The sequence below is a fragment of the Melanerpes formicivorus genome, unplaced genomic scaffold, assembly GCF_026170545.1.
Source record: "Melanerpes formicivorus ecotype bairdi unplaced genomic scaffold, bMelFor1.0.p_v2 SCAF_115, whole genome shotgun sequence".
Lineage (NCBI taxonomy): Eukaryota > Metazoa > Chordata > Aves > Piciformes > Picidae > Melanerpes > Melanerpes formicivorus.
Window position 1 is genome coordinate 423,823 of NW_027142467.1, and position 60,948 is coordinate 484,770.

The 60,948-nt window shown below is 60.3% G+C and overlaps 2 protein-coding genes across 11 annotated transcripts in view; one reads left to right on the top strand and one right to left on the bottom strand.

Moving 5' to 3' along the window:
• Nucleotides 1-20,855, top strand: part of NCOA6 (nuclear receptor coactivator 6) — a 61,004-nt gene extending 40,149 nt beyond the window's left edge. For 3 of the 9 annotated variants that reach the window (XM_068167328.1, XM_068167333.1, XM_068167330.1), the window contains 6 exons: nt 4,186-4,307; nt 6,360-9,281; nt 11,082-11,150; nt 12,849-12,885; nt 16,065-16,213; nt 20,048-20,855. In XM_068167328.1, coding sequence (XP_068023429.1) covers nt 4,186-4,307; nt 6,360-9,281; nt 11,082-11,150; nt 12,849-12,885; nt 16,065-16,213; nt 20,048-20,094 — 3,346 coding nt within the window. In that variant the 3' untranslated portion in view covers nt 20,095-20,855. Of the gene's footprint in view, nt 1-4,185; nt 4,308-6,359; nt 9,282-11,081; nt 11,151-12,848; nt 12,886-15,681; nt 16,214-20,047 lie in introns of those variants that run through there. The other 6 variants (XM_068167331.1, XM_068167329.1, XM_068167335.1 and 3 more) reach the window with 6 other exon arrangements.
• An 8,023-nt stretch (nt 20,856-28,878) lies between these two features.
• TP53INP2 (tumor protein p53 inducible nuclear protein 2) lies at nt 28,879-49,172 on the bottom strand. Of its 2 annotated transcripts, none has more exons than XM_068167359.1 (4): nt 49,017-49,172; nt 39,010-39,338; nt 34,144-34,273; nt 28,879-32,316 (listed from the first exon to the last, which is right to left on the bottom strand). In XM_068167359.1, the coding sequence occupies exons 2-4, from the start codon at nt 39,131-39,133 to the stop codon at nt 32,064-32,066; spliced, it is 507 nt and encodes a 168-aa protein (XP_068023460.1). In that variant the 5' UTR covers nt 39,134-39,338; nt 49,017-49,172; the 3' UTR covers nt 28,879-32,063. The 2 variants fall into 2 exon arrangements, with proteins under 2 accessions (XP_068023460.1, XP_068023459.1); XM_068167358.1 differs by having other exon boundaries at nt 34,144-34,441.
• Nucleotides 49,173-60,948: the final 11,776 nt, after the last annotated feature.

Here is a 60,948-nt window from a genome sequence, read left to right on the forward strand (position 1 = left end):
TAGGCTATCCAGGAACCACTTCATCCCTGCAGCAGCACTGAGGAGGGAGCTCTCCTTATGGTTTGGGGCTCACTCTGCAGCAAAAGGAGGGTGGGAGCAGTGAGGGGAGGCTGGCAGCCCTTCCTGTCCCCCCAGAATGGTTGGGCAAGCTCAGCATTCTCCTGCCTTGGAGTTGCTGATCCTTGCAAAGTTCCTTTCAATGACTTCCTTGTGGCCACAGCAGAGAGGAGAATTCTCACCTGGGCTGCTTCTCTGCTCTTCCTTGGAGAACAAATGTGGTGAGGAGCCACTGAAGGAGCTGGGGCTGGTTAGTGTGAGGAGGAGGAGGCTGAGGGGAGACCTCATCACTCTCTACAGCTGCCTGAAAGGAGGTTGTGGAGGGGTTGGTGCTGGTGATTGGTGACAGAACAAGAGGGAATGGCCTCAAGCTGCAATGGGGGAGGCTTAGACTGGACAGTAGGAAGAATTATTTCCCACCAGGAGTGGTCAGAGACTGGCAGAGGCTGCCCAGGGAGGTGGTGGAGTCACCACCCCTGGAGGTGTTTGAGGGTGGTTTGGATGTGGTGCTTGGGGCTGTGGGTTAGGGGTGAGCCTGGCAGAGCAGGGTCAGTGCTTGGACCTGGTGACCCCAGGGATCTTTTCCAACCTGAATGGTTCTGTGATTCAGAAACTTTAGCATCCAGAGCAGCAAAGCCTGTGTGGAAATGCAGCTCCTCTGATAAACACACTGCAGGTTGCTCTGGTTTGGTGGTCTTAGAAATCCTCTCTGGGATGCCAGCAGAGGGTACCAGGAGTGCCATTAGTGCCATGGTTTGTGGGCTGAGCCACACTGGGCTGTGCCTAGGGTCAGTGAGCTGCTGGAAGGCTTTGTTCAGCTGAGTCTAGAAGAGCTGTAAGAGTTCACTTCCCTGAGCACCTCAGCACTGGAGTGCAAACCAAGTCACTGGGGGTTGTTTAGGAGTGGTGCTGCTGTCTGCTTCTGAGCCTGAAGGCTGCAGGGGGTGGGATGTCAGCTGAGGAAGAAGCTGCTGGATTCAGTGTGAGTGTGGCTGGAGCAGCTCAGATGGTGCTGCTAGGTCATGCATGAGCAAACAGCTGTTGGATGTTGCCCTCTGCACAGACCACACACACCACAGGGACTGGAAGAGCAGAAAGAGGACACTGAGCACCATCCTGATGGCATCAGGCTTGCAGTGCCCAGCCTCAGGTGTGAGATGCAGGTGGGGAGCAGCAATGCAGGACAGAAGAGTTTCTCTCAGAGGGCTTTCAGCCATGGCTGTGGGGCTGACAGTCCCCCTGTGCACCTGGGCAATGAAACCCACTGTCAGAGGGCAAGAGCCTTGCTGTGGAACTTGTTGCAGAGCATTGTAGCAGAGCAGGGGTTTGACCCTGGAGCAGGGCAGGGTTAGGTTGGACTTCAGGAGGGAGTTCTGCACAGTGAGGATGGAAAGACACTGGCCCAGGCTGCCCAGGGAGGTGGTTGAGGCTCCATCCCTGCAGACATTCAAGGTCAGACTCAGTGTGGCCCTGGGCAGCCTGCTCCAGCTGGGGGTGTCCCTGCTGCCTGCAGGGGGATCAACAGGATGGCCTTGGAGGGTCCCTTCCATCCTGATGCAGTGTGTGGAGCTGTCAGGAGGGCTGCTTCTGCTGGCTGCTCTGCTGCACTTCTGCACCTGCAGCCCTTCTGGAGTGTGAGTTTGGCTGGGGGGCTCTGTGGATTGGGGTTTGTCATCTGGAGTCCCTCTCTAAACTCTGAGGAGAGATTTTGGACCTGAAGGCTGTGCTTGAGAAGGGAACTGGTGGAGCAGTAGGAAAGAATAACAGATGTGGGCATTGGTCCCTCTCAGACTCACTTCTCATCTTGCTTGTGACTTGTGCTCAGAATCTGGGCTTTGGTGAGGGCTGGCTGCTCATGCCCAGTGAATTTCAGCTGCTTTCCAGGCTCCAGCTGTGTTTGAGCTTTGCAGCAGCCACAGGAGCAGCCTTTCCTGCAGCAGCTGCTGTGCTTTGCTGGCAGCCAACCCTGGGGCCTGCTCTGCAGGCTGTGTGCAGCCTGCCCCTTGCAGCCAAGCTGGCAGGAGGTGCTGTGTGAGGATCCCTGCTGCAGCACCACTGCTTGCTGGGCTAAAGCTCTTTGTGCAGTAGTGCTCTGCACCAGCTTCTGTCTGCTCTTTAAGTAACTGCAGCATTGTTGTCTCCTGCCATGACAGAGATCCTCAGAGGTCATCTTGTCCAACCCCCCTGCAGTGAGCAGGGACACCTCCACCTAGAGCAGGCTGATAACTGGTGGCACAGTTCCCAATGGAAGGTTTATTCCCTGCCTTTCACCTTGCTGGCACCTGCATCAGAGGTCCTCTGAGTGATCTGCCTGCCAGCATTTCTGTTCCCAGCCTGTGGGGCAGCTGTGTGCACTCTGCCAGTGTCCATCAGATCTCTTGCTGGAGGCCTGGGAGCCCCCAGCAGCAGCAGCACAACAGCTGGGAGTGTGCTGGATTCAGACAGAAGGTTGACCTCCAGCTGCTTGTCTTGGCCATAGCTGCCTGCCTGGAGCAGTTCTGTGCCTGCCCCATTTCTTACCTTTCTGTCTTGGTTCATCTCCAGCTTTTCCCTGTGGCTGTGCAGGGACCCCCAGGTCCCACACTGCCTTTTGAGGGCTGGGGCTCTCCCTGGCAGCTGGCAGAAACTGTTGCTCTCAAGTGAAAGGAAACAAGCAGGAGCTCTCCACCTTTAGCTGCTCCCAGGTCTTGGTTTGCTGAGAACTCCTTTGGTCCTTGGCATTTCTGGGTGATTCTGCCTCACTGTGTTAGCAGAGGCCTTGTTCTGAGCTCTGCAGTCCTGGAGCTTGTCACACACAGACCTCCCTGCAGCCTTCATTTGTTCATCAAGCTGTTCAAGGCTTTTGCTCTTCTTCCCTCTCCAGCTCCCATCCTCTGTGTCTGTAGAAACTTGGGGGGTTCCAAGGCTGCAAAAGCTGTCCTGATGCACTGGAAGTATTGAATCTCAGCAAGGTTTAGTTGTCCTCCAGAGTCTCCTGGAGCATCAGGTACCCCTGGAGAAGGATTTGGGGGTACTGATGGATAAATGTGACCCAGCAATGGGCACTCAGCCCTGAGAGCTAGCCCTGTCCTGGGTGGCATCACAGGCAGCCTGGCCAGCAGGGTGAGTCAGGGGATCACTGTCCCCCTGCTCTGCTCTGCTGAGACCCCCACTGCAGTAGTAGGGCAGCTCTGGAGTCCTCAGCACAGCACAGGCAGGGTCCTGTTGGAGTGGGGAGGAGGCCACAGCAATGATGGGAGGGCTGGAAGCCCTCTGCTGTGAGGCCAGGCTGAGAGAATTTGGGTTGATCAGCCTGGAGAGGAGAAGGCTCCAGGGAGACCTTAGAGCTGCCTTTCAGTACCTGAAGGGGATCCAGGAGAGGTGAGGGAAGGACTTCTCACCAGGGAGTGTAGTGATAGGGTGAGGAGTAATGGCTTAAAACTGGAAGAGAGTTAGACTGGATAGAAGGAAGAAAGTCTTTGGAGTGAGGGTGAGGAGGCACTGGCACAGGTTGCCCAGGGAGGCTGTGGATGCCCCATCCCTGGAAGTGTTCTGAGCTCAGGTTGGATGAGGCTTTGAGCAACCACTGCTGGTGGGAGGTGTCCCTGCCCAGGATGATCTTTAAGGTCCCTTCCAGCCCAAACCATTCTATGATCACTTCTGGAGCTTCAGTGTCCCACCAGGTTCTGTGCTCTGCTCAGGGACTTCTGGCTGTGCATTTGTGCTGTGATGCTCACAGAGCTCTCTGGGACCCTGAGCTAGTCACTTCTGGCTCCAGTGCTGGCAGAATTGCTGCTGCCTCACAAGGCAGCTCCTCTGCATTTCCCCGTGCTGCTCATCTCTGCAGGGCTCCCAGCAGCTCAGTTGAAGACCTCTCCATCCTCTGGAGTAGCCATTGGTGTTCCCAGAGGGTAAAAGGTGGGAAGAAAGGGGAGAGCTGTTGAAGCTCAGCAGGACACCAGGTCACTTACCTCCATTTGGGTGGTGGTGAAGGCACAGGAGTGGCTGTGGCAGCCCTGGGCTCTGTTCAGTTGTTCTGTGGTGAGTTCTGGCAGGGCTGGGACTTCACCACTTGAGGGCTTAGTTATGGAGGCAGAAGCCAAAACGCTGCTGTGAGGGCTGGGGCTTAACTCTGCAATTCTCTTTCAGGTCTGCAGAAGCACATCCTGCTGGCCTGGAGGAGAGTGACCAGTCCTCCATGTCTGGAGAGCAAGGAATGAACTTGGACAATGCAGGCCCCAAGCTGCCAGATTTTGCCAGCAGGCCACCAGGTAGTAAGATCCTTTTTCCCTGTGGATTTAGCTGAATGCCATCACTCCAGGAGAGCTTTCAGCTGATGCTTGTGACAGTCCCCTTGCATCTGTGCTGTCACACAGGGAGCTCTAAACCTGTTTACCTCCTAGCAGCTAACTGCTACCTTTGTTTAAGTGTTTCCTGAAGTGAGTCAAAGGCAGGAGGTGGCCACTCTGTCATCCTGCAGGCAGCACACTGAGTCCTGCAGAGCTCCTCAGCAGTACCACAGCTGATCCAAAGCACAGTGTTTCTGCTGGCAGCACAGGCTTGATGCTTCACTGACTGAGCATTCACCACCCCCTGATGGCTCAGAGTGAAGGAGCAAAGCTTGCAGCTGCCATTTTCCTTAGCACATAAGGAGGATGAAATCCCAAGGACACATAGGGGTTTGTAGCATAAGCTACATGAGTGGTTCTTGGCACTGCTTCTGGTCAGGCACTACATGGCAGGTTCTGGCACTAGGCAATGCCAGACCTGTGCCAGGGGCACCAACCTGTGTCCCAGAGGGGCTGGCAGACCCTGGAGTTTATTTTAAGGAGTTTTAGTTAGCAAAAATCCAGCTCTGCATCTGCCAGCCCCTGGGCAGCTGCAGAGGCTTCTCAGGTGGCACCAGCCTGGAGTCACAGGCAGTGGTGGGAGCCACTGAGGGCTCCAGCTGAGGGCAGCTGCAGAGGCCTCTCAGGTGGCACCAGCCTGGAGTCACAGGCAGTGGTGGGAGCCACTGAGGGCTCCAGCTGAGGGCAGCTGCAGAGGCTTCTCAGGTGGCAGCTGCAGAGGCTTCTCAGGTGGCAGCTGCAGAGGCTTCTCAGGTGGCACCAGCCTGGAGTAACAGGCAGTGGTGGGAGCCACTGAGGACTCCTGCTCAGGGCAGCTGCAGAGGCCTCTCAGGTGGCACCAGCCTGGAGTCACAGGCAGTGGTGGGAGCCACTGAGGACTCCTGCTCAGGGCAGCTGCAGAGGCCTCTCAGGTGGCAGCTGCAGAGGCTTCTCAGGTGGCACCAGCCTGGAGTCACAGGCAGTGGTGGGAGCCACTGAGGGCTCCAGCTGAGGGCAGCTGCAGAGGCCTCTCAGGTGGCACCAGCCTGGAGTCACAGGCAGTGGTGGGAGCCACTGAGGACTCCTGCTCAGGGCAGCTGCAGAGGCCTCTCAGGTGGCAGCTGCAGAGGCTTCTCAGGTGGCACCAGCCTGGAGTCACAGGCAGTGGTGGGAGCCACTGAGGACTCCTGCTCAGGGCAGCTGCAGAGGCCTCTCAGGTGGCACCAGCCTGGAGTCACAGGCAGTGGTGGGAGCCACTGAGGACTCCTGCTCAGGGCAGCTGCAGAGGCCTCTCAGGTGGCAGCTGCAGAGGCTTCTCAGGTGGCACCAGCCTGGAGTCACAGGCAGTGGTGGGAGCCACTGAGGACTCCTGCTCAGGGCAGCTGCAGAGGCCTCTCAGGTGGCAGCTGCAGAGGCTTCTCAGGTGGCACCAGCCTGGAGTCACAGGCAGTGGTGGGAGCCACTGAGGGCCCCAGCTGAGGGCAGCTGCAGAGGCTTCTCAGGTGGCACCAGCCTGGAGTCACAGGCAGTGGTGGGAGCCACTGAGGGCCCCAGCTGAGGGCAGCTGCAGAGGCCTCTCAGGTGGCACCAGCCTGGAGTCACAGGCAGTGGTGGGAGCCACTGAGGGCCCCAGCTGAGGGCAGCTGCAGAGGCCTCTCAGGTGGCACCAGCCTGGAGTCACAGGCAGTGGTGGGAGCCACTGAGGGCCCCAGCTGAGGGCAGCTGCAGAGGCCTCTCAGGTGGCACCAGCCTGGAGTCACAGGCAGTGGTGGGAGCCACTGAGGGCCCCAGCTGGGGGCCATGCCAGTCATTCAGAGAGCAAGCAAAAGGATTTGTGAGGAGGAAGTAAACTCTTCCTCCTCCTTTGCAAAGCCAGCAGCGTTCCTGGGGCTCTGGCTCCTGGCTGGGCCTCTGGCTCCTGGCTGGGCCTCCTGCCTTCTCCTGCTGCTGTCTCTGGCCTTTGGTGTTAATGAGTGGATCCTCTTGTCCTCCTAGGTTACCCATCTCAGGCAGTGGAGCAGAGACCGCTTCAGCAGATGCCGCCGCAGCTCATGCCGCACGCGCAGCAGCCGCAGCCGCCGCAGCCGGCAGCGCAGCAGCCCCAGGCGCCGCAAACACCGCAGCAGCAGCAGCAGCAGCAGCAGCAGATGATGATGATGCTGATGATGCAGCAGGACCCCAAGTCAGTCAGGCTGCCCGTGCCACCAGGAGTTCACCCCCCCAGAGTGCCTCTGCCCGCAGAGGCTCAGCGGCTGCCGCTGCAGCAGGGCGGCAGCATGCCGGTGATGGTCAACCTGCAGGGCCCGGGGCCGGTGCCTCCCTCTCCCGACAAGCAGAGGCTTTCCTTGCCAGGCAACCCCGCTCTGGGGGGCAGTGCCAGGAAGATGGTGTATCCAGAGAGCGTTCAGAACCCTGCCAGCTCGCCCCACGGGGAGCTCTCCTCAGTGCCCTCCCTGCCAGAAGGGGGTGGGGCTGAAGGGCCCCCGGCCTCAGGAGCTCAGAGCGCTCTGCCCTCTCACTTGGTAGTGTCCCAGAACCAGCTGATGATGACGGGACCCAAACCTGGACCCTCCCCGCTTTCAGCTGCCCAAGGTGCCAGTCCCCAGCAGCAGTCTAACTCCCTGCCCAGTGCTCTCACACACCATTTCCCCAATGTGGCCACCCCATCACAGACTTCAAGGCCCAAAACCCCCAACAGAGCAAGCCCAAGGCCGTACTACCCTCAGACTCCTAACAACCGTCCCCCTAGCACCGAGCCGTCGGAGATCAGCCTGTCCCCAGAGAGACTGAATGCGTCCATAGCTGGGCTGTTCCCTCCCCAGATCAACATCCCTTTACCTCCTAGGCCTAACCTCAACAGAGGCTTTGACCAGCAGGGTCTCAACCCCACCACTCTGAAGGCCATTGGCCAAGCCCCATCCAATCTGACCATTAACAGCCAGTCCAGCTTTGCTGCCCCACAGTCGCACAAGGCAGAAGGCCTGGCCATGGGTGCAGGGAAACAGCCCAGTGCTGGAGGAACCAAGAGAGCAAGCCCAAGCAACAGCCGAAGGTCCAGTCCTGGCTCCAGCAGGAAGACGACGCCGAGCCCTGGCAGGCAGAACTCCAAAGCAGCTAAGCTGTCCTTGCCAGCTCAGCAGAATCCCTCTCTCTTGCAGAGCATGGAATTGCAGAGGAATATGATGGCTGGGCCCTCTCTGCCAGCCCCTGTGACCACGAGCTTCCAGAGCAACAGCGTGCTGAGCAGTCAGAGCGCTGCGGTTCCGGTGCCTGCTGCCAGTGGCATTCCTGAAGACAGCAAAGAGAGCCTCAGCCTGCCCCAGGATACCGAGTGCCAGGGCACACAGGGTGTCCCAGGCACCAAAGACCAGCCCAGTGTTGAACTGAAAGGTATCCCTGCTCCTGAGGTGAAAATGTTGGCTCCAGAGGAGCAGGCAAAGAAAGATGGGCAAGCCTTGGACAGCAGTAAGCTTCCTGTCTTGGAGGAAAGCAAGCCCATGGTGTCTCCAGCTATGAGGGAGGCACCAACTTCTCTAAGCCAACTTCTGGATAATTCTGGGGCTCCTAATGTCACCATAAAGCCACCTGGGCTGGCTGGGCTGGAAGTGGCCCCAATAGTCACCACAAGTGAGGAGCTGAAGAAGGTGGCTGTCATTCCTCCACTGCAAGAGTCCTCCTCCAGCAAAGAGCCACCGAATGCACTTAGCTTGCCTCAGAGCAGCGAGCCCTGCTCAAACCCAGGGCAGCAGGAGCTGGGGGAAGCGAGCTCCAGCGTGGCACAGAGCGCTCCTCCGGTCATGCAGAGGCCTGTCAGCTCTTCTTCTATTTCAGGGCCCTTACCCCCAAACCAGATCACAGTGTTTGTCACATCGAACCCTATCACATCTGCTGCTAACACGTCAGCACCGCTGGCGTCCCACCTGCAGCCCGCGCTGGTCTCCACGGTGGTGACGATGCCCAACGTGGGCAGCAAGGTGATGGTCTCTGAGGGGCAGCCGGCCGCAGGCCAGGCCAGTGCCCGGCCCCAGTTCATCACCCCTGTCTTCATCAACTCCTCCTCAATAATCCAGGTGATGAAGGGCTCTCAGTCAAGTACTATTCCAGCAGCCCCAATGACCTCTAACTCCAGCCTGATGCCGCAGTCGGTCGCCGTCGTTGGCCCTTTGCACCTACCGCAGAGCCTAAAGTTCTCCTCGGGGCCCCCTCCGCCCAGCACCTCCTCCCCCAGCCCAGCTCCCAGCATCCCCTCCAGCAGGCCGCTGGTTCTCAATCCCTTGGCACCTCCTGTGCAGCTGCCTTCTCCTGCCACCACTGCTGCCAGCCTTCCTTCGCATCTTCCTGCCCAGCAAGGCAAAGACTTCAGCCCGGAGGAGCCTTCCCCTCCGGGGGGTGGCTCCGGCGAGCAGTGCTCCGCTCCGGCCGGACCCGTGGTCTCTCCTCTCCTCTCCAGCAGCCCAGGCTCCGGCAACAGGCGCAGCCCTGTGTCCTCCAGCAAAGGCAAGGGCAAGGTAGACAAGATCGGGCAGCTGCTGCTGACCAAAGCCTGCAAGAAGGTCACAGGCTCCCTGGAGAAGGGGGAAGAGCAGAGCGCGGCCGAGGGAGAGGCGGAAGGGCCGGGGGCAGAGGCGTCGCTGCCCAACCCCCTGGGAGCGGAGCAGGCGGCGGCAGAACTCGATAGCAAACCCGTGCCGCCCCCAGCACCCAGCCTGACCAAACAGAGCACTTCTGGGCCCGGCAGCTCAGGTGCCCCTGCTGCGGCGTCCCCAGGTGCGGCGGCCGGCGGCAGCCCTGTGCCCGGCGCGCTGCCCCCCGAGCCCGCGGCCCCCAACGGCGGCAGCCACGGCAGCACCCAGGCCGAGCAGGCTGCGGCCCCCGAGGAGCGAGCGGCAGCTCAGCAGGAGCCACCGCAGAGCACAGGTAAGGCTGGAGCTGCCCCGCGGCAGGGGCGCAGCACGCTGCTCTTGGCAGCTTCCTAGGGGCTCTGGGCACCGCCAGGCAGCCAGGCCAGGGCTGACAGCTGCCTTTGGGCTGTAACACCTGAGGGGCACCCAGGCTTGTACTGCACCCAGGGTCACGTTCCAGGGGTTTATTGCAGCTCCATTTGCTGCTTGTGTGGAGGATTGGCTGTGGGGGCAAGTAACAGAGCAGGGACTGCATGCACCTGGTAGAGGTGGGGAGGAAAAGTGGATGGCAGTAAGGACAGCAGGGATACTGCAGGTGCCTGTGACAGAGTCATAGCACAGCATCCTACAAGGGGTTGGATTGGAAGGGACCTCCAAGACCATCCAGTTCTAACCCCCTCCCATGGGCAGGGACACCTCCCACCAGCCCAGGTTGCTCAAGGCCTCACTCAGCCTGGCCTTCAACACCTCCAGGGAACAGGCAGCCACAGCCCCCCTGGGCAGCCTGTGCCAGAGTCTCCCCACCCTCACCCTCAACAATTTCTTCCTCATTTCCACTCTCAGTCTCTCCTCTCCCAGCTCAAAGCCATTGTCCCTCATCCTGGCACTCCCAGCCCTTGTCCAAAGTTCCTCCCCAGCAGCTCCTTCAGGTCCTGCAAGGCTGCCCTAAGGTCTCCCTGGAGCCTTCTCTTCTCCAGGCTGCACAGCCCCAGCTCTCCCAGCCTGGCCCCTCAGGGGAGGGTCTGCAGCCTCTGATGACCTCAGTGGCCTCCTCTGTGTCCTCTCCAGCAGTTCTGTGGCCTTCTTGTGCTGGGGCCAAATCCTCTTCCCGTTCCTTCTCATCAACATGCACACACACATCTTAACCTCCACTTGGATGAAAACTGCTCCCCTCCCCCGACCTCCTGGAAGGGGAATTGGGAAAAGCAGAGGAGAAAATGGCAGTGCAAACTGATGTAATTGAACACCAACCCCCCTACCACCAGGAAGTACCCAAAGCTGTACTCACTTGCTGCTGGTGGCAGTGAGTGCTGGATGTCAAGCACTGTGAGCACCACAGCTCCAGCAGAAGGGTCACAGCACACAGCAGAGCCAGCCTCAGGAGCAGGGTGAGGGCTGAGCCCCTTCAGGGATGGCAGCCATTGAGGAGAAGAGGCTGTCCCCAGCAAACTTCCCAGTTTGTATGGAGCATGCTTGGAATCCTTTGGTTGGCCACCCTGGGTCAGCTGCCCTGGGTTTGCTCCTCCTTGCTTCAGCACCTGGCTATCTGTAGCTGCTGCAGACCTTGATCTCTATGGAGACACACATTCCATGGCTGGCCACGAAGGAAAACACAGAGCCTTATCAACTGGGTTCCCACCAAACAGCCTGCTGCAGGCTGCAGGGAAGGGCAGCCTCCCCCCAGAGAGAATGGCTTCTGTGCTCCTGGCCCAGGGAGGGCAGGACACAGCTGCTGGCCTTGCCCACGAGCTCTGCTGGGAGGAGAGAGGCAGCACTGGGGCCTCTGGGGCTGCTTTCTCAGCCTGCTGAAGAGCTGTTGGCTTTGCAAAGGTGGTTTGGGAGGCTGAGTTCCCTCCCTTCCTCTCCTTGGAGAGAGCTTGCTTGGGGGGTGGCTTCGCCAGAGCTTTGCTGTTGGTTGTTTTCAGAGCTGGGGAGCTGGAGGCTGTGTTACAAGCCTGGCATCTGCCCAGGCAGAGCTGCAGTAGGCTGGCAGGCCCAGCAGGGGCTAACAGCAGCCCCCCAGCACACACAGCCCTTCTGACTCCCTTGGAAAATAATACTCTTTCCCCCCCCCCCCCCTCCACTTCTATTCCAGCATCCTCTCAACATTTAACACAGAAAAAAAGCTCAGTTGCACCATCAGAAAGTACTGTTCAAAGAACAGGTAAATCTTACTTTGGAAAAGCAGAATATAGGTAAACTAAACTCTTTGTTTGTCCCTGCAAATGTCTCTGTCTGAATGCACAGGGAGGGGGCTGGGGGCTGGGGGCTGGGGGCTGGGGGTGGTTTTCAGCCTCATTTGTGCTCTGGGGGTGGCTTTGCTTTGTTAGATCCAGGGTGCTGCAGGAGTGGCCACGGCCTTGCTGTGGAGGCTCAGGATGGGAGCAAGGCCAAAGATGCAGAAATCCCCCCAGGTGCTTTGGAGGTGCTGCAGCTGGAGGGGCCTGGGTTTGTCCTGCTGCTCTGTGGGGCAGCTTGGGAGCTCTCCTAAGAGCAAGCAGGAGTTTGGCTTCTGCCTGGGGGGCTTCTGAAAAGGATTCTCGAGAGCCATGCTGGGAACCTGCCTTTCAGAGTTGCAAATCCTTCTTTTCTGATCAGCTTTTAATGCACCCTTGGCAGTGTTTCAAGGATGGAGCCCTGGCAGCTGACTTTTTGCTGCTGCCATCTGTCAGACTGGTGTTGCACCAGCAGTTCTGTGGGGCTTAAAAAAACTCATGGCCAAGGTGAGTAGGGAAGAGGGACAGACCTGGACCTGTGCATGGGAAGTGCCACTCTCCATCACTCTCTGATCCCTCCTGGGGCTTTCAGGAAGGCAAACATGCCAGAAATGGCTTCCTTTGAGCCTCCTCACTTAGAGATGTGGCTTCCCCCTTGCCTGCACAGGGTTACAGCTGCCTGCCCCAGTGCTGCACAGTGTGGCTGTGCTGGGCAGCTCCTGCTGGGGGAAGCTCTGGCATCACTGTTTTTTGCTGCTGGATTCTATCCTTGCTCCCATGTGGGGCAGGAAGAGAAGGGGCTCTTCCCTGCTGCTGCTCAGTCTCATTTCCCTTTTGTCCCCAGGCCATTTGTATAGACTGCCCCAGCAGAGTCAGATTGCTCCAGCAGTGCCATCCTGAGGGGTGTTTGCTCCTTGTGCACTCTCCACCAAGCCTAGGGTGCCCCTGGGGTACTGCATTGCCCTCCAAGGCAAAGGTCCAGTTTGTGCCCCACTGTCCCCAGGGTGCTCCATCCAGGGTGAGTGCAGGCAGGCAGTGTGACACCCAACAGTGCATGTGAGAGGTGAGCCCTGAGCTGGCAGCTCCACAAGAGGGGATAACCAAACAGAGAGTTGTAGAAAATCCCTGCTGGCTGTGGGGAGAATTAAAAGATGGAGAAACCTTCCCAGGTGAAAGCTGAGCTCTTTGCTGGGGGGGGAGACTCAGCAGCAAGCCAGACCTGGGTGTCTAAAAGGACTGAGGAAGGAGGCAGGGCAGGCTTCCCTCCACCCCATCTCCCAAGAGTTGCAGAAGCAGAGCTGGCCTTCAGGAAATTGTCTTCCTTTGCAGTAGGAAACACTGCAGGGAGAGGAGTTTGGGTTCAGGCAGAATTCAACAGGCACCACAGCTCCAGATTGGTTACTTTAAGGTCTCAAACCAATCCAACCTGGAGGTCCAGGAAGCGATCCACTCTCTAAACTGGAAGTAGAAAGCAGGCAGAGGACTGGAGGCCTTGGCAGGAAGCTTCTCTCCAGTTTTCTTCTGCAGGTTTGCTGTGGTAGCTTGCTGTGCTTGGAGAGAAGTCTCTCCTCCAGCCCTGGTGATGAGAGCAGTGTGAGAGAGCAGAGCCTCTACAGCAGGTTTAAAATTATCTTTTTCTCTTGTAGAGCTTGAAACAAATGCTGCAGTAGTTGCTGGTCAAAGGTAAGGAGATAGTTTGTGTAGATTCAGAGTAGATGTAGCCTTTGTGGGAGGAAGTCCCTTTCTCTTTGCTTCAGTTGTACAACTCCTGCTGCTTTCCATTTTCTTGTCCATCCCTTTCCTGTCCTGCTAAGAAATTGGGCTGAGTGCTTCAAAACCTTGCTGGAATGCAGAGTGGAAGGTGACTTCCCCCCAGGGCTGCCTCTGGGCTTTGGGCAGTGTTTGCTCTCCTCCCTTCCTATTCTGGAAGGGTCTTGATGGTCCCAACTCCTTGATATTCACAGAGTCCCAGATGGCATTGGGCTGGAAGGGACCCTCCAAGGGCATCTTGTCCAACCCCCTGCAGGCAGCAGGGACAGCTCCAGCTACAGCAGGCTGCACAGGGCCTCTCAAGTCTGATCCTGAATGTCTCCAGGGATGCCTCAACCACATCCTCCCTGGGCAGCCTGTGCCAGTGTCTCACCACCCTCCCTGTGCAGAGCTCCTCCTGAGCTCCAACCTGACTCTGCCCTGCTCCAGTTCCAAACCACTGCCCCTGGGCCTGTCCCCACAGCCCCTTCTGAACAGTCCCTGCCCAGCCTGCCTGAAAACAAATCAAAGCTACTTCCCCAAAGCCTGCAGCTCAGCTGCCACAGGAATTGTTTGGTTTCTGAGAGCCTTTCCAAAGCTTGTTCTTCTGCCTTCCCTGACTGCTTCTCTGGATTCCTTCTCCTTGCTTGCTGGGAGATCCAGGTAGAAACCTCAGCCTGCCCCAGCAATTCAATACAAATGGCTGTCTCCTGCCAGAAGACTGCACCATGGTCTCCACAACCTGTTCCTGGGGGGCTCTGCATGCTCCAGGCTCTTAGCCCCAGTCCAGGTGGCCCCAAGTGAGAGACCTTCAGAAGCTTTTTTGGGTAGCTGCTGGCACAGCTGGCAGGTTTTTAATGCTGCCCTCGTCAGGGAGTGATGCCCTGAGCCAGGGCAGGAGGTGCAGCTCTCTCCTGTGGCTCAGCAGGCAATGAGGTAGAGTCTTCTGCTGGGAGGAGCTGAGGCACTGCCCCTCAGAGCAGGAACTGAATGTTGACCCAGGGTCCCCTTCCTTCCCTTGGACTGGGACCTCTCTGGCTGTGGCACACTGCAGTGTCACAGGGAGGGCACTGCAGGGCAGAGCTGTTGTAGAAAGCTGAAGGTGCCACAGTGGGCAGCTGGGTGGATTCTCCAGATGAAGTGGCCTTGCACAGCTCTTCTCCAGCCTCAGTCAGCACCTCAGACTATCCCAAGTGCATTTCTGTTCGGGCTTTTCTGGCCTGAGGCTTTTCTGAGCAAGGCCACAAGGACAGGGAAGTCCTCAGGCAGTGGCTGATAACTGGGAGCAGGCAGCTTTGGCTCCTGCAGTTAAATGGCAGCAAGGACAGACCTCAGGGGAGCACTGCAGAGCTGCTCCTGGGCCAGCTTGGTTCCTTCCTGGCCTCAGGGGAGCACTGCAGAGAGCTGCTCCTGGGCCAGCTTGGTTCCCTCCTGTCCTCAGGGGAGCACTGCAGAGAGCTGCTCCTGGGCCAGCTTGGTTCCCTCCTGTCCTCAGGGGAGCACTGCAGAGAGCTGCTCCTGGGCCAGCTTGGTTCCCTCCTGTCCTCAGGGGAGCACTGCAGAGAGCTGCTCCTGGGCCAGCTTGGTTCCCTCCTGGCCTCAGGGGAGCACTGCAGAGAGCTGCTCCTGGGCCAGCTTGGTTCCCTCCTGGCCTCAGGGGAGCACTGCAGAGAGCTGCTCCTGGGCCAGCTTGGTTCCCACTGAGATAGGTGATGCTCCTGTGAGACAGCCCAAGCTGTGGAGTGGTCACTGCAGTCTGTAAGGGTTCAGCTGGTGGTGCCTGTTTGCTTCCCCCCAGGTGTCCTCTGCAGCAGGAAGCTGTTCTTTCCCCCAGCTGCTCAGCAGCAGTCCAGTCTGGGACCTGTTTGGGGGATTCACTTTCTAGACTGTCCCTGATGTCCTCAGGGCAAGCAGCTGTCAGCATTTCTTTTGTACCTGGCACAATCCACCTGCTTCCAGCCCCTGCTGTGCATTTCCTTGCTGGAGAACTTTTGCCTCTTCTTCCATGGCCAAAGTGGTTTGGTTCAGTTCTCAGCTGCAGGGATTTGTGGTGGGGTTTGCCCTCAGAGCAGGGCTTGCCCTGTGGGGCAGCTCTGAACACACAGCTCTGTGCTGTTCTCAGGCAGCCTTCCCCAAAGCCCTGCAGCTATTCCCCAAAGGGCAGGGGAATCCTTTCTCCTTTCCCATTCTCAGCAGGCTAATTTGGTGAATCCCTCAGGTTTGACTTCCCAGGGGCTGAGTTTAGCTCAGTCTCCAGAAGCTCCTTAGGCTCAGCAGGTGCCTGGCATGGATGCATTAAGGGGAGGATGCCCAAGCCCTCGGGATGAGTTTACGGGGTGGGGGAGGGAGAGCACCAAAGAGAAGTCACCAAATTATTTTAGAGTTAACAAATAATCCCCAAACCTCCTCTAGAATTCCAAAGGGGAGCACTCCAGTGCCTGTCCCAGTGGCAAGGAGCAGGGATTTGCACCCTGCCTCAAGTGAGTTTAGTTTTTGAACAGCAGAAGAGGTCTCTGTTAGGGTCAGCAAAAAACAATCTTGGCACTTGGAGCTGGAAGGGAATCCTCCAGGAACCTTCCAGCTTCTGCCTGGGTGAAGAACTTGCTGGGAGTGCTTGAAGCAGAAGCTGGCATGCTGGGTGCAAGGCTCCTCGTTCCCTCCTGCAGCTTCACCTCTGTGCTTCCCCAGCTGGTGGCAGCCTCTAATGTGACCCTTGTTTGCTTTTCCTAGAGCTCAGTAATGGTGGCACCCGTGGAAGGCAGAGCAGACAGTTTGTCCTGCATCTGATCTCCTGGGCTCCCAATGTTGAAACCACTCTCTTGTTTTTTCTGAGGACTTCTCAATTCTGTATCCTCTGATCATTTTTTGATAGAAATGGACTTTTCCTCTGGCTTACTCAGGTCATTCTTCATCTGATAAAGCCTCTGGTGTCTCTAGCATTTCACGTCTTCAGTGCTAATAGGCCGGAACTGGTACCTGTGTCGGTCCATCCTCCTCCTCCTCCTCCTCCTCCTCCTCCTCCAGCTTGTCTGAGTTGCATAGAAAAAAAAAAAAAACCCACCCCATAACTCTTCTTAACACTTCATCAGAAATGTTTTGTCCCACTTTATTAGTAATGAGACAAAAGAGAGTTGTGAAAAGTCTAAAACTCCAAATAGAAGAAATTCAAGAGCAGAGGATTCTGCCACCCCACAGGAAACCGTAGAGAACGGACAGCGCAAGAGGTCCTCCCGGCCAGCCTCTGCAGCCAGCACTGCCAAAGGTAAAGTGCTCAGCAGCCACTTCCCTGGAGAGGGCAGGGGCTGACTCCCTGCCCGCTGTAACCCTTTCGGTAGCTGCCTGCTCGCTGCGCCCCGCGGCCCGTCGGGCTGCAGTGCCAGCGCCGGCGCCGCGGTGCCCGGCGGCCGTGCCGGCAGCCCGGCTCGGGTGGATTTGCCACCGGTCAGCTGCGGAAGCTTCCTGCAGTGCTCACCACCACAGTGTGCAGCCAGCTGGCCCAGCTGAAGGCAGAAATGTGTGGCCGTTGTGAGGACTGTGCTCAAGTTAAAAGCGACTCTGGGTTCGGTTGTTTCTCTTTCCCTGAAGCTCGAAAGACACAAGACCAGTGCTTGAGCCTTCCCAAGGCCACAGGCAGCTCTTGTGGAGCCAAGTGCTGTGCTTCAGCCTCGCTCAGGACACTGCCTGGATGGCAGCCTGCAGCGGGGAGGAGGGCTCTGTGCTAGCACAGGGCCTCAGCTGCTCCTTCCCAGAGCGTGGGAAAGCCTAAAGTGACCGAGACCGCCCAGGGGTGGCAGCTGCTGCTGTGCCTTATGTCCAGCCAGGTGACAATCTCTGAGCAGCACTCTGTGACCCCTGCTCACCGCTGCAGTGCGCAGCCCTCCGTGCCCTCTGAGCTCTGAACTCACTGCCAGCTCCTTTGGGATCAGGGTCAGAAAAGTTCTGATGGACAAAAGTTGTGTGAGAGGGTAGAGGAGACCTTCCTGAGGCAACATCCAGCCAATGTTTTAAACAGAAAGAACAAAGAGGCTTTGAGATAAAGTTATGGTGAGAGGAGGTGAAGCTGAATTCAGCAACCAGTTCCCATACTGAAGATGCTGAAGTTTGCTGGTAAGAATATTTGCACTTCAAGAGGTTCAGAGAAGACTTCTAGCTAAAGGTAATTGTGCAGTGACTCAAAAGATTGCACCAGGAGACCTCTCTGTCCTGCACTTCTGTGGCTGCTGGAGTGACTTAAATTGACTTCTCGTGGCAGGGTGGTGCAGAAGGATCTCAGTCTGTTACTGTCACAATAAATTGCCTCTCATGGTTGTGAAGAGAAGTTTGACCAGTGTGAAGCCAGTGTAAAGTGGATTTGGTGATTACCTTCCTGAGTTGGAGGGGATCTGAACCTTATGCCCTGCCCCACCTACTCTAAGGAATAAAGCTAAAGATGACCACCAGTGGCACCTCCAATTCTGAAGGAGTGGGAAGGTGAAAGCACAGCAACCTGGCACCATTCCAGAGCTGCTGCAGGGGTTTTGTGCTGACTCTGGTAGCCCTTGACCTCTGTAAGTAAAACCTCTGCTTTTAGAACTGCTCCAAGGGGTTGGGTGCACCTCACCAGGCCTTCTGGTGCCCTGTCCCCACACCAGCAGCTGCTTGCTTCCAAGGTGTAGAGACAAGGAGCAAACCAAGACTTTGAGTGGAGGAGGAGAGGCTGGAGGGTTAGTGAGGTGGCTGCAGAAGTGTGACAAGGTTTGCCCCTTGTGCCCACTCTGTTCTGCCTTTCTGGTAGTGAAACAGGGCTCAAAACAAGCAAGTTTGGTACCTCCTGGCCTCCTCCTGCACACCCACAGCTGGGTGAGCTGTGTGCTGAGGAGCTCACCCAGCCCTGCTAGAGAGAGTGAGGGGCTGGGGGAAGGCACCTTTGGAGACAGGGGCTGCTGGTGGGGGTTACAAAAATGGCAGAAAAAACTTCAGCAGAGCAGGGAGAGAGAAGCAGACACTGACCAGCTGCTGTGGGACTTCCCTTGGTGAGCATCAGGAAGGAGGCAGCAGAAGCAGAGCTGCAAGAAGAGAGCACAGCCCTCAGCCATAGGTGCATGGCATGCCTGGGGGAGAGACAGGCCAAGGAGATGCAGGTGATGCTCACAAGGGGCTGGTGATGATGCAGGTGATGCTCACAAGGGGCAGGTGATGATGCAGGTGATGCTCACAAGGGGCAGGTGATGCTCACAAGGGGCTGGTGATGATACAGGTGATGCTCACAAGGGGCTGGTGATGCTCCCAAGGGGCTGGTGATGATGCAGGTGATGCTCACAAGGGGCTGGTGATGCTCACAAGGGGCAGGTGATGATGCAGGTGATGCTCACAAGGGGCTGGTGATGCTCACAAGGGGCAGGTGATGCTCACAAGGGGCAGGTGATGATGCAGGTGATGATGCAGGTGATGCTCACAAGGGGCAGGTGATGATGCAGGTGATGCTCACAAGGGGCTGGTGATGATACAGGTGATGCACACAAGGGGCTGGTGATGATGCAGGTGATGCTCACAAGGGGCTGGTGATGCTCACAAGGGGCAGGTGATGCTCACAAGGGGCAGGTGATGATGCAGGTGATGATGCAGGTGATGCTCACAAGGGGCAGGTGATGATGCAGGTGATGCTCACAAGGGGCTGGTGATGCTCACAAGGGGCAGGTGATGATGCAGGTGATGCTCACAAGGGGCAGGTGATGATGCAGGTGATGCTCACAAGGGGCTGGTGATGCTCACAAGGGGCAGGTGATGATGCAGGTGATGCTCACAAGGGGCAGGTGATGATGCAGGTGATGATGCAGGTGATGCTCACAAGGGGCAGGTGATGATGCAGGTGATGCTCACAAGGGGCTGGTGATGCTCACAAGGGGCAGGTGATGATGCAGGTGATGCTCACAAGGGGCTGGTGATGCTCACAAGGGGCAGGTGATGCTCACAAGGGGCAGGTGATGATGCAGGTGATGATGCAGGTGATGCTCACAAGGGGCTGGGGACTGGGACAGGTGCTGCCTGCTGCCCCATTCATTGTCCCAGACACTGAGACATCAGCAGCCCCAGGGGTGGCCTCAGCTGCTGCTGCTGCCTGCCCAGCTGCTTCTGGGGAGCATCCCTGCTTGGAGGGGGCTCTGGTGACTGGAGGTGGTGCCTGTTGAGGTGTGAAACCCCTTCTGAAAGCTGCTTCTGTGCTGGGCTGTTCACACTTTGGAGAAGCTTCCCAAGGGCTCTTTCAGTGCTTCCTGGAGCTTCCAGTGTGCTGCACTTTGGGACACTGATGGTTTTGTACCCCAGCAGCTGCCAGCCCTGGGGTTGTCCCCTCTGCTTTTCTGGTCTCTGGTGGCTTGCAAATTGCTTTTTCCCCTTTTTGACTCAAACCCCAGCCAGCTCTGTCAGCTCTTGGGAAAGACTCTGAAGAGCCAAAGCTCCCTGGCACCATTTCAGCTCACACCTTAAACCCTCCAAAGGTGCAGACACCCTCAGTCCTTACTCCTTGCTGCTTCTGCTTGGGAAGGGAAGCTCAGTGCCTTGGTAAGTGCACTGGAACTGCCATCTGCTCTTCTGGTAGCTTCTGCAGGTGCTTCTGGTTGCTGTGCTGGGGGTGTTTGGTACCTGTGTAAGCTGCTTGTCTGTCACCTGCAGGGAGGTGACTCCTGAGAGCCTCCCTTCCCACAGCTGGGCTCTGGGCTGCTGGGCAGGCTCCCAAACACCCTCCTGAGGTTTTTCCCCGTGACACTTGGCTCTTCCTGGTGCACTGCTGGTTCAGAGAGCCCTGCCTGTGGAACTCTGAGCAAGCTGTGGCCTGTGTGGAGCTGGGGTTGAGGTTCCTCACTTCTCCCCGAGGCAGTGCCAGCGAGAGCGGAGCAGCGCTCCGGAGCGGCGAGGCCGCCGGGGAGGCGCTGGGGGAGCGCTGGGGCACTGCCCTCAGGGGGCACTGCCCTCAGGGGGCAGCCCTGTGAGCTGTGGTCGGCAGAGCCCCCTCCGGGCTGTGCTGTGAGGCTGGCAGGGGCAGGGCAGGGCAGCTGCACCTCTGGGAAGTGGCTTGGCAAGCCTCGAATCCATGCTTGTTTTCTTCTCTTGATTTCAGAGCCGAGTGCCAGTGCAATGCAGTCAAAAAGAAGAAAATCCAAGTAAAGCACTGCCTGGAAACTGAACCTTTGTAAATGAGGGAACTCCCCACCAGCCCCTCTCAGCTGGGGTGGGGGGCAGGCTCTTTGATGGGGTGGACTTGCTTCCTTTTGTCCTTTTTGTAACTAACTCTGTACAGTGTCATCTGCATCTTGTCCTGTGCCCGGGAAGGGATTTGGAGCTGGGTTTGCTGTGGCCTGGTTTGGGTCATTGTTGTTGTTATCATTATTCTTTTGGGGGTTGGTTTTTTTCCCCCTAAAGAACAGCTGGGGAAAAAAAAGATACCTGAAAACCAAACCAAGCAGCCCAGGTTCTCCTCTCCCCCCTCCCTCCCTCCCTCTCCCCCCCCCTTGGATTCCCAGAGGGAAGCCCATGGGGTTGAGAGCTCTGTGTGAAGTGGCAGGGGAGGGGAAGGCAATCTGTAAATGTCTGTGCTGCCACTCTGCTGTTGCTGTTCCCAGGCAAGGAGGAGCTGCAGGGTTGTCAGGTTGAGGTGTTGCAAGCTAATGTATTGTGCTGTCCAAGTACTGTATGTGAATAGCAGGCTCAGAGGGGTTTCTAACCGACCCCCCCCTCCCCTCTCCCTTCCCCCGGGGGGGGAATGTAAATAGTTTTGTTCTGCAGTAGGAGGCTGATGCTGTATTTGTTGTAGAAATGGACCAGTCAGACAGACAGACACAGGAAGACTTAAGAATAAATCTGAAGGTTTGTACAATGTGGAATCAATCCCTCCCCCCCTGCTCTGAATAAATGTTACTGTCCTAGGAGTTGGGCTGGTTCTTGTGAGCAGCATTCCAGCCAGCAAGGCTGAAGGGATTATTTAGAGCCCCAGGCCTGCAAGCTCCTTATATGGAGCTTTAGAAGGGACTCTGTTGAGCCACGAGGGTGCAACTGCCCTTGCAAAGCAAGGAGCCCCCAGGGCCACCCCCCTGCCCCCGGGCTGCCTGTGCTGGACAGGCCCCGTGAGGATGCTCAGGGGGCAGTGCTCCCCACACACAGGGCTGCCAGGCAGGGAGGGGGCCAGGGGAAGGCTCTGTGGAGAGATGGTGAAAGGCAGCAGCCAGCCCCAGGGTGTTTGTCTGGGGAGCTGCTGCCATCAGGGGGGGTGGCTGCTTTGTACCTAGGGCAGCCCAAAGTAGGTCAGGAGCTTGGTGCCAGGAGCTGCCCGGTGAGGAGCAGGGGCCAGGCTGTGCAGAGGGCCTGTGCCTGCTGCACAGGAGCACACTGGCACCTTGGCTGTTGCCTTGCAGCATGCAGAGCACAGGTTTGGGGCTGGCAGCAGACTGGTTAAATACCAATTATACAGAGCCACACAATGGGAGGGTTGGAAGGGACCTCTGAAGACTCAGTCCAAGCCCCTGCCAGAGCAGGGTCACCCAGGGCAGGGCACCCAGAACACAGCCAGGGGGGGCTGGGAAGGCTCCAGAGACACAGACTCCACCACCTCTGGGCAGCCTGCCCCAGGGCTCTGCCACCCTCAGGGTAAGGAATCTCCTCCTCATCTTCAGATGGAACTTCCTGTGTTCAAGTTTGTGTCCATTGCCTCTTGCCCTGTCCCTGGGCAGCACTGAGCAGAGCCTGGCCCCAGCTCCCTGCCCCCTACCCCTCAGGTGTTTGATGAGATCCCCCTCAGCTTCCTCTTCTCCAGGCTAACCACCCCCAGCCCTCAGCCTCTCCCCACAGCAGAGCTGTTCAGTGCCCTCAGCAGCTCCCTGGCCCTGTGCTGGGCTCTCTCCAGGAGCTCTTTGTCCTTCTTGAGCTGGGGAGCCCAGAACTGGACCCCACTGCAGATGTGGCCTCCCCAGGGCAGAGTAGAAGGGGAGGAGAATCTCTCTTCTGTACTGCAGCCATCAGGTAACTGCAGCCATGGATGGGATCCACCTGAACCTTCTCCAGGCTGAGCAGTGCCGGCTCTCAGCCTCCCCTGCTGGCTGCTCCAAGCCCTCAGGCATTTCAGAGGCATCTCTCTGCCTCTCAGGGATGAGATGGCTGCTGAGAAAGGTTACCAGGCTGCTGGCACTGTCCTTGGAGAGGCTGCTGAGGTCAGCTGAGGTGGGACTCCTCCTAGGGCAATCAGCTTTAGCCCTTGCAATCCCCTGCTGGGTTTTAGGCTTGGGTGATGGAGAGGAGAAAAGTCTCCTCAGCCAGCTCAGCCTGCACCATCCCCTCCCTTGTGCCCTGGGCTTCAAAGGAGACACCTTTGTGTTCCCTCATCTCTGGTGGTTACAGCACTGACTTCTAGGAGTGTGCTTTAGAAGCCAGAGCTTGCTGCAGAGGCTCCCTTGCAGGCTTTAGAGGCACACACACCCCCCACAGCTTAAATGGATTTATGATGATGATGATTTGTGGGTTTTCAGTCAGAAGACAGTATCACAACCACCCAGCCCCGGGGTGCACACACAGCCACAGCACCAGCAGCTGCCAGGGAGCCCTGCCCCCACCCTCTGATACACAGCAAGGCTGCCAGAAGGGGACCCCCACCCTCTCCTGCCCCTGCTTACAGCACTGTGCCCCCAGACGCACACCAAGGGCAGCTTCAGCCTCCAGCCCTGCAGCAGCCTCCAGCCCTGCAGCACTGGGGGTGTAGAAAACCCTGTGGGGCTTCTACTGCTCTGCCCCAGAACCCCCTGTGGGAGTTGTGCCACTGCTGTAAGGTGGGCAGCAGAGCACAGCTGCTGCAAGGGCATCTCCCCTGCTCTACCCAACCAGCTCTGCCCTGGGGCTGGCAGCTGGGGATGAGAGCATTCTCTGACATGCTTTAGGGAAGGCTTAAGGCAACCTCTGCAGCCCAAGGGCCCTTCCTGCTCCCCTCTCCTGGCAGCAGTGGCACTCTCCATGCTGGCTGCTGCTGCTCGCTGCCCAGCTACAGACCAGTGAGGAACTGAGCTTGGCAAAGCTGCCCCAGGGATCTGGCACCCAAAAGGCTGAATGTTTGTTTGGCCAAACCACCAAACCTAACAAAGAAAAGAAAAGCTAAGTGCTTTGTAGGGCTTTCCTTCTGCCAGGCTGCTGTGGGCATCCCAGCACCCAGCCTGCCACCAGCCCAGCAGCAGCGGGCTTGGAAAACTGACTCCCCAGGCCCCTCTTGCATAGGACCTCGAAGCAGAGCTCACTGACCAAGTTCTGCAGCTGTGCTAAAGGACAGAGGACAGAGCATGAGAGGGGTGCAAGGCACCAGGGCCTCAGCCCAGCCAGGGGACAGGAATGTGGCTGCTGAGGTTCCCAAGCAGAGCCCCTGGGGCTGGCACATCCAGGTGAGATCCTGCAGTGCTGGGCGGCTCTGGGCAGGGGCACTGGGGGCACAGGAGGCAGTGGCAGCTGCACTGAGCTGCCTGCTGCTGCTCCCTGAGCTGCCTGCTGCTGCTCCCTGACTGCCTGCTGCTGCTCCCTCAGCCCTCCACTGCCCCAGGCAGGCCTCTGGGCACAGCACTGAGGGCAGAACTGCAGTGGGACTTGGCTGTAGCTGCTCCTGGCTGCCCTGGCATGGCTACGGGAGGTGAGTGGAGACACTTTGGGCTCCCCTGTGTAACCCATTCCCAAACCACACTTAGAGCTTCCTGGGCCTCTTTCCCCTCCCTTTGCAAGGGCTGAGCCCTCACAGGTGATCAGCCAGGAGCAGGACTCCTGTTGGGCTGTGCCACAGCTTGGCAGCCTCGCTGGCACACTCTGGGGCACACAACAGCAGCAGCCCCCTGCCGAAGCTCTGCTCTGCTGAGGGTGTGGGGCTGGAAAAGCAACCCCCCTGCAAGCAGCTCAGTGTGGGGAAGAGGGAGACCCCTCCAGGGAAAAGGGTTTCAAAGGGACTGCAGGGAAGAGCCACCTGAGCTGCCCAGCCCCTGAAAGGAGAGAGGTTTGGGCACGGACACAGAGCTCTCCCCAACAGCTGAGAGGAAGACTGTGGTGCACAGGAGGCCCTGGGGAGAGCCCTGCCAGGCTGTGTGGTGCTGGGGCACAGGAGGCCCTGGGGAGAGCCCTGCCAGGCTGTGTGGTGCTGGGGCACAGGAGGCCCTGGGGAGAGCCCTGCCAGGCTGTGTGGTGCTGGGGCACAGGAAGCCCTGGGGAGAGCCCTGCCAGGCTGTGTGGTGCTGGGGCACAGGAGGCCCTGGGGAGAGCCCTGCCAGGCTGTGTGGTGCTGGGGCACAGGAGGCCCTGGGGAGAGCCCTGCCAGGCTGTGGCTGGTGGCCCAGAGCCCACAGCTGGTGAGTGCTCCCAGCTCTGGCATCCTGGAGTGAGCAGAGGAGAAGGCAGCATCTGCCCTGCCTGGGGACCCCTCTGGCTGTGAGGGACCTGCCAGCCATGCAGAGCCTCTCCCAGCACTTCACCCAACTCTGCAGCCACATTCCTGTGACACCTGCCCTGGGGGTGTTAGTGAGACAAGACTCAGCCCTTGAGGACATCAGGGAAGTCTTCAGGACTTTGAGGCTGTATTGACAGGGCTGAGAGACCTGGGCAGAGGTGGAGAGCTCTCCAAAGACAAGCCCTGAGGTGACCAACCCCACTGAAGGCCTTCGAGGGCCCCAGCTGGGCTGGAGGTGGGGAGTACCCTGGGCTGGAGAGGCTGTGAGTGTGGTGGGTGTCTGTCCTCAGGCCCTGGGCCTGGGGAGGTCAGCAGTCAGTCCTGTGCTGGAGGAGAATGTGGCTGGAAGCTGTGAGGTCGAGGGGCAATGCTGGGGCTCTGGAGTGAGCCTCCCAGCACCAGGAGCCAGTTCTGAGCACAGGCAGCAGAGGTGCAGCAGACTGGAGGCCATCTGTGCAGGGTGGTTGCTGGTGACCTCTGATGGCTTGGGAGGAGCTGGGCTCCAGTGGCCTCTGGCTTTGAGCCTGGGCACTCAGGGGAGGCTCAGGGACTGCCATTGCTGTGTCCCCAGCCCAGGGGCAGGCAGCACCAGGCTGGAGCTGGGGAGCACTTCCCACAGGAGGGGTCCTGCCCCCTCTCCAGCTGCCACAGTTTGGCCTTTGGGCACTTGCTGGTTGCTCAATAAATTCTCCAGACATCGAATTCCTGCTTCCTGCAGGGCACTGGAGCTGGCATTTAGCCCTCCCAGGAGGGACTGCAAAGCTCTGAGTCCAGTCTAGAACCTCACTGGAGTAGGTTTTAACCACACCACACCAAAGGCCTGCAGAGCCTGGGGTTTGATCCCCTGAGGGGCTGGATGGAAACAGAAAAGCTGCAAGGTGAGAATGGGTCAGGAATGTGCCTGAAGGGAGGGTGAGGATGCCCACAGTGGAGAGCCTTGGGATGAGCCAGGGGTTGGTTTGTTGTCCATGATGGATGCTGACACCTCTGGAGAGTTGTTCTCCTTCCAGAGCTCAGAGCAAGCTCCTGCAGCAGCTTCTGGAGAGCACTTCAGGGAGTTCCAGAGCATGCAGTGGCAAGGACATTGCCCCCAGCTGCCCTGGCAGCTCCCCCAGCCCTGCAGAGCAGGAGAGCCAGGCCTGGTGTAAAGAACCTCGCTGAGGCTGAGGTGGCTGCTGCTGAGGGGTCCTGCTGCCACGGCTGTGCTGTGGCTGCCTGCCTTGGGCTGGTGCTGAGGCAGAGCCAGGGGGCAGCTGCCCTGGCAGCTGGGTGACACAGGGCTGCTGCTCTCCCTTCCTTTTTTGTGTGTGGATGCTTTCATTGCACGAAATCCAAACACTTCCCCCAGAGAGCTGTCACCAGCAGCAGCATTTCCCCACACAGCTGCTCCCACAGCTGCCTTCTGCTCGCAGGGTGGCTGCAGGAGCCAGGCCAGCTCTGGCTGGCACAGTGGGCACAGCTCCACTTCCCTTCCCACACCCTGGGGGCTCATCACCATCCCTGCCTGGGTGTCCCCAGGGTGGCTGCAGGAGCCAGGCCAGCTCTGGCTGGCACAGTGGGCACAGCTCCACTTCCCACCATGGGGGCTCATCACTGTCCCTGCCTGGGTGTCCCCAGGGGGGTGCAGGAGCCAGGCCAGCTCTGGCTGGCACAGTGGGCACAGCTCCACTTCCCACCATGGGGGCTCATCACTGTCCCTGCCTGGGTGTCCCCAGGGTGGCTGCAGGAGCCAGGCCAGCTCTGGCTGGCACAGTGGGCACAGCTCCACTTCCCTTCCCACACCCTGGGGGCTCATCACCATCCCTGCCTGGGTGTCCCCAAGGAGGGACCAGCAGCATTCTGGCAGCTCTAAGGTGAATCCTTAGGGACCTGGCAGAGGAGGGAGGGCTGCAGCTCAGGGATGGTTCCAGCACAAGAGGCCAGAGCTCCTTTCTCACACAGGGGCTCAACCTGGGCACGCAGCAGCCTGTGCAGCTCCCCAGTGTGGGCTGCCAAAAGCTCTGGCCACAGCCCTGCAGCATCCTTCAGGAGCATGCAGCCTCACAGGCAGGAGCAAAACCCACACCCAAGCAGAGAAGCCCAGGAGACTCCCATGATCAAAGCCCCCAGCAGAGTTGTTTGCCCCTGAGGCCATGCTGTAGTCTCCTCCTACCCAAGCAAAGCAAAGCAGGCAAGATCCAGCCTGGATCCTCAGGCAGGACTCCAGCCCCTGGCCCCCCTGCCTGGCAGCTCTGTGTTAGCTTCCCCTTCTCACTACAGCACCACACAGGGAGTCTCAAACTGAAAATACTGGGTGCAAAAACAACCCAAACCCCCAAACCCTAACCCCAGAGCCCCAAACAAGCTCTGGAGCCCCCAGGCTGTGTGAGGAGAGGAGAGGAGAGGAGAGGAGAGGAGAGGAGAGGAGAGGAGAGGAGAGGAGAGGAGAGGAGAGGAGAGGAGAGGAGAGGAGAGGAGAGGAGAGGAGAGGAGAGGAGAGGAGAGGAGAGGAGAGGAGAGGAGAGGAGAGGAGAGGAGAGGAGAGGAGAGGAGAGGAGAGGAGAGGAGAGGAGAGGAGAGGAGAGGAGAGGAGAGGAGAGGAGAGGAGAGGAGAGGAGAGGAGAGGAGAGGAGAGGAGAGGAGAGGAGAGGAGAGGAGAGGAGAGGAGAGGAGAGGAGAGGAGAGGAGAGGAGAGGAGAGGAGAGGAGAGGAGAGGAGAGGAGAGGAGAGGGGAGGGGAGGGGAGGGGAGGGGAGGGGAGGGGAGGGGAGGGGAGGGGAGGGGAGGGGAGGGGAGGGGAGGGGAGGGGAGGGGAGGGGAGGGGAGGGGAGGGGGGGGGAGGGGAGGGGAGGGGAGGGGAGGGGAGGGGAGGGGAGGGGAGAGGGGAGGGGAGGGGGTTGGAAGAGACCTTCAAGATCATTGTGTCCAACCTATCATCCACCACCACCTAATCAACTAACCCATGGCACCAAGCACCCCATCAAGTCTCCTTCTGAACACCTCCAGACACAGGGACTCCACCACCTCCCTGGGCAGCACATCCCCAGGGCCAATCTCTCTCTCTGTGTAGAACTTTCTCCTCACCTCCAGCCTGAACCTCCCCTGGCACAGCTTGAGACTGTGTCCTCTTGTTCTGCTGCTGGCTGCCTGGGAGCAGAGCCCAACCCCCACCTGGCTCCAACCTCCCTGCAGGGAGTTGCAGAGAGCAAGAAGGTCTCCCCTGAGCCTCCTCTTCTCCAGGCTAAGCAACCCCAGCTCCCTCAGCCTCTCCTCACAGGGCTGTGCCCCAGACCCCTCCCCAGCTTTGTTGCCCTTCTCTGGACACCTTCCAGCAGCTCAACCTCTTTCCTAACCTGAGGAGCCCAGAGCTGGACACAGGACTGCAGGTGTGGCCTGAGCAGTGCTGAGCACAGGGCAGGATGAGCTCCCTGCTCCTGCTGGCCACACTCTTCCTGCTGCAGGCCAGGATGCCCTTGGCCCTCCTGGCCCCCTGGGCACACTGCTGGCTCATGTTCAGCTGCTCTCCACCACTCCCCCCAGGTCCCTCTCTGCCTGGCTGCTCTCAGCCACTCTGGCCCCAGCCTGTAGCACTGCCTGGGGTTGCTGTGGCCAATGTGCAGCCCCTGGCACTTGGATGTGTTCAGTCTCCTGCCCTTGGCCTCTGCCCATCTGCAGCTTGCTGTCAGCTGCACATTTGCTGCTGACTGACTCACTGCCCTCCTCCAGATCATCACTGAAGATGTTAAAGAGCACAGGGCCCAGCACTGCTCCCTGGGGCACAGCACTGGGGCCTGGCTGCCAGCTGGCTGTGGCACCATTCACCTCCACTCTCTGGGCTCAGCCTCCAGCCACTTCCTAACCCAGCTCAGAGTTGCTGCTGGCCAAGCCAGGGGCTGACAGCTTGGCCAGGAGCTTGCTGTGGGGGATGGTGGCAAAGGCCTTGCTGCAGCCCAGGCAGACTCCATCCACAGCCTGCCCCACAGCCACCAGGCAGTGCCCTGGGCATGGAAGGAGCTCAGGTTGGTCAGGCAGGCCCTGCCCTTCCTAACCCCATCCTGGCTGGGCCTGAGCCCTTGGCCATGCTGTGAGTGCTGTGTGATTGCACTCAGGATGTCCTGTGCCATGATCTTGCCTGGAGCATCTGCACATGCCTTGGGCTGCACCCAGACAGCTCCCGGTCTGGAAGCAGCTTTCATCAGCTGGAAGGCCCCAGGAGGGGAAGGGGCTCCTTGCCCTGGCAGCACTGGGCAGCAGGTTTGGTGTCAGAGGTCCTGTGCTGAGCGCTGGGCAGGAGGAGCGCGGCAGGGCCGCTGCCAAGCGCGGGCTGGGCACAGCTGTGGCACAGCAAGAGGGGCTGGGCTGGGCAGGCTGCCAGCCGTGCCAGGGGGCCCAGAAGTGATGAGTGGATGTCAGTGAAAGTCTGGAAGCAGGCAAAGAGCAGAGGGGGCTGGCAGGAGGCCAGAGGGGCTCCGGCAGCCCGGGGGGTGCCAGGGCTCTGGGCGAAGCTCCTCCTGAGAAGGTTATTAATAATTTATTAATCCTTTATAAACATCAGCTCGATAGAAAGTGAGATCAGAGTTCTGCCCCATGCTGGCTGGGCACAGCCTGCTGACAGACATCTCAGACTGGCACAGAAAGGAGGAAGGGGAAGCAAAGGGCTCCCACAGACCAGGACGGAGCGACAGTGATGGCCTCGGGCGTGGGGGGTGGGCGCTGGGTGCCCTCTGTCAGCTGGCACCGCTGCACCGAGCCCCCGGGGAGCGCAGCCCAGGGCTGCTGCCACCAGAGGGAGGAGTGGGACGCAGGGGAAGGCTCCCACGAGGAGTTTCTCCTCCTGGGGTACCGTTTGCAAGCAGACTGCTGGGCACAGGAAGGTCTGGCAGGCAAGGCCTGGCAGGATCCACCCCAGGCACGCCGCCGCCTGCCAGCCTCGCCACCCGCAGCCTGTCCTTCACAGGGGGGGTGCAGCCCGGGGGAGGGTGCCACAGCCAGCACGGAGCTGCAGGCCCACTCTGCAGGGGCTGCAGGCATCTGGGATGCTCAGGAGGAGCTACAGAGTGGAGCACGGGGCAGGGTGCTGTGGGCTGGTTCAGGTCCTGATGTGTCCTGGGCTGGAGAGAAAACTCTTCCTCCGACACTGAAGCCACAGAGCACAGCACCCAGTGGCACAGGGCAGGGCAGCATGGGGCAGCAGCACCTCGGTGGGCACCCACTGGGCACCTGAGAGCTCAGGCTCAGCCCCGTCTGGCACCAGTGAACATGTGGCTGGGGCCACGCTCCCAGCTCATCCTGGGCATCACTTCAGGTGGCACAGAAAAGGCATTGCTGTGAGGCCCAGGGAACCAAAGGATGTAAAGGCTTGAGCCAAGCAGGCACCAGGCAGACACCAGGGCTGAAGCAGGGAGGCCTCCAGCAGGGCCTGGGCTTGGAGGTGAGGGACGGTGATTGCAGCCAGCCCCACGGAGAGGCTGGGCAATGCCAAGGGGCAGGGGGTGATGCCAGGATCCCCAGGCTGGTCCTCCTCTGCCCATCCACCAGCAGCAGTGACAGCTCTGCTCTGCTGCTGCCACACTCAGCAGCGGGGCTGGAAAGGCAGAGGGCAGAGCAGAACGCTGCAGAAGGTGGCACAGCAGCTCTGCTGCCACAGCAGCTCTGCTGCCACAGCAGCTGGCACCCTGCTGGCATCGCATCACTGGTGGGACGAGGGCACCAGGTCTCAGGAGCACTTGAAACAAGGAACTGGCCTGGAAGAACTGAAGGGGAAAGGCTGACAGAGAGGTCTGAAGTAGGTTTTCCGTTCTTTCCGTGCTGCTGGGAATGCCATCCCAGGGGAGGGAGCAGCAACTGCTGCAGGAGGGCATCCCCAGCTGCTCCCTGCTGCTGCACGGAGCTGCAGGCTGCTGCTCCTCAGAGGGTTCAACTGGATCTTGTTAGAAACATGAATGAGGTTGGGCTCCATCATTCCCCCAGCCTCAGCTGATGTTAAGGGATGTAACATGGAAGTCATGAGATTAGCTTGGGGGGGGGGGGGGGGCTGGGGGTGTACTTCTTGTTTCTGAGGGTGGCAATCCAGGCTGTGAGCTGGCTGCAGCCAGGACACGATGGCCAGGCCTTCTCCAGGGGCCAGCTTCAGAACCAGTCACTACAGGCAGGAGCTGGAGGGGACCAGCAAACTGCTGCGGGGTTTGGAGCCACTCAGCTGTGAAAGTCCGGACCGTGCCCATCAGAGGGCAGAAGGAGTCTGTCGTGGGGAGGGGAGCGACCTGCAGGGTAAAGCAGTGCTGCCAGGGGCAGGACTTGGCCCTCCCAGGGAACTGAGGCAACTTGGAGCGGGGAAGGAGGCATTGTCCTCACTGCGCCTCTGCAGCCATCCTCCGGCCCAGCCCTGCCCTATCCTATCCTTCTGCAGCCGCTCACAGGTCCATCTCTGCTCTTGCTTCATCCTCTTCCCTCTGGCCTCCTCTTCAACATCCCTCCACCACCAGCTGGGACATGCTTGTGCCACCTCGGGGAAGCTGTGCCAGGTCCCTGCCTCTGCTCCCCTCCCAGGGACCGACGCCCGGCAGCTGCCGCTCCTTGGATCGTCCAAGCACAGGGAGAAACATGGCCCCAGGGCAGGAGGGACCTGGGCCTGAGCCTGAAGGCAGGGAGCTCCAGCTTGGCATGGGGAGGAACTCTGGGTGGGTGGCAGAGCCCTGCAGCAGGCTGCCCAGAGAATTGGTGGAGTCTTCTTCTGGAGACACTCTCCAGCTTCACCTGGCTGTGTTCCTGTGTGACCTGCCCTGGCAGGGGGGTTGGAGTGGATGATCTTCGGAGGTGCCCTCTGAGCCCTGCCCTGCCGTGCTGCCGGGTCTGTGGCTGTGCCCAGGGGAGGCTGGGGCAGAGGAGTGGCTCCCGCAGGAGAGGGCCGGCTCAGAAGAGGCAGCCCGCAGCCTGGTGGCACTGCCAGCGCTGGTGACGCTCCCCTGGCCCCAGGCTGGTGCCCGAGGGCTTGGGTGAGGCCTGGTGATGGTGCTGTGTTTCCTGAGATTGCTTTAAGGTTGTCTTTAAAAACCACCGCGGGGCAGGGCGAGCTGCCCGGCCGCAGCCCGGCCAGGAAGACTTCCAGCAGCCCTTCCCCACAGCAAACCCTCCGGGGCCTGGCAGTGGGGAGTTGCGCCTTGTGGTGGTAAAAATGCAGTTAAAAAACCCAAGGGGGGAGGATGTGCTTGCTGGTTGTGGGGGGAGGAAGCATAACTTAGTGTCATGGATGAGAGCCTCCTGAAAATCCCAGCTCTGGTGGCTCCGTTGCTCTGCCCACCTCCGCTGGGTGCCAGCTTGTGCCATCCCGGGCTGGCTGCAGGTGGAGTCACGACGGCATGGAGAAAGGCACTGATGTCACAGGCTCGGCAGGACGAGGGGGCTCGGCCCTTGCGGGCTTCGGGGACGGGTGGCTGCCCCGGGCACTGCCCATGCGCAGGCTGGCACGGCTGCGAAGCGGCCTCCGCGCCAGCGGCTGCGGGGGAAAGGGCAAGGGGAGCAGCAGAGGGTGGCAGGAGGAAGACAGGATACGAGGGGCCGGGGGGCACGGGGGGCGGTGGTGTGAGGGGTGTGGAGCGGAGCCGCGGCCCCGGCAGCCCCGGGGCTCGTCGGGGCCGGCGCCGCCCGGTGCCGGGGTGGGGGTGCAGGGTCCCTCCGCCGCGGGGGGCAGCGCCCCGAGGTCAGTAGTTGCAGTGGTGCTGGCAGGGCTGGTGCAGGAAGGGGCCGGCGTGCTGCTTGGCGCGGCGCGGCGGGCGCTGGCGGGCACGGTTCTGCCGCTGCAGCGCCTTCTGCCCCAGCAGATGCTTCTCTGCCAGCTGCTTGGCACGCTGCACCCGCCGCGTCTGCCCCACCTTCTCCAGCAGCGCAGCCTTCACCGCCAGGGCTCTGCCGTGGTGCGGCACCAGCCGCTCCAGCCGCGGCTCCGGCACCTCCCTGCGCGGAGAGCGACAGTCAGCGGCCGCCGGCAGGCGCCAGCCCCCTCCCCACCGCGCCGTGTCCCCAGCAGGGACCTGGCCCCCTCCCGCCCCGGCAGCCTGCTGAGGGGTGCAGAGGCTCCAGGGCGGCCGAGATAAACCCTGGCACCACGCGATGGGGCCGTGCCCACAGTCCGCCCCAGTGCTGAGCCCCTCGAGTCCAGCAGAGGACAGCCGGGCCTGGCCCCATTCTGACCCTGCTTTGTGACCCACTTGGTGCCCTGGCCTGCTTCTAGCTCCCTTTGGCCCTCTTTCTGCACCCTCCAGCACTGGGGCTCCTCTGAAGCTCCTGAGATCAAGCAGTGACCCTCAGGGAGACTTTGCAAAGAGGAGGAATAACGTCCCCTAGCCCAGCTTCACCTCAAAGCCTGCCTCCTGCCCTGGCAAGGGGCTCCCAGAGGAGACACCAGAGGGCAGGGGGTTGGACTCGATGATCTCTGGAGGTCCCTTCCAACCCTTAGCATTCTGTGATTCTATCAGTGACTGGGGGGCAGCAGGGACCCCATGGCATGGTGGGACCTGGGGCTTGTCAGGCAGCAGCAGGGCTGAGTGTTCAGGTCAGGGCTTTCCCAGGGCTGCAAGGCAGTGGAGGACAGAGATGGGGAGAGGGCAGAGCTCCCCAGAGGCCACAGAGGGGCTGTGCCCCCAGAGAAGGATGGTGGGGTCCCAGGCCATAGCTTCTGTAGGAAGAGAGGGCAGTGGAGCTATCTGGGGCATCCTTGTGCAATCTTTCCCTGCTGAGCTGGATCCTGGGGCAGGAGGAAGGTCTATACCCATGGCTGGTGGCATCCTGCCCAGCTGGCTGCAGGACACCCCTGTGCTAGGCCAGTATGGGGCCAGGAGTGGGATGAAAGCAGCTGCAGCACCCTTCTGCTGAGGGGGAGACAGGGGTCTGGCGGGGACCACTGTGCCCAAAGGCCACCTTGTCCCATTGAGTTTGCTTTGCTTGAGCCATACCTGTGCAAAAGCCCAGCCTGGCAAACCCTGGCTGGGGGGGAGGGGGTGACAGGCAGCACTGGCAAGGGCTGCAGCCCAGCAGCAAGCTCACAGCTCTGCAGCCAGGGCCTTCTCAACACTGTTGAGAGCCTCTGAGCAGAGTATTTTGGGACATGGAGGCTGCCATCCCGGCATGGCACCATCTGGGGTGCCCTGCTAGGTGTGCAGAGTGTTCCCTGAGGAGGTCTGTGGGCACAAAAATGCTCAGGGGGTTGGAGCAGCTCTGCTGCAAGGACAGGCTGAGGGAGCTGGGGGTGTTCAGCCTGGAGAGGAGAAGGCTCCAGGGAGACCTAATAGCAGCCTGCCAGTACCTGAAGGGGCTACAAGAAGGATGAGGAGAGACTGTTCCCAAAGGCCTGCAGGGACAGGCCCAGGGGCAATGGCTTCAGAGCAGAGCAGAGCAGATTGAGCTTGGATGTGAGGAGCAAGTTCTGCTCCAGGAGGCTGCTGGAACACTGCAGCAGGCTGCCCAGGGAGGTGGTTGAGGCTCCATGCCTGGAGCTATTCCAGGTGAGGCTGGAGAGGGCTCTGGGCAGCCTGATCTAGTTGGGGATGTCCCTGCTGAGTGCAGGGGATTGGACTGGGTGAGCTTTGGAGCTGCCTTCCAGCCCAGAGCACTCTGTGGCTCTATGGTTCTGTGACACTGAGGTTCCTCCCCCTGCCCGTGGCCAGCATGGGCAGAGCACTCCCTGCTGATACAGAGCAACCTGGGATGCCGACTGCCCAGCGCGGTCCTGCAGCGGGGGCAGGGGCAGGCAGGCCTCAGCAGGCTCCCCCCGGTGGCACTCACCCGGTGACATCGTCCTCGGGGCCCTCCCCGTCCACCTCCAGGGTGCTGGTGACGTAGACGGACATGCTGGGGTGCTCGATGAGCAGGTCCTCCATGGGGCTGCTGCCCATACCGTCGGGGCCAGGCTCCTCTGCAGTAAAACAGGGGGGAGGGGTGACAAACCAACTCTCGTCCATCAAGCAGGGACCGGCCGGAGCCGGGGAAGCTGCCGGGCCGGGGGGCGTGGGGCGGGAGCGCGCCGGGCGCCCGGACCCGCCCGCAGCCGCTCGCTGGGCTGCGCCGGGGCGGGCACGGCTGCCTGGGGGCGGCGGGGGTGCAGAGCCATGCGGGGCGCAGCGGGGACACACACACATACCATGTACAGTGGGGAGGGAAGGGGGGAGAGAAAGGGGCATCGTTAGTGCGAGAGACACCCGACCGTCACCGCCGCCGCTGGAGATGGGCACGGCCCCGACACGGGCAGCGAGCCGCTGGCAGTGCCCCACACCTGCCCGGGCCAGCACCTCCGAGCCGGGGCCAGCACCTCCGAGCCGGGGCCAGCACCTCCGAGCCGGGGCCAGCTCCTTCGAGCCGGGGGGCAGCACCTCCGAGCCGGGGCCAGCTCCTTCGAGCCGGGGGCAGCACCTCCGAGCCGGGGCCAGCACCTCCGAGCCGCGGCCAGCACCTCCGAGCCGGGGGCAGCACCTTCGAGCCGCGGCCAGCACCTTCGAGCCGGGGCCAGCACCTCCGAGCCGGGGCCAGCACCTTCGAGCCGGGGCCAGCACCTCCGAGCCGGGGCCAGCTCCTCCGAGCCGGGGCCAGCTCCTCCGAGCCGGGGCCAGCACCTCCGAGCCGGGGCCAGCTCCTTCGAGCCGCGGCCAGCACCTCCGAGCCGGGGCCAGCACCTCCGAGCCGGGGCCAGCTCCTCCGAGCCGGGGCCAGCACCTCCGAGCCGGGGCCAGCTCCTCCGAGCCGGGGCCAGCACCTCCGAGCCGGGGCCAGCTCCTCCGAGCCGGGGCCGAGGCTGCTGCTGCTGGGTCCAGCTTCGCTTAGCCAGCAGGGAATCAAATGGTTCTGGTTAAGCAGCTTAACCAAAACGTGGGGGGGTGGGCAGCAGGGGTTAGCACAGCAGATTGGGTTTGTTTCTTTCCCTTCTCAAACCAAAGCAATTCCTCAGGCATGGAAGGCTGCCTTGGCCCGCACTCACGGCACCTGAGCCGTGCCAGGCCGCCCCGGGAAGGCACTGCCTGCCCATGCTTGTAACCACCACTTGGCACCGTGCGGACACTGACACCGAGCGCAAGCAGAGGGCAAAGCCAGCTCGCACCTCCTTCCTGGCAGGGAGCAGGGACACAGAGCCTCCAGCAAAGGTCTCCCTCCACCTTCGGCTTCAGTCCGTCAGAGGCCCAGGTGTGGGTGGTTGATCCAGGAGCTGCCCCCCTGCGGCACCCCGAGCCTGGCACCCCGAGCCTGGCACCCCTCCCCTCCCGCCCCTCCATCTGGCAGAAGCAGCTGGGCTGGTTCTTTCCCGGGTCCCTGTGCTGGGAACCCCTGACTGTGCTATGGGGAGGGAGCCTGCACCTCCTGCTGGGCTCAGTCTGATACCCAGAGCCGTGCCAGCCTCAGCAGAGGGACCCCAAGGGGCCTCAGGGGGTGCAGTGCAGGGTCTGTAAGGACATGTGTGACACTGCAGCTAGGTGAGGGTGCAGGAGGGATCAGGGGTGAGGGTGGGGAAGCACAGCTCACGCAGCACGGGGCTGGCAGTGCCCCCTGGCACGTGCCCGGCTCCTCCTGCCCGCGCTGCCCCAGCCCGGGGCTCAGGCCAGGCCACAATTAGCCCTGCAAACATGAGAGAGTCTTTCTCCAGGCCACTGGATATCAAGCTATTAATAGTTGTTGACATTCCAGGCTGGAGACAGCCACTGAGCCTGGCTGGAGCCTGGCCCCCCAGCAGCCCCCCTGCGAGAGGGGAGAGCAGGGCACCCGGCAGCGCTGAGCCCTGCCCCAGCCATCCACAGCTACCTGTCCCCATCCCTGCCAAGGTGACTTTCAGTGTTGCAAAGGATCCCCACCAGCCTGTGGGGCTGGCAGCTGTATCACTAAACCCTGGGCACTGCCTGGGTGCTGAGGAGAGCCAGGCTGGCAGGTGGGGAGAGAGGGGCAGCAGCAGTGCTCCTGGGAGGTCGGCCTGGCTTGGGGCCATTTATGCAACACAAGGATCAAAGACCTGACTGAGAGGGAAGAAGTTCAGAGGCTGGCTAGGCTGCTCCTCTGCTGGGAGGGAGGCAGGCTGTAAGGTCAGAGAGCCACAGATGGAATCAGGATGGAAGGGACCCTCCAAGGGCATCTTGTCCAACCCTCCTGCAGGCAGCAGGGACACCTCCAACTGGATCAGGTTGCTCAGGGCTCCATCATGTTTGACCTTGAATGCCTCCAGGGACAAGGTCTCAACCACACCCCTGGGCAGCCTGTGCCAGTGTTCTACCACCCTCCTGATGTCCAACCTAGCTCTGCCCTGCTCCAGTTTCAGACCACTGCTCCTTGTCCTGTCCCCAAAGCCCCTCCTGAGCAGTCCCTCCCCAGCCCCCCTGCAGCTCCCCTGCAGGTATTGAGCTGCAGCTCTGAGGTCTCCCTGCAGCCTTCTCTTCTCCAGGCTCAACAGCCCCAACTCTCCCAGCCTCTCCTCACAGCAGAGGTTCTGCAGCCCTCTGAGCATCTCTGTGGCCTCCTCTGTACTCTCTCCATCAGCTCCAGGTCTCTCTTGTGTTGGTGTCCCCACAGCTGGCCCCAGCCCTGCAGGTGAGGTCTCCCCAGAGCAGAGCAGAGGGGCAGGATCCTCTCTCCCCAGCTCTGGCCACACTGCTCTGGCTGCAGCCCAGGCTGCCCTTGGCCTCCTGTGCTGCCAGTGCCCATTGCTGGCTCCTGCCCAGCTTCTCCCCCACCAGCACCCCCAAGGCCTTCTCTGCAGGGCTGCTCTGGCTCTCATCAGCCCCCAGCCTGGATTGGGATTGAGGGTGGCCCTGACCCAGGGGCAGGACCTTGCACTTTGCCTTACTGACCCTCCTGAGGCTCTCCTCAGCCTCCCCTGAAGCCTGTCCAGGTCCCTCTGCTGCTTGTGTTCCCTCTAGGTGCCTGTGGTTGCCCTGGCTTGCAGGTGAAGGGTGGGGGCTGGAGCCAGCATGTTTTGTTTTCCAAGTGCTTTGCACAACCCCAGGCTCAGGAACAGAGCTGGAACCACTCAGCCCCTCCCCGGCCAGGGAATGCTGCAGGGAAGGGCAGCAGCAGGGCAGGCAGGGGGGTGGCAAGTCCCAGGGCAGGCACTGCTGAGGGCTGGCTCTGCCCTGAGAGCCTGGCTGCTGGACTGGCAGCAAATGGAAGCCTTTTGTGCCAAAGGCAGCCCTGGGAGCCTGCTGAGCCGGCTGCATCCTCAGCAGCCCAGGGGACGAGGCACAGAGCAGCGCTGCTCCGCCTGGGAAAGCTCCTGGCTCCTCCTGGCATGCTCTGGCTGTGCTGCAGCCATTGCCAGCTGGCCCAGACCCATGGCAGCTGCCTGCCCCAGGACCCTCCTTGCAACTGGCCCACCCCTGTGTCACTGCTGGGACCCTCCCCCCCAGGACAGTCACACACAGCCCAGAGGAGAGGCTGCCCACACCACCCAGCCCCCTCCCCCAGCTCTCCACACCGCTCTCCCCAGGCACAGGCACTGTCCCTGTCTCTCATCCCTGTCTTGCCCATGCCCCAGCCCCCTCCCCTGCTCACCCCATGGGGAGAACCCCTGAGAATTCACACTGGGAAAGCAATCTCTGCTCAGGCAGGGAGCACCTGCTGGGAGAGCAGATGGCTGCAAGAGGGAGGACAGGAGCCCCCACCCTGAACCTGCAGGCTGCATTTGCAGAGCCCTGAGCTGGGGCACCACAGCTGAGCAGAGGCTGCCAAGGCAGCCCAGGGCCGTGGAGGAGCTCCTGCACAGGCAGGCTTGGCTGGCCTGAGTTCACTGCTCCATCTGCAAGCAAAGGGTCACAAAATCATCATTGCAATTGCTTGAGTCATCCACCCCATAATAGCAACAGCCAGGCCTTCCTGGAGCTGGAGGAGCTCTCAGCACAGAAGGAATTTGTTGATCTGCCTGGCTGGTGTCACACAGGGCTCTGGGTGGCTGTCACCACCCCTGAGGAGAGGAGGAGGAGGAGCCCCTGAGGGCCCTCAAGGTACAGGGACCTTGTGCCAAACATCCTGTGTCTGAGTGCCCTTGGCATGGGCACTGGGAGCCACTTGGGAAGATCAACCCTGTGGAGTTGAGATTTGCTCCCCCCAATGGGCTCAAATGACCCAAAGGTGGCCAGGGCACAGGCTGGCACAGGCTGGCACCACTGCTGCCACCCCACCCCCACCAGTGCCTGGGGACTGGGCTTTCCCCCAGGCTCCCAGTCAGTTCTCAGCAGGGGCATCACAGGGAGCAGCTGAGCCCAGCCCCTCCTGGCACAGTGCTGCCCATGGGGCACAGCCACAGCTCACAGGCAGCCACCCCCTGTGGGCTGGCATCCCCCACCCAGGATCACAGCCAAGCCCTCAGTGACCTCCATGGTGCTGTGCCAGGGCCCAAAGCCCATCTGGGGCCACTGCTGCTCCCATGGGGGTGGAAAGTGAAGAGCCACCTTTGGGAGAGGGAAGGGGGAAAGGAGGAGCAGGGCAGGGGCTGCTGTGGTGGCCACAGGGCTGGGCACCATGGGCTGGGCACCATGGGCTGGGCAGAGGGGCTGAAGAGCAGAGCTGACCACGTGTGGTGGAGGCTCCTCTGCTGCCATCTCCAGAGGGGGGCCCAGCTCCAGGCAGACAGGGTGCAGCAGAGCCAAGCTGTGGGAAACCACTTCCCCCTGCTTTGCTCACCTGCAAGGTCAATTATGAGCCAACCATCCTCTTCCTCCTCTGCCTCAACGAAGGGCTTGGGCTCCTCCAGCCCTTCTGGCAAGCTGCTGTCGCTGAAGAAGAGGCTGGTGAGACGCTGGAACATGATGGGGAGTGGCCCAGGGGGGTGGGGGGTGAATGAGAGCTACTGCTGAGCACTGGCTTCCAGGCACTGAGATGGCAGCAGAGGGCAGGGAGGGACAAAAGGCAGGCCTGGAGGTGTCAGTGGTGCTGTAGAGGCTTTGCTGCTCGTGGAGCTGTGGCTGAGTAGTGCAATGCTGAGGTTCTTCACTTGGCTTCAGTGCAAAGGCCTGGAGAAGGCAAGAGAAAAGGAATCATGCAGCTGGGCTGCTTGGCAGCACGACCCTCCTGCATGCCAGGAGCTCAGATGGGCCCAAGGGGCACTGAGCTGTGCTGCTGGCACCCCCAGGGACATCACCCACCCTGCCCAAGAGGAGCAGCAAAGGGCTGTGTGCCCATGGGCTGCAGCCCCTTGCCTGCACCCAGCCCTGCCTTGTGTCACCTCCCTCACCAGAAGCTGCCAGGGGCACAGCCAAACACTGCCCCAAAGTCAGGCTGGGACCTGCCTCCCCTGGCACCTCTCAGGCACAGAGCTGGGCTGGTGGCACCAAGCTTTGCTGCTGCCCTGTCTGAGCTGTCCCCAAGCCCAGCACCAACCCCCTGAGCCCCTCAGCCACCCTCCCCTCCTCCGGCTGGGTGCCAGGAGTCTCTTGCTGGCCGCTTCCTGCAGCCCAGCCTGGCACAGGTTCCTGCTTGGGTTGCTTTGATCCCGAGTGCCTGCCACTCCCCTTGCCCTGTGGGTGTCTGCAGGGATGCTCTGCCCCTGCAGCTGCCTCTCACTGCCACTCTCCAGCCCTGAAAGCTGGCAGGGCCACCCCTGTCAGCACTGCTCCTGTACAGGGACCTTCCAGAGAGCCACAGGACAAAGTCCTTGGCTGTGGCTTATGTCTCAGCCCCAAGCATCAGTGTGCAGAAGCAAGGGGCAGGGAGAGGGTGGCCTCTGCCCCATCTACACTCATCACAGCCCTGCCCCTGAGGGCTCCCCCACCTCAAGGGGCAGGGCTCACCAATCTGAGGGATGGCTGCACAGCCACAGCAGCCACAGGGTGCAGAGCACGGACAAAATGTGCCCCCAGGGCAGTGCAAAGACACTGAAGGGCTTTAAAATGCCACCCAGAGGCAGCTGCAGGGAGAGGGCAGAGCTGTGGCTGCCTTGCCTGGCTCCCTGCTGGGACTGCATGGAGAGGGCAAACCTCAGGGCTCAGGCCCAGGTGGTGCAGAGCCTGCAGCTGCCCCACAGCCTGGAGAAGCTCCATCTGCTCTGGGCAACAGGGGCTGGGAGGGGTGCAGGGAGGTGTGATGCACCTGAGCCTGGAGCCAGACAGATGCCAGCTCCAGGCCCAGCTCAGACCTACCCCCTCCAAGAAGCAGCCTCCCCAGGGTGGGCTTTGCTAGGCAGGGCAGCTGCTGGGGGCTGCCATTTATCCACTGCAGGACCTCCTGGCCTTTGGCCTTCTCTCAGCTGCCTCAGGAAGGGAAAGCCTCTGCTCCACGTGGCAGAGAAGGACAGCTCAAGGGGAGCCTTTCCCCATGGCTGGCAGTTGCTGGGCTTCAGAGGCTCATCCTGCTCCTGCCACCCCCGGGGCAGAAGGCTGTGCCAGAGCAGGGAGCTTTAGGCTGTGCTCAAGATCCACAGGTCTTCAGCAGAGAGGGGAAGGATGTAAACTGAATCACTTTTGGGGGTAAAAAGGGAACCAGTGGCAGCTCTGAACAATCCATTGGGGAGGGATTCACCCCAAGGTTTGGGCTGAAACACAACCTCTCTCTTTTCCCTTCTTCAGCTCTGGCTGCGCTGCTCTGCTGCCCACAACAACTTCTCTGCTCTCTCTTGCCCCTTTTTGTGCACAGGGGGGGAGGAAGGAGGAGCAGGGCAGGCAGAGGCTGCTGCAGCTCCCCTGGTCCTTGGCCTGGGGGCTCCTGTGCCCTGTGCATACTGTCAGTGTTGTGTGGTTTGGACCCAGTCGTTGCAGCCCATTGTAGAGGGTAGCTCTGCCTCTGAGCACAGCTTCGCCTGCTGCCAGCTGAGCTGGGCTGGCAAAACCCAATGCTGGGGGGGTGGGTTTTCAACCCACCACAGCACCTGAGCCCTCAGGGCATTGCCTTCCCGTGGGACCCACCTCTGCCCTCCCCCAGGCCAGCCCTGGAGGCTTCATTACACACCAGCCCTCCCTGCCTGCAGCCCGAACCTGGCAGCTGCCTGCAGCCCCTGCCTGGCTAATCAATACCTTTCCATAGGATATCCAAGTTGGTTATCTAATGAACTATTAAGTATCTAATTGCAGCAGGAGGCTCACTGCTCTCAGGTGCCTGCTGGAGGTGTCTCAGGGCCTCCTGCTGTTTGCTCTCCCCCAGGTCCCTGGCAGCAGGGCTGGCAGCAGGCATGGGGGATGGCAGGCATGGGGGATGGGGGGGCAGGGGGGTGCTCCACTGCCCCAAGGCCACTGTGGCCCTGCCCTGTGCAAGGCCAGGAGCAGGCTCCTGTGCTTCCTGGAGTGGGGCAGCTCTGCCTGTGCCATGCCCAGGCCAGCAGAAGTGAGGAGCCAGGGCTGCCCCCAGTGTAGCTTCTCAGGGGGACACAGCAGGGCTGGGGGCAGCTGGGCACAGCAGGGGCTGCAGCTGGAGCCCCCTTGCTGGGGAGGACACTGGGAATGCTCTTGGCCTGCCTCTGCCAGGGGACTACCTGCAAATTCCAGCCCCCACCCCCCAGTGTGCCACACACCACCAGACCAGAGATAACCAAGGGGGACAAGGGAGGCCAGTGGCCCCAGTGCAGCTGCAAGGGGAAGGTCACCCAGAAAAGCACCCAAGCAGCTGCCACAGGCCAAGGCCTGAGCCAGGCAGAGCCCTTCCCCACTGCCTGAGCCCTTCCCCACTGTCTGAGCCCTTCCCCACTGCCTGAGCAAGGCCAGCCCAGAGGCAGGCTGCTGCTGGGCTGTGGGCTGGCTCAGCACACACAGCCCTGCTGAAACCTTGGCCACTCAGTGTGGTGGGGCTGGGAGGGACCTCTGGAGATCACCCAGTCCAACCCCCCTGCCAAGGCAGAGTCACCCAGGGCAGGTCACCCAGGAACACATCCAGGCAGGGCTTGGATGTTTTCAGAGCTGGAGACTCCAGCACCTCCCTGTGCAGCCTGCTCCAGGGCTCCAGCACCTCCTGTGTCTGGATGGAACTTCTGATGTTCAAGTCTGTGCCCATTGCCCCTTGTCCTGTCACTGCCCAGCCTGGTCCCATCCTGCTGACAGCCACCCTTTGAGTATTGACCAGCACTGATGATTTCCCCCTCAAGCTCTTTTCCAGGCTAAACAGCCCCAGTTCTCTCACTCTTTCCTCATCAGAGCTGTCCCAGCCCCCCCCCAGCATCTCTGCAGCCCTCTGCTGCACCCCTCTCCAGCAAGTGATGGCCCCAGAGCACTGCCCTCTGCTCTGCAGGCCTGGCCTGGAGAGCACCCAGCAAGGAGTTTGTTCTGGAGGCAGCTCAAAGCCAACCCCCACAGGGGAGCAGAACCTCTCTGATTGATGGTCACAACTCGACAGCAGCTCTCACTGCACTGCTTCCCTCCTGTGCCCACCCCAGGGGCAGTGCTCATTCCCCTGGCCCCTGCCAGCTGGGGGGCAGAGGATCACAGGGTGCCCCCAGGGCAGCCAGGAGCTGAGGTGTGTGGAATTCACAGGTGCCCACCGACCCCCCAAGCAGCTCTCCTCTCCCCAAGGCACAGCAGTTGCCATCAGCCTCAGCTCCTCCCCTCTCCCAGCCTGCATTTGCCTTCTCTCTCCACTTCAAGGCCTGGGACAAGGACTCTCCCATCACACACAGCCAGACCCAGGAGAAGAGGCAGCCAGGGGCTGTCCCTCGGGGGGGGGGCTGTGCTGGGACCTGTGCTGTTGAATGTCTGCATCACTGCTAGAGACAGAGGGATCCAGGCAGCAGCAGCAGTGTGCAGATGGCACCAGGCTGAGTGGTGCTCTCCATGTGCCAGAGGGACAGCAGGGCATCCAGAGGCACCTGGACAGGCTGCAGAGATGGGAGCAGGGGAACCTCCTGAGGTTCAACAGAGCAAGGTCCTGCACCTGGGCCAGAGCAATCCTCACTGCCAGTACAGCCTGGGGGAGGAGGAGATGGAAGCAGCCCTGAGGAGAAGGCCTTGGGGGTGCTGGTGGGGGAGAAGCTGCCCAGGAGCAGGCAGGGAGAGACTGCAGCACAGGAGGCCAAGGGCAGCCTGGGCTGCAGCCAGAGCAGTGTGGGCAGAGCTGGAGAGAGAGGATCCTGCCCCTCTGCTCTGCTCTGCTCAGACCTCACCTGCAGGGCTGGGGCCAGCTGTGGGGGCTCCAACACAGAAGGGCCTGGAGCTGATGGAGAGAGTGCAGAGGAGGGCCAGGAAAATGCTCAGGGGGTTGTGAGCAGCTCTGCTACAAGGACAGGCTGAGGGAGCTGGGGGTGTTCAGCCTGGAGAAGAGAAGGCTCCAGGGAGACCTTAGAGCAACCTTCCAGTACCTGAAGGGGCTCCAGGAAGGCTGCAGAGGGACTGCTCCCAAAGGCCTGCAGGGACAGGCCCAGGGGCAATGGCTTCAGAGCAGATTGAGCTTGGATGTGAGGAACAAGTTCTGCCCCAGGAGGCTGCTGGAACATTGCAGCAGGCTGCCCAGGGAGGTGGTTGAGGCTCCATCCCTGGAGCTGTTCCAGGTGAGGCTGGAGAGGGCTCTGGGCAGCCTGCTCCAGGGGAGGATGTCCCTGCTGGGGGCAGGGCTGGGACTGGGTGAGCTGTGGAGCTCCCTTCCAGCCCAGAGCACTCTGTGATCCTATGGAACCCAGCTGCACTGGAGGGCTGGGGCAGGGGAGTGGGGGGGGGACAGGGGAGGGGGGCAGGGGCAGGGGCGCAGCTGTGATGGCTCTGGGGCCAGCAGGAGAGCTGAAAGCTCCTCCACCATGAAAGCATCACTTGAAAGGGTCATTCCCCAAGGAGTTTAAGTAAGTCACCAGTGGGGGAGTGCCTGGGGCCACTGGGACCCAACCAGCTGACCCTGGGGAGGTCAGCTCCTGGTCAAGCCTGCAAGAGCAGCCATGGGCTGGGGGCAGCATGGACAGGGCCAGCAGAGCCAGGGAGCAGCACAGTGGCTGCCCAGGCTGGCTTGGCCAGGCTCTGAGGCCCTGGCTGTGTGTCCTGGCCAGAGGAAGGAAAGAGGCTTCTGAGAGTGGGGGCAGCCCTGCCAGGGCTGGCCCAGCACATGGGGAGCTGCAGGGGAGCTGCTGCCAGCACAGCTGGCAGAGCCTGCAGGACCCAACCTGCAGGGCTGGGGCAGGAGCTAGGTCCTGGCAAGCAAGGCCAAAAGAGAGCTTTCATCCTCCCCCTCACTTTATCCTGCCTGCTCTGAAATCCCCAGCCACACTTGAGTGAAGGCTCTCCATCCCCAGGCTGCACCCCCAGCAGCTTTGCAGATGACAGCAGGTGAGTGGTGCCAGAGGGACAGGATCCAGCCAGAGGGACCTTGGCAGGCTGCTGGAATGGGCTCATGAGAACCCCAGGAAGGTCACCCAGGACACCTGCAAGGTCCTGCAGCTGGGCTGAGGCAGTGCCCACCACCAGCACAGACTGGGAGCTGGATGGATTGAGAGCATCCCTGAGGAGAAGGCCTTGGGGGTCCTGGTGGGTGACAAATTGGCTGTGGGTGACAACAGGAGCTCCCAGAAGCCAGCCAGGCTCTGGGCTGCATCCCCAGCAGTGTGACCAGCAGGCCAAGGGAGGGGGTTCCACCCCTCCACTCCACTTGGATGAGACCCCACCTGCAGTGCTGGAGCCAGCTCCAGGGCCCTCAGAGCAGTTGTGGAACTTCCCTCACTGGAAGTGTTCAAGGACAGGCTGGGCAGGGCTTGGAGCACCCTGCTCTGGGGGAAGGTGGCCCTGCCCTTGGCAAGGGCAGTCAGACCAGAGGAGCTCTGAAGGCCTCTCCCAACCCATTCTGAGTCTACATTCTCCCATGCACCCTGGAAGGGAGCAGCTCCTGGCCAATGGGATCAGTGTGCTCTACCTGCAAGCCAGCAGGAGTGTCACCTCCCCAGTGTCACCATCAGGGAGGGTTGGAGGTGACTTTGGAAGGCTCCTTGGGCAGCTGCCACCAACAGCACCAGATGGGGAGATGGCCACAGACCACCAGGCTGCTCCCTGGCTGGGACAGCCCATGGCCAGCAGCAGGTCAGGCTCCTCCAGGCTTTTGGAAAGCCTCCACTCTGCCTGCAGCAAACCTTTGCCCCATTTACAGCAGGTGAGGCAGGGCCAGCAGCTTCACAGGAGCTGTGGTGTGGGAGGCACCTGAGTGTGCCCCTGCCAGCTGCCCCAGCAGTGCCTTGTCACTGGGAAAAGACAATGCCCAGGGAAGCAGTTTGAACAAGGAGGTGACTCCTATGGTGGCAGGGCTGGGAAGAAGCCTGGTGCCTTCTGCCAGACCCCCCACACCTGTGAAGGAGGTATGGGGCACAAGGGAACTTCCCATGCACTGTGTCCTTGGGGCTAAGCAGCCCCAGAACCCACACAGCTGTCCCCTGCCCCAGCTGAGGTCACCATGGTGGGACAGCTGCCATCCTCCCCAGGCTTCCCCAAGCCCCCTTACTCAGCAGGCCACCCCCATGCCAGCCCAGCACCAGCAGGAGCAGACAGCCCACGGGTGACACACAAGTTGGAGCGAATGAAGCTCTTCAGAGTCCTCCCAGAAAGCCCAAGAGACCTTCCAAAGCAGCCAGAGGGTGCTGAGTATCACAAGCCAAAGCAGGAGTGTGGAAACCACACCAGACCGAGCTCCCTGCTTCCCTCCCCACAAGCCTCGACACAGAGATGACTTCTCTGAGTCACCACCGCTGCAAAGGGCCCAGGAGCTAAGAATAGGCAGGAGGATGGGCACAGAGCCCCAGGAAGCGCCAGGGGCTCCCCAGGGCAGCAGCCGTGGGACTGGCGGCTCCCAAAGTCCCAGGCTGCAGGAACAGCGGCAGCTCCCCATGGAAATGGGCAGCAGGCTCCCTGAAACCTCCCCCCAGCCCCAGGCAGCAGGAGGGCTGCTGCTGGCCAGCCCCAGGCGCCAGGCACCGCGCAGGGAGCGATGCCGGCGGGCACTGGAGGGATCAGTCAGGTGCCTTCCGCCAGCACGCCTGGGAAATGCTATTGCCAACTCATTCCACCTCAGGCAGAGGCCTTTCCCAGGCTGCTCTCCCCGGGCTGTCTTGTACCAAGCCCCTAAACCTGGCACAGAAACACAGCACAAGGGTGTCTCACAGCTCACCACCCCAAAACCACCAGGCAGGCATCCCTGCACTGGCCTCTGCCTGTCCCCATCAAGGAAAGCAGCAGAGGTGTCCTGGCTTGCCCAGGACACTCTGGTAGGGTTGGATTAATGTCCTCACTCGCTCAACAGCTGCATTACAGCTCCTGACCAGGCTTTGCTTTGCCAGCAGCCTCCCCTCTGGGGTCCCTGGCCGAGCGCTGGCCACAGGGGCAGGACGGGGCCCCGAGGCAGCTGCTGGCATGGACAGAGTGACTTCAGCAAAGTGAGGCTGACTCACAGTCAGAGCCTCCTGCACTGCAGGGCAGGGAAGTGGAGGGAAGGGAAGGCAGAGAGTAGTTAGAAAAATCCCCCCCAAAACTCTGCCATGAGACTCTTACTGGTGGCAGAGCAGCAGCTGGAAGGGTTTCCTCTGCCAGCCCAGGAGCTCATCTTGAACTGGAGTCCCTCTGTGCTCCTCCACATCCCACCTGAAGGAGGAGGCCTTGGGGTCACAGAAAGGGAGTTAATGTCCCCAGCCACAGCGGCTCCTTTGTGCAACCGCTGCGGGAAGCTCCCTGCCCCAGGGACGAACCTGACCGCCTGCTGCCTGCTGTCACAGCAGAGAGCCCCGGAAAATCTCCCAGCGGCCGTCAGGATCTGAGCAGCCAGGGAAGGGTCAGATTTGCCATGAGGTGAAACGTTAGGAGTTTCCTCTGGGGGATGTGCTAACTGAACACAGGGGCAGGCACAGGGAGAGGGGAGCAGCGCCGGCCTTCCACCCTCGGCAAGCCGCGGGAGGCTCAAGCGCTCACTCTCAAGCCGGACTTGATCCCGCAGGAGCCTCCAGCTCCTCAGCAGCCCCTCCCAAGCCTGCCCCAGCCCTGTTGGCGCTGGGGTGAAACTGGCCTGGGCAGGGCTCCGCTCTGCCATCAGCACGGAAGAGCTGAGGTCTCAGATGTTACAAGCAGGTGGTGTGGGGTTTGCGTCTCCAAAAACAACATCCACAATGTTTTTGTTTCCGTGTTCGGCCAGATAAGCACCGCCTGGGGCATGGCCTGCCTGGTGGTGACAGCAGACCACAGCTGAAACCTCCTTTTTACCTCCTTTTTATTTTAGTTCTTTTTTTCTTTCTTCCCCCCCCCCCCCTTTTTCCTTTCCTTTTCCTTTCCTTTTCCTTTCCTTTTCCTTTCCTTTTCCTTTCCTTTCCTTTTCCTTTCCTTTTCCGTTTTTAAAGTGGGAAAAGAACTCTATCTAAAGAAGAAGAAAGATTTATTTTAGAGTAAAACTATTGTCCTTAGCACTTCGTAGACTAAGCCAGGTGGGAAGGAAGGTACAGGACAGTCCTGTGCTGGAGCCCAGCAGCTGTTTCTGGGATGGGTTCCTTACCCCTTGGCTAAACCAGCAACAGCACTTGGCACCAGCCCAGCTCGGCCCCCGCCGGTGCCACTGTCAGCAGTGGGTGCTGCCAGCCGCGGGAGGGGCACTGTGACCCCAGGGTGGCAGTGCCTTCGCTCAGGGTGAGCAGGGCTGCAGCCGCTCTGCACACACGAGCCCTAAACACGCAGCTCTGTGTGTATGAACGAAGCACAAAAGCAAGCCCTCCCTTTTGATCACGGTTAGTTTCCCTCCACGCAGCTCAAGGTTTTCAGCTGCTGAGCCCCCTCGGATGGCGGCAGGGTTAGCACTCAGGACCGTCCAGGCTCAGCCAAGCTGCTGAGCTCCCGAGGCAAGAGCCATGAGATCCATAAGGAATCTGACCTTCCAGCACTTAGGACATTTCTGAGCTGTCCCAAAGCAGGTGCTCCTGGAGCAGTGAGAACAGGAGCAGTCACCCCATGTAGTGCCCAAGGCACTGGTGGGCTCAGCATCCCAAGACACAGCAGGGTCACACCAGGATGCCGCCACAGGGACCTCAGCCTGCCACTACCAGCGTCCTTCACCTGCTACACACACACGGCCGTGGCCCCGCGGCTCCTTCCTGGGCACCCACATTAAACGCAATAGAAATACCTAAGCAGGTGCCCAAATTTCGCCACACCAGCTGGGATTCGCTCCTCACTGGAGGTGCTCAAAAGCTTGGAGCATTCGGGGGAGAGCAGCTGAACCGCAGATCCCGACGCGGCCATTTCCACCTTCGCGCTCCCTTCCCCAAACGCCACATTTTTCACCCAAACAGCCCCTTAACGAACGCCGAGACACCGCTCGCGCTTAGGGCTCGCCCGGGACCGCGGCAGCCGGAGGGACACGGCGCGGGGATGCCCACCTCTGATCGCTGCCCTGAACCGCCCCCCGGAACCCCCCGGGAGAAGGCTGCGCTCCGCGGGGTCACGGCAGGACAGCGCGGGGGGGGGGGGGGGCCCGGGCCCGGGGGCAGGCAGCCCTGTGACGTCTCAATGTCATATGCAAATGAGGCTACGTCACTAGAGCGGAGCCAATGGGAGCCGAGCCCAACCTCGAATCTTAATCCGGTGATGAAGAAACAAACAACAGGCGCCGGGGGGGGGGGGGGGGGCGGGGGGCCGGCAGGGGCACCCCGAAGAGATCCCCCCTAACCCCCCCCCGCCAACGACCCCCTCCCCGCAGGAGCAGACGGGGGCCGTGAGAGCCCTGCTACACCCGGTCCCCTCCCAGCACACAACCGCGGTGGGCGGGAGACTCACCTTGTAACGGCAGCGCGGCGGGGAGCGGCGAGCGGGGAGCGGCGGGGGCGCTGAGGTAGTGGCGGGCCGGTGGCGGGGCCGGTGGCGCTGGCGCGGTTGTGCCGAGCGCCCGCCGCTCCCTCGCACTAATCGGACCCTTCCGACAGCTGCCGTGACGTCACAAAGCGGCCCGCCCGCCCCCGCCGCGCCGGCCAATGGGAGGCGGCAGCGGGAGGGAGGGCACCGCCCACGTGAGCGCGAGGTCCTGCGGTCGGGGGGAGCCGGGACCGGGTTCGATGTCGCCCAGGGAGGCTCAGCCCGAGGCCGGTCCCCGCCGCTCACTCACGGGACCCGTTCCGGCCACCGGCGGGCCGGGAGGCCGTTCCGCAGGGAAAGGAGTGCCCGCGGCCGGGCTGTCCCTGCCCCGCGGCCCGGGAGAAAGAGCAGAACCCGCGGGGCGGGGCAGGGCTGCAGCGGGAGGCTGAGGAACCCCGGGGGTGCTGCAAGTCGAGCCCCGAGTCGGGGCGGGAGAAAGGAGAGAGAAGGAAAAGAGCTGAAGGACTTAGCCTCCCGCTCTGTGTCCTGGCCACGTTCGGGGTCGCAAGAAGGAGCGGGCGAGCAAGATGCGCTCAGCCGTTCGCCAGAGGCACCGGGAGGGACGGAGGAAGAGAGGGAGGCTCGGGACATCCCGAGCAGCGGGCCCGGCCCCTTCTGCCACCTCTCTCCTCCGTGTTGCGCTGGGGAGGGCTCAGAGAGAAACTGGTGGGACACACGTGGGCGGCTGGAGGCATGAGAAGCGGAGAGCCCCCGGCCCGGTGCCAGCCTCTCCCCCGCCCGCGACACGAGCAGGGCTCGGCGGGACGGCCGGTACCTGACACGGACCAGGGAACAGCCCCGGAGTGTGGCGGCCCCTGGCATGCTCGGCAGCCCTCGGCTCGCCTTCGTTCTCAGCACGGACTGACCACGGGGCTGAGTTTTGTTTTGACACCGTGCCAGGCCTGTCACACGGCAGGAAATTGTCCGTGTAAAAATAGAACGTTTATTAAAACAGTCATTAATGGAGCAGCTGAAGTGTCTGAGTCATGCGTGGTACAGTTTAGGGACTCATCTGGTATCCCAGGTGAGAATTCCCCATCCCAAATTCACCAGGGGTAGAATTTAATTGAGTTTTATTCAACCCACAGTGGCAAATTAAATAACATTTAGCCTTCTGTAATTGCAGGAGGGAGTAAACCATTCCAGGAGGAGAGCTGCCTCCTGGCACGGCTCTCACCCAGCTTCGCTGGGAGGGCAGCAGCAACCTGTGAAGCTTGGCACACTTCAAAGCAGAAAATCCACTCCTTAGGGGTGTCCCACGGAGGACATTCCCCGCTGGCAGCAGCAGCTTCGATGCCACAAAGAGCTGCAAGGTGCTCAGCATTGCTGGGCACAGTGGTGGAGGCGCCTGCAGGAGACAGCCAGAATCCAAGCCTGCTTCCCCTGGCTGGTCCCTGCTGGTGGTGCCAGAGGGGTTGCATTGTGCTGCTTTCTCAGCCCTCATCTGGGGCAGCTTGGGTTAACCTTTCCTCCTGCTGCTGCCCAGGCACCGTGCATGTGAATAAATGCAGCAGAACAAATCCTGCTGGGCTTGGTCTTAGCCAGGGGAAATTGCCCCACTTGCACTGAGCTGGCCCTGGCAGGGCTGGTTTAACGGGGCAGCTTTGTGGCCCCACAGGGATGAGAAATGCTTTGGTCTCTGCTGCACCCTGCCCCAGCAATTCACTGGGAAAAAAGAGAGCTCCCCCCTCTCCCCCCAACTCCTGTCTCCCCGGGCAGTTTTTAGCCACAGTGCTTTCCTGCCGGGGGAAGGCTGCAGCAGACATGCTCAAGCAGAGGAGCAAGAGCTTTGCCCCAGTCCAGAGCTGCCAGCAGAGCTTCCTGGTGGATGCTGCACCTGGCCCTGGGTGCTGGGGTTGGTGTGCTCAGGCAGTGGCTGGCAGCAGTGCCAGTCTGGCCCTGGGTGCTGGGGTTGGTGTGCTCAGGCAGTGGCTGGCAGCAGTGCCAGTCTGGCCCTGGGTGCTGGGGTCAGTGGGCTCAGGAAATGACTGGCAGCTGTGCCCATGTGGCAGTGGCACAAGACTGTAATCTCACCAGTGCAGGGAGCAGCAGTCAGGAAGCTGTGGTCACCCAGACCCTGTGTGCCTGTGGTGGCAGAGCTGCCACCCTGAACTGGGGTCCATGTCCTTCTGTCTGTCTGTCTTAGAGGGTGAGCAGGAAGAGCCTGTGGGGGCTGGGGTGGCCCTCCTCAGTCCCCTGGGACAGCAGTGTCTGTTGATGTGGAATAAAGGAGAGAACCAGAGTGACCTCTCAGTGGCACAGAGGGGGTCATTCAGGGTCACCCACTCTAGCAGAGGGGAAGGCCTGGCTCTGGCTCCTGGATACCTCTGGCCATCAGGTCACTGGGGAAAGTCATGCTGCAGTGACTCGGCCTGCAGGGCCCAGGTGGCTGTGCTGCAGAAGGCAGGCAGCTGACTGCAGCTCATCACCTGCCCACAGGTCAAGGAGAGTCAGCTGCAGCCTTGGCACCTCACCAGCTTGGGCTCTGCGCTCGGTGTGTCACCAGCAGCACTCTGTGCATTGGGTGACTGTTGGCAGTGGGTTGGTGATCCTGTTGGCTTCTGCTTCACCCAGGAGGTTTTGGGAAGCTGTGCTGATAGCCCCTGGCAAGGTGTGTGGCTGGTGTGTAACACACATGCCTGGTGTCACCCAGCACGTGGGCAGCAAAGCAGGCAGGGCTCTCCTCATGTATCCAACCTGCAGTGTCAAAAGAAGAGTTCTGGGTCCAGCCAGCAAAACCCTCTAAGGCAACAGGAGAGCAGGAAACAACAGTATGAGTGGATCTTTGCAGAGCCCTCCAAGAACACACCTCCAGCATCTGGCATGGACTTGAGCAAAGGTGGCCCAGGGCAACCCTCCAGCCCCAGCTGTCTGCTCTGGCTTCCCTTCAGGTCCCCAGGGCCATCGTGCTGCATCTCTGGCAAAGGCTGGTCCTGGCAGCCCTGGCATGAGGAGCACTTGGGGAGCACTGTCCCAGTCATTTCTGCTGGGGATGCTTCCTCATGGTCCCAGGGTCACAGGTAAGGGCTGAGCACCGTGAGGAAGCATTTCACAGCCCTGCATGTCCTGGGGGCATGGGTCAGCAGGCTGAAGTGCTCACAGCTCCCAGGTGCCTGCAGGCCACAGGCTTCCCAAGCCCTGTGGCTCGCTGCCATGGTGTGAGCTGTGTGCTCATCAGCTGGGGCTGAGCAGTTGCTGAAGGATGAGTCTGCTGGCCAGAGGCAGTCCTTAAACACTCACCCTGCACACAACGATGGTCAGCAGCAAAATTAAATGAGCAGAGGCTTCCCTTTCTCCTTCCCCAGAAGCACTTCCTGTCCTGGCCACCCCTGCTGCACCAACGTGACACCAAACCCTGACCCCCATCCAGCCCCAGTGAAGCAGACTAGGAGGTGCCACCAACACCTCACACCTCTGGTGTCTGTGTGTCTGCCACGCTGCAGCTCCTCAGGCTGCTGTGTTCTTGCTGCCTGGCCCTTGGGATGGATTTGCCTGGGAGCTCCTGCTGAAGCTGGTTTTCTGTGTCCTAGATGAAGAAAAGATCCTACAGAGGGTCCCAGATCTAAAAACTGTGCTGGATTGCATTGTTAAGTCCTCACTGCTCTCTTTGTGAGCAGCTTCTTGCCCCTTGAGTGGTGGCAGCAGTGGCGGGAGGTCTGCCCACGGATGTCAGCTCTGCCTCTTCTCATCCTTCTCAAAATTCACTTCCCCTGGGCAAAAGCACCAGCCCCAGAGAAACCCCAGTGGAGTCTTGCTGAGATTTAGTGGCCAGAGAAAGGTCCAGCAGTGATGGGCTCAGCATGATTTCTGCCACCATCCTGCTCCCCCAGAGGTGCCCAGGACCTGGCTGACCCAGGGGAGCTTGGTCCCATCCCTGCAGGGCTCCACAGCAGTTCTCCTCTCTCTTCCCTTCTTCTCTGCTGGCATTGAAGGGATGCTGCCAGGGAAACCCAGCCCTGCCCAGCCAGACATGCAGGTGAAGGGTTCCATTCAGTCCCTGCAGGAGCCACGGCTTTGGGGCCCTGCTGGGGCTCAGGTGCTTCCTGCACTGGAGGTGTTACAACCTTTGGTCCCTCGCTGCCTGGTGGCCAGGACCCCATCGTTTCCAACACAGAGCTTTGCAGCCTCCTTCTGCCCTTGCTCCACTGCCAGCATTGGCTGCCAGCCCCCTGTGCCCCCCCCCAGCCCATTCTGGAGAAGAGCTGTGAAGCTCCTTGGTCTCTGTGAGGAGCAGGGCACTCAGGGCACCTTTGGTTACCTGAAGGCTGGGGACACCTCGTGTGCCTGTGGGATGGGGACAGGGATGTGCTCTGCCGTGAGCAGGACCTGCTCTGTGCTGCTGGGGCTGGACAAGAGATGCCAGCCTGAGTGAGGTGTGGAGGGCATGGATGCTGATCATGCCTACAGGGTATCCAAAGTCCCCCAGTCCCAAAGACCCTCCTTGTGCCACCAATAGGTGTCCATAGCTGCAGTGACACCCAGGGGTGTGGGGCAGAGCCAGGGGCTTGGCTCAGCAGCCTTGCCCAGCTGCTCTGCCTGAGGAGTGGGCAGCAGCCAGGCCTCATGGCATGCTTCTGTCCCAGAGGAACTGCCCCTCACCTGAGATGGGGACAGCCCATGGCATGAGGGGCTGGTGGGGCATGAGGGGCTGGTGGGGCATGGTGGGGATGTTGTGGTGGGGATGCTGGGGTGGGGATGCTGGGGTGGGGATGCTGTAGTAGGGGATGCTGGGGTGGGGATGCTGTGGTGGGGGATGCTGGGGTGGGGGATGCTGGGGTGGGGGATGCTGGGGTGGGGATGCTGGGGTGGGGATGCTGTAGTAGGGGATGCTGGGGTGGGGATGCTGTGGTGGGGGATGCTGGGGTGGGGGATGCTGGGGTGGGGGATGCTGGGGTGGGGATGCTGGGGTGGGGGATGCTGGGGTGGGGGATGCTGGGGTGGGGGATGCTGGGGTGGGGATGTTGGTGTGGGGGATGCTGGGGTGGGGATGCTGGGGTGGGGATGCTGGGGTGGGGATGCTGTGGTGGGGATGCTGGGGTGGGGATGCTGGGGTGGGGGATGCTGTGGTGGGGGATGCTGGGGTGGGGATGCTGTAGTGGGGATGCTGGGGTGGGGATGCTGGGGTGGGGGATGCTGGGGTGGGGATGCTGGGGTGGGGATGCTGTGGTGGGGATGCTGGGGTGGGGATGCTGTGGTGGGGATGCTGTGGTGGGGGATGCTGTGGTGGGGATGCTGTGGTGGGGGATGCTGGGGTGGGGATGCTGTGGTGGGGGATGCTGGGGTGGGGATGCTGGGGTGGGGGATGCTGGGGTGGGGGATGCTGGGGTGGGGGATGCTGGGGTGGGGATGCTGGGGTGAGGATGCTGGGGTGGGGGATGCTGGGGTGGGGATGCTGTGGTGGGGGATGCTGTGGTGGGGATGCTGGGGTGGGGGATGCTGGGGTGGGGGATGCTGTGGTGGGGATGCTGGGGTGGGGATGCTGGGGTGGGGATGCTGGGGTGAGGATGCTGGGGTGGGGGATGCTGGGGTGGGGATGCTGTGCTGGGGATGCTGTGCTGGGGATGCTGTGCTGGGGATGTTGGGGTGGGGATGCTGTGGTGGGGGATGCTGTGGTGGGGATCTTGTGGTGGGGGATGCTGGGGTGGGGGATGCTGGGGTGGGGATGCTGGGGTGGGGGATGCTGGGGTGGGGGATGCTGGGGTGGGGATGCTGGGGTGGGGATGCTGGGGTGGGGGATGCTGTGGTGGGGATGCTGTGGTGGGGGGATGCTGGGGTGGGGATGCTGGGGTGGGGGATGCTGGGGTGGGGGATGCTGTGGTGGGGATGCTGGGGTGGGGATGCTGGGGTGGGGGATGCTGGGGTGGGGGATGCTGGGGTGGGGATGCTGGGGTGGGGGATGCTGGGGTGGGGGATCTTGTGCTGGGGATGCTGTGGTGGGGATGTTGGGGTGGGGATGCTGTGGTGGGGGATGCTGTGGTGGGGATGCTGGGGTGGGGGATGCTGGGGTGGGGGATGCTGGGGTGGGGATGCTGGGGTGGGGGATGCTGGGGTGGGGATGCTGGGGTGGGGATGCTGTGCTGGGGATGCTGTGCTGGGGATGTTGGGGTGGGGATGCTGTGGTGGGGGATGCTGTGGTGGGGATCTTGTGGTGGGGGATGCTGGGGTGGGGATGCTGGGGTGGGGATGCTGTAGTGGGGGATGCTGGGGTGGGGATGCTGTGGTGGGGGATGCTGGGGTGGGGATGCTGTGGTGGGGATGCTGGGGTGGGGGATGCTGTGGTGGGGGATGCTGTGGTGGGGATGCTGGGGTGGGGATGCTGGGGTGGGGGATGCTGTGGTGGGGATGCTGTGGTGGGGGATGCTGTGGTGGGGGATGCTGGGGTGGGGATGCTGGGGTGGGGGATGCTGGGGTGGGGATGCTGGGGTGAAGGATGCTGGGGTGGGGGATGTTGTGGTGGGGATGCTGGGGTGGGGATGATGTGGTGGGGGATGATGTGGTGGGGGATGCTGTGGTGGGGGATGCTGTGGTGGGGATGCTGTGATGAGGGATGATGTGGTGGGGGATGATGTGGTGGGGGATGCTGTGGTGGGGGATGCTGGGGTGGGGGATGCTGTGATGAGGGATGATGTGGTGTGGATGCTGTGGTGGGGGATGCTGGGGTGGGGATGCTGTAGTGGGGGATGCTGGGGTGGGGATGCTGGGGTGGGGATGCTGTGATGAGGGATGATGTGGTGGGGATGCTGTGGTGGGGGATGCTGGGGTGGGGATGCTGGGGTGGGGGCTGCTGTGGTGGGGATGCTGTGATGAGGGATGCTGTGGTTGGGGATGTTGTGCATCCAGCACAAAAATCAGACTGCTTCTATCTTTAGAATTTGGGTCAGCAGCAGCTTTCTGCCAGGAGCCTCCACAGCATCCCCTGAAAGCAGGGCTGCAAAGAGGCTTTGGGCCAGCAGCCCTGTCCCCTTGGGAAGGCTGCCCAGGGAGGCAGAGCCGCTGGGGGAGTCACCAGGGGAGGTGCTGGCTGCCTCCCAGAGCAGCAGGGCTGGGTGTCTGTCCCACAGCCTGCTGCTGCCTGCGGCCCTGCCTGACCCCAGCCCAGGAGCTCTCTGACTCAGTGCCCTTTGACTGACACCTCCTTGTTTTCCACCAGATTCTGGCTTGGCTTTGGGACAGAAGGAAATAGCAGCTAGTGAGAAGAGATCAGGAATCTGACCCAGGGCCATTTTGGGCTGTGTGTGTCTCAGCATGGAGTCACCTTGCTGGCCTGGGTGCAGGCAGCCAGGGTCACTGCCCATGCAGTCAGGGGCTGCCATGGGGCTGGGCACCCCCTGCCACTGCCAGCTCCCCAGCAACATGGGCACCTCTAGTTGATCAGGTGGTGGCCACAGGCAGCTTTTCTGGGCAAGGAGAGCAGGTTTGCCCTCTCCCTGCCACGCTGCAGAAAAAGTGAGTGGGGAACCCAGCTGCTGCCCCATCAGCAGCCACTGCCCATGGGGCAGCCTCAGGGCTACCTCAGTGGTGGCTCCCCTCAGACTGGCTGGAACTCAGCTTCCACCTCCACTGCAGTGCAGAGAGAAGGAGCCTGCCCACCCTGCTGCCCCACAGCCCTCACTGCCAGGGGAACAGCCAGGCCTTCCTCCCCCCTGCCCCCTTCAGCGTTTTGCTGGCTGCACCCAGGGGCTTCAGCATCAGAGTTAGCACCCAGACAGGCTCACACCACGAGCCATAGGGATGGTGTGCGCTCCACAGGGGTGGTCTGAACTCCACAGGACCTGGTGTGAGCTCCACAGGGGTGGTCTGAGCTCCACAGGACCTGGTGTGAACTCCATAGAGGGGGTGTGAGCTCTGCAGTGGGGGTGTGAGCTCCATAGGGACGATGTGAGCTCTGCAAGGTGTTGTGAGTTCCATAGGACCTGGTGTGAGCTCCATAGGGGTGGTCTGAGCTCCACAGGACCTGGTGTGAGCTCCATAGGGGTGGTCTGAGCTCCACAGGACCTGGTGTGAGCTCCATAGAGGGGGTGTGAGCTCCATAGAGGGGGTGTGAGCTCTGCAGGGGGGGTGTGAGCTCTATAGGGATAATGTGAGCTCCATAGGGACGATGTGAGCTCTGCAAGGTGTTGTGAGCTCCATAGGACCTGGTGTGAACTCCACAGGGGTGGTAGGAGCTCCATAGGGGTGATGTGAGCTCTGCAGGGGTGGTGGGAGTTTCATAGGACCTGGTGTGAGCTCCACAGGGATGTTGTGAGCATCATAGGGGTGATTTGAGCTGCACAGGGGTGGTGTGAACTGCACAGGGTGATGTGAAATCCATAGGGGTGGTGTGGGATCCCTAGGGGTGGTGTGGGATCCCTAGGGGTGGTGTGTGATCCATAGGGGTGATGTGGGATCCATAGGGGTGATGTGGGATCCATAGGGGTGGTGTGGGATCCCTAGGGGTGATGTGTGATCCATAGGGGTGGTGTGGGATCCCTAGGGGTGGTGTGTGATCCATAGGGGTGATGTGGGATCCCTAGGGGTGATGTGGGATCCATAGGGGTGGTGTGGGATCCCTAGGGGTGGTGTGTGATCCATAGGGGTGGTGTGGGATCCCTAGGGGTGATGTGTGATCCATAGGGGTGATGTGTGATCCCTAGGGGTGGTGTGGGATCCCTAGGGGTGGTGTGTGATCCATAGGGGTGGTGTGGGATCCCTAGGGGTGATGTGGGATCCATAGGGGTGGTGTGGGATCCCTAGGGGTGATGTGTGATCCATAGGGGTGGTGTGGGATCCCTAGGGGTGGTGTGTGATCCATAGGGGTGGTGTGGGATCCCTAGGGGTGATGTGGGATCCATAGGGGTGGTGTGGGATCCCTAGGGGTGATGTGTGATCCATAGGGGTGGTGTGGGATCCCTAGGGGTGGTGTGTGATCCATAGGGGTGATGTGGGATCCCTAGGGGTGATGTGGGATCCATAGGGGTGGTGTGGGATCCCTAGGGGTGGTGTGTGATCCATAGGGGTGGTGTGGGATCCCTAGGGGTGATGTGTGATCCATAGGGGTGATGTGTGATCCCTAGGGGTGGTGTGGGATCCCTAGGGGTGATGTGGGATCCCTAGGGGTGGTGTGGGATCCCTAGGGGTGATGTGGGATCCCTAGGGGTGATGTGTGATCCCTAGGGGTGGTGTGGGATCCCTAGGGGTGATGTGTGCTCCACAGGAGCTGGTGTGTGAGCTCCATGGGGGTGGAGTGAGCTCCACAGGGTGAGATGTGCTCCATGGCTTGCTGTTCTCCATAGAGAGTGGTGTCTGCTCCACAGGGTGAGCATGCAGCAGGGATGATGCCTCAGAGGGCACATCATGGTGCTGAGGAGAGTAATGGCCCCCAGGGGTTGTTCTTCCTGCAGCCCTACTGACTCCCTCTGACCAAGGACCCTGAGGTCCCTTGGGCACCTCAGGGCTGTGAAGTGCCCCCAGGCTTCTGACACCTGAGTGGCTTCAGCAGTGTCATGGGCTTACAGCTTTCACAGCTCAGGGCAGCTGGGTCTCCCAGGGGTTGTATCATGCCTGTCTCTGGCTTTTCTGCCAGCCTCTGGGCTGGCAATGAGCCCCTCCAGATGGGTGTCATGAGATGGCAGAGATGCTTTACTCAAGAGTGTTCCCAGGTTGCCCTCAAGCCCTTGAGCCCAGCCATGTGTTCCAAAGGGAGGATGAGCACTTGAACCAGCATTCCTGGCCCCTCTAAGGTCAGGGTAAAATCCTGCCTGAGCTGACCCCAGGGCAGTGGATGTTCAGGCCTGGCCACGCCTCCATCACTGGAGGTGCTGCAGCCTGCTGGGCCGTGCTGGGATGCTGCTCAGGCCCTGTGCTTGCCCAGCCTTGGGGCATCAAACACCCTGCACACTGTCAACTCTCACACAAGAGGCTTTTTTGACTCCTGGCACACATTTGTCTTGTGCAAGATGAGAACTTGGCTGTCAGTGCTGCTGGAGAATGCAGCTGAGCCCTGGGGACCCATCCAGGCAGAGGAGGCTCAGCCCTCCCAGGGCAAGGGGGAAAAACGATGCTGGGCTGCAGGCTCCAGGAGCAGCTCCTCTGTCTCCTGGCCAGGCTGCCCCATGGTTCACTGTGGGTTTGCTCTTCACTTGCCTCTTCTGCTGGTGCAAACATAAGTGTGAGCCAGGCTGAGGCACGCAGCAGCGGTGGCATGGGGGCTGGGCATGGCAGCAGCACCTTGGCACACATCCCTCCCAGGGTGGGCAGCAGCAGCAGGATGGCCTTTACCCTGCCCCAGCTTCACCTGCTCATGGCTCCCTCTCTCTCTCTCTCTCTCTCTCTCTCTCTCTCATCTCTATCTCTATCATCTCTGTCTCTATAATCTCTATCTCTATATATCTCTGTAATCTCTATCTCTATCTCTATCTAATCTCTATCTCTATCTCTATCTCTGTCTCTGTCTCTGTCTATCTCTATAATCTCTATCTCTATCTCTGTCTCTCTCTATCTCTATCTCTATAATCTCTATCTCTATAATCTCTCTATCTAATCTCTATCTCTATCTCTATCTCTATCTCTATCTCTATCTCTATCTCTATCTCTATCTCTCTATCTCTATCTCTACCTCTGTCTCTATCTCTATCTCTATCTCTATAATCTCTATCTCTATAATCTCTATCTCTATAATCTCTCTATCTAATCTCTATCTCTATCTCTATCTCTATCTCTATCTCTATCTCTATCTCTATCTCTATCTCTATCTCTATAATCTCTATCTCTATCTCTCTATCATCTCTCTCTGTCTCTCTATCTCTATAATCTCTGTCTCTTTATCTCTCTATCTCTATCTCTATAATCTCTATCTCTACCTCTATCTCTACCTCTATCTCTATAATGTCTATATCTCTATAATCTCTATCTCTATAATCTCTATCTCTACAATCTCTATCTCTCTCTATCTCTATCTCTATATCTAATCTCTATCTCTATAATGTCTATTTCTATCTCTATAATCTCTCTCTTTCTCTCTCTCTCTCTCTAATCTCTCTCTCTAATCTCTATCTCTATAATCTCTATCTCTATCTCTCTATATCTCTATAATCTCTTTTACTATAATATCTCTCTCTCTCTCTCTCTCTACCTCTATCTCTATCTCTATCTCTATCTCTATCTCTATCTCTATCTCTATCTCTATCTCTATCTCTATCTCTATCTCTATCTCTATCTCTATCTCTATAATCTCTATCTCTATAATCTCTCTCTTTCTCTCTCTCTCTCTCTAATCTCTCTCTCTCTCTAATCTCTATCTCTATAATCTCTATCTCTCTCTCTCTCTATCTCTATAATCTCTTTTACTATAATCTCTCTCTCTCTCTCTCTCTCTCTCTATCTCTACCTCTATCTCTATCTCTATCTCTATCTCTATCTCTATCTCTATCTCTATCTCTATCTCTATCTCTATCTCTATCTCTATCTCTATCTCTATCTCTATCTCTATCTCTCTATCTCTATAATGTCTATCTCTATCTCTATCTCTATAACGTCTATCTCTATAATCTCTATCTCTACAATCTCTCTCTCTCTCTCTCTCTCATCTCTATCTCTATCTCTATAATGTGTATCTCTATCTCTATCTCTGTAATCTCTATCTCTATAATATCTCTCTTTCTCTCTATCTCTATAATCTCTCTCTCTCTCTCTCTCTCTCTCTCTCTAATGTCTATCTCTATCTCTATCTCTATTTCTATCTCTATCTCTATCTCTATCTCTATCTCTATAATCTCTACCTCTACAATCTCTGTCTCTATAATCTCTATCTCTATAATCTCTATCTCTATCTCTATCTCTATCTCTATCTCTATCTCTATCTCTATCTCTATAATCTCTA

What these genes read in the sequence shown, in the direction of transcription:
- TP53INP2 (XM_068167358.1), bottom strand. Translation starts at nt 39,133, where the DNA reads ATGTTCCAGCGTCTCACCAGCCTCTTCTTCAGCGACAGCAGCTTGCCA. An exon ending in GCTCATAATTGACCTTGCAG is followed by an intron (nt 34,442 to 39,009) that starts GTGAGCAAAGCA and finishes CGCCGCCCCCAG; the next exon opens with GCAGCCGTGCCCGCCCCGGC. An exon ending in CCCGAGGACGATGTCACCGG is followed by an intron (nt 32,317 to 34,143) that starts GTGAGTGCCACC and finishes CTCTCCGCGCAG; the next exon opens with GGAGGTGCCGGAGCCGCGGC.